Genomic DNA, 50973 nt, shown 5'->3' on the forward strand with positions numbered 1-50973 from the left:
GGAAGAAAGAATACGATGAACAGGTGGGACAAACACTTGGAAGGTTTGGGACTTCGTGGAGAGAGGGTTCCTATCCATGGGATTGTGTCAATCCGGTGAAGCAAGTCTGGCCCTAGCCCTACAGCCATTGTGCAGCAGCTGGACCCTGTATGAGTTAATGATACCTGCGGAACTAGCAGAAGGACTTCTGCCTCCAGCCTGCATTGAGGGGGCGGAGCTGAGCAGCGGCAGGTCTGGAGAGAGGGCGGAGAGCTACAAAGGCGGCGGTGCTGGGGGTGGAGCATTGAAGGCTGCACGGACCCGGAGCCCTTGGGCGGGGTTGCGGACAGAGTGGGGTGGCGTGGCGCAGCGCATTGAGCTGGCTCTGCAGCAGGTGAGCGGTGAGCCAGGCCAATGGCGGTGACTGCGGCCCTCTCTGCTGCTGCTGCGGCGGCGGCCCTGTCTGGCCTGGCAGTGCGACTGTCGCGTTGGGCGGCGACACGCAGCTCCTACGGTGCGTTCTGCAAGGGGCTCACGCGCACGCTACTCACCTTCTTCGACCTAGCCTGGCGCCTGCGCGTGAACTTCCCCTACTTCTACATGGTGGCCTCAGTGATGCTCAACGTCCGCCTGCAGGTGCGGATCGAGTGAGCAAACGCCCTCCGCCACGGAGGAGAGGGCCATCCGCGCCTTCCGCGCCATCCTGGCGGCCGCAGGAAGGACAGCGGGGCGCACAGTGCCTCCAGACTGCGGCGGGGGGCGCAGGCGGCACGGCCCGGGCCCCTCCATTTTAGGTCTCTGCGAAGGGCCTGAGGAACCACATCCCATACCGCAAAAACCTTCACAGCCCAGTCCTTTTCCTCTGCATCCAGAGAATCACCAGAGTCTGGCAAACCTGTTGCCTCCCCATTGGCCAAAAGCGGGAGAGCCCAAAAGAGAGCATGCTACTACCACAGGACTTGATTTACCAGGCTCTGTGCCTAAAGGTAGGCGACCACAGGTTGGAATGGTGGGGGGGGGGGGTATGTGGCCACTGCATGTAAATACCCAGACTGGTTTATGGAAAGAGAGAATGCAGCGGGGCACACCGGCTGCCTGGTAGAGTGATTCATGATGGGGCGAGGGGCATCTTGGAGAGTCAGCTCATCACCAGCACACTGTCAGAGAACCCCCCGCCCCCGCCCCCACTTTCCAGGCATCCAACCCCTTTTTATGCAGAGGACTCCTGAGATGTCACCTGAACCCTAAATGGGAGAGGACTGGGCCAGTGAGGTCTCAGGAAGGCCCTAGACAGTAAAGATTATCCATCCATCTCTACCTAAGTCAGGTGAGCAGATAAAATGAACAGATCTTTTTGAGCCAATCCGAAGGCTGTCTCCTTCTTGGCAGGGAGGCCCAAGGATACTCTCTGCAGCTGTGCACAGCCCTTCCCAAATTGCCTGGAGCACTGTTGGGGATGGGGCAGGGGACTGGACTCAGCCACTTATTCCCCTAACCCGGTCTGAGGACCTTACTGAGGCTCTGCATCTGCAGACAGGGAAGAACAGGAAATACTTGGCTCTAGCCATCTCTTCCCCCACAAGCTGCTTCTCCCACCCTTTCCAGGCTGCCCAGGCTCCCTGAAGGACCTGCAGTGACACACTGGAGACCCAGAAGCCCATCTACCAGCCATGAGTGGCATGTCTGCTGTGTGCCACAGGGTGTGGAGAAGTGGGAAGGACTCTGGAAGCAGGCAGCTGCTCTCCGAATAGGGTAGAGAAGGGGAATGCACAGGAGGCCAACTCTGAAGTCTCTCTTTCTTTTTCAGGCATTGGTCTTCTGGGTGATGGCTCAGCCCTTCACTGAACATTTCAACTCGAATCCTAGAGGTGCCATTGATTCTGTAGCAGCACGGCTAGCAGCTGAGTGAAGAGCCTGCCTAGAAGGAGAAGAAGAAGAAGAAGAAGAAGGAGAAGAAGGGCCTTTCTGGTGAGCCCAGAGGGGTGAGGTGGCTCAGGTCACCTGGTCCCTCCACAGAAAAGGGTGGACACTTGGACACTGATATCTCCTGGCAACACTGTGAGGGAGATGTGTTCTCCCACCTCATGAACTCCATGGGGCTCAAGGAAGTGCCTGGGGTTTGCCCTTGTTACACAGAGAAGAGAGCTCAGCCTGCCCTGGACCGGCATTCCTCCACCCTTTCTGCAGTTTCTTCATGACCTGGCAGGACATTGGGGTTGGGAGGGAGTGGAGAGCTAGCAAGGGACCTAGGGAGAAAGAGGGGGCGTGAGATAGACGAGCTAGGCATCTGCATTTCCTTGGGGTGGTCTGGAAGACAGGTGAACAGTTGATTTCATAAACAGAGGGGAAGACTCAAGAATTTTCTAAAATGTGTAGTCCCCTACCAGAACCAACCCCCCCCCCCAACTTGACTGGTGCTTGACCGAGGGCTCCTGAGCACTTGTGTGCTAGGAGACTGCAGTGAGGATGGCATTGTGGTTTATAGGGTCATGATGTCACTGGAAGGTTGAGGAGATGTGGGCTGAGACCCATGCTAAGGCCCTGTTTCTCTGTTCCCAGGCTTGCAGGCCTGTCCCTGGCATCACATGGGAAACCTCATCCAGATAAGCTGGGGACAGCCTGTCCAGGAGGCCCTCTGTAGGCTAGAAGTTGTGATCTCTAAATGACCAAGGACAGCTCAAGGGATACTTTTACTTCTTATCCCACAGTCCCCCAGCTCCTCTGGCACTGGTATCTCAAGGTCTATGCACTCCATCCCTGATATGGAAACCTTCAGCATGCCAGCCAGCCCCAGGGACAGAGTGGCCCAACTGCCCACTCCGAGTCAGGGACCCAGATGAAGATCTCAGTTTGTCTCCCCCAAAGGGCACAAGCTGAAAGGTGGCTGCCACATGGCCTCTGCTACTCACCATAGGGCAGGACTGATGGCTTCCTTCTCCCAAGTTTCACTAGTAGTCCACGTATGTATAGTGGAATGTGTGTGCGCATGGGCTTGTATGTAAATGTGTGTGATGGGGGTGGATCCATTGGGTAGGGAGAGAAGCTCCTGAGAATCCCCTGTGTTCCAAGTACAGGAAGGATCACATGGCCTACTGGGAGAAATGAGTGTGAGGTCCGAGGCCCCTTCCTCTTAGACCTCACACTACAGGGAAGCCCATCCCTGGCCATGCTCAGGCATGGGCTATGGTGTGAGATCAGAGACACTGATATTAGGTAGACTTTGGGGCCAGTGGTGTCAGCCAGGACAGGGCAGAGCTAGGACTCACCAGTGAGTTCATGTCCCATTCTGGCCCTGATTAGTCTGTGAGATTCTGCTTTCCCATCCCCTCGGCTACTTTTGGTCTTCCGTAGTGCCCTCGCTGTATGATATCATGGTGCACTTTATTTGCAGTCTGTACTGCAGGCAGGCAGAGGAGCTTCAACAAATTCAGACTTAACCTGGATGACCTGACATCCTCATGTTTACATTTCCATGTGCGATGGGACTCTGCATGGCCAGCGCTGTCCGGTCAGAGATGTGGTTTTTGAAGTTGTCACATGTTGTCTCCCAAAGGTAAAAGAAAATCTGTACACCGAACACATCCTGGCTGCCTCCTGTTTCTGTTGGGTGCCATACCTTATCCTGGGTGGGGAAGTGGGTGGAGCATAGGACAGCAAGCTCCAAGCCAAGAGGGAAGTCCAGAGCTGAGCAGGGAAACTCCTTCAGAACCTCCTTCCAGATCACCCTTGACAGGACCACCCTCTGCTCCCTCCACCCCCATGGGCCAAATGGGTAACATTGGAGCTAGGCCCAGAATGTTCTAATTGATCAAGAAGTATAGATCTTCTCTTTGCTTCTAGAGACTAATGTTTAAAAAAATGATTAACTGAAGTTGAACTTTGAGGGCAAAAGGAAATGTAACTGGTCTTCTGCAGAAGCTGCTTTGCAGCCCAGAGACTTCTGAAAAGATATGCCTGCTTTCTCTGAGCCTTAGGATCTGGCATTTGCCCACTCAAAGTATACTGCCTTGGGCTGCCCCAGAGAAACCAGGAACTGCTAAGGTTCAGGTGAGAGGGTAGTTGGCAAGCAATCAAAAAACTCGATGAGATTAAGTTGGGGATGCCAGGAGGTGGTGGCTCATACCTTTAGTCCCAGCACTTGGGAGGCAGAAGCAGGCAGATTTCTTTTCAAGGCCAAGCTAGACTACAGAGCAAGTTCCTGGGTAGCCGAGCCTACACAGAGAAACCCTGTCTCAAAACATTACCCCCAAATAAAAAGAAAGTGGGAGAGGATCGAGGGAGTGGAGCTCAAGGGTAGGTCAGGATAGGGAGGAAGCTATAGGCTGGAAGGGGGAACTCAAGGCTGGTGGAAGAGGCCAGAAGGGAGACCCTTGAGCATATGGAGAAGAGTCCATCATGCACTGCTCCAGCTGAGGGGGTACAGCCTGAGTGGAGGGACTCAGGTTACACTCACTGTGTACCTGCAAGAGCTCCCAAGGGGTCAGAGAACCACAAGGACAGAGAGGACTCCTAATACTGCTGCATGTGAGTCCATGTAGCTTCCGCCAGATGCATAGACCCGATCCCCTGAGCTCTGCTCTCTTCCTCCCCATTACCTCCTTAGGGTGCTGATGGTTCTAGCACTCTCAGATCATGTGGCCCAGCAAACCATGAAGTGGAATACCCAACCCAGAGCCCCCTGACATGATAATGGAAGAAGGCCACCTAGGGCTACAGAGGAGGAAGGCTGCTTGGAGCTGCAGTGGTGGTAGGGATGTCCAGGAAAGCCTGAGCCAAGCTTACCACAGCACAACTTGTATTGATTCATTAATTAACCTTCAAGTACTTTGACATTTGTCATCAGGTCATGGGGCAGCAGGAGTAAAAGGAACCACGTGATGGGAGCTGACACCCAGGGGAATCTTGCCACACTCTTAGCATTCTAAATTTCAGCACAGTTCCTTTCACACCCAAGTGTTGTCCTGCGTTCAAAAAGGTGGCGGGGGTCTAAAATAGGTCATGAAGCAGAAGCACATTTCCTGACCCCTTGTTCCTGTGTAGGAATTGAAAAGTGGGTTGGAAAATGCTGGAATAGCAAAGCTGAAATGACCTACCTCTCTGTGTGGCTGGCGTCCAGGACTCAGAAAAGAAAGCCTGGGCCTTGAGGAACAGGCCTACTCCAAACGAAATTCCCTATGGGGAGCAGCTGGGGCCACGCGGAGATGGGACATCAGAGATGGGACATCATCTCTCCTTATCACCTTCAGAATCTTCTAATCTAAGTGACTGAGTCAGGGGATAATGAGTTGGCTGCAATCAGGCAGTGCTGGGGTAAACAGCAAGTGAGAAGGATGAAGAGCAAAGTTTTTTCTCGCTCTGTCCTACTGTGCACCCCCAGAGTGCATAGTCCAAGCCTCTGAAGCTTGAATGAATGGGGTGTGGCGGGGACAGAATGTGAAACTGAGCTGTGCTTAATCCTGCACCTCATTCCTCCCACTTGTTATCCTTCCGTATTATTTAGTGTCTGCATCCAGAGCTGCTCTGGCCGCTTGTATGAAGGTGTTAGATGCTTCTAGGTGTTTTTCCCTCCGTTGCTATTCACAGCTTTTTGGTTTTGGTTTTCTTTTCTTCTTTTCTTTTTTTCTTCCTTCCTTCCTTTCTTTCTTTCTTTGTTTTGTTTGTTTGTTTTTTGGAGGGGGTATGATTTTTGTTTACTTGTTATTAGACAATTTTATAGATGACGAAAGGACAACTGTCATCGAGGATAAACATGTGGTATATTCATGGCCAGTTTGTAAATAAATCTATGCTTTTCAGTGTGGATGAGAGGCCAGGATAGGCATGGCTTTGGTTTACTCCCACTATTGGGATACTAACTTCCTTTCGTTGACTCAGCTAGGGATGAAAGTCATTTATGAGAAAAGAGTGATAATTCTGGGTCACAATATATTTTAAAGACTCACACCTGTATTCCCCCTAGCACTGGGGAGGCAGAGGCAGAGAGATCTCTTGAATTTGAGGCCAGCTTGATCTACAGAGTGAGTTCCAGGACAGCCAGGGATACACAGAGAAACCCTATCTGAAAATACCAAAAAAAGACAAAAAGAAAAAGTAAAGAATGCGAAAGCCTTTCAGTGCCTTAGGCTAGGTGTAGGTCTCTCTCTTTCTTATACCAACAGAATAGTAAATTGAACTCATGACTTTCCTAAAACTATCTCCTCACTATTCGTGGCCAAAGTTAAATCTGGTCTCCTAGTCTCTGTGGACAGAGAGCCTGATCCTTCCCTTCTTGTAAGACTTGCAAAGGGTTTCTAAATTTTTTAGTTTGATGCATTAAAATGACTTATTTTGAGCATTTACTTTGGATTCTTTTGAATACATATAATGGCAATATGTATTCATATTTCTTTCTCTCTTTTTTCTTTTTTTTTTTTTTGTTGGTTTTTCGAGACAGAGTTTTTCTGTATAGCTCTGGTTGTCCTGGAACTCACGCTGTAGACCAGGTAGGCTGGCCTCAAACTCAGAGATCCACCTGCCTCTGCCTCCCAATGCTGGGATGTGCCACTACTGCCCGACACAAGCAGTAATGTTCTTTTTTTAATATTTTTCAAGCAGTATGTTTTTAAAAAGAGGAAATGGGGTGTTCTTTTCCATCATTAATAAATGGGAACTAATTTCAAACCAGGGTGTCAGCTTGAAGTTGTTCAATAGACAAGTCTAGCTCATTCCATCCTCCACCCTCTGTCTGACACATGGTGAGAATGCATGTCATCACTTAGGAACTCTAGCTGATCCCGTAAGAGAACCAGGAAAACCACTCTGGAATCAGAAACAGCAGACAGAGAGTGATAAATGGCTTCCGGTCCTTGGCAGTTAAGAGTGAAAGAAGGCCTAGGAGGCCAGGAAAGCCAGCCAGAAATGAAGAGGCACCCTGGGGAGGGAGGGTGGTGGCTGGGAGGCTGCAACTGGTCTGAGGCACCAGTGGATTGTCTTTTTTTTTTAAGATTTATTTATTTATTATATATAAGTACACTGTAGCTGTCTTCAGACACACCAGAAGAGGGCGTCAGATCTCGTTACAGATGGTTGTGAGCCACCATGTGGTTGCTGGGATTTGAACTCCGGACCTTTGGAAGAGCAGTCAGTCGGGTGCTCTTACCCACTGAGCCATCTCACCAGCCCTCAGGATATCTTGACTTGCCCACTTGTATGTGACTCACAAAAGTTAATTCTCATGTCCAAACCATGGCTTGAAATGGACTAGCCATCAAGACTCAGTCCCCAAGAGAAACTTTCTGTTAACCTAGGCTGTATGCTTGGCTTTGAGATGGACATCTGACAAATATAAAGGCTTAGGAATTTACTAGTCATTAAATCTTAATGAAAGACTTACTCAAGTCTTTCTCAAGCACTTTAGCAGTAAGAACAAGAGACCCAAGAGGAAGACAAAGAAGAGTTACAAAAACAGCAAGTAAATACTCACACAAAAGGGCTTTAGATGGAGCCAAAAGAGCAGATTAGAAGCAAGCAGAACTTACCAGTTTCTTCTTGGCTCAGAATCAAAAAAGACAAAGAAAAATTCAGTGTGGGACAGCGCTGAACATCAATATTATTTGGATGGATTTGGAGGGACCTGGTGGCGTTTATAAGAAGATAAAGAGAGGAGGGATGTGTTTTCTGCTTGTGTAGTCAGGTATGGGAAAAGGGGTGTCTCCTTGGGTCCATGCTGAGGCATCCCTTCCCCCTAATGGACCAGCCACACGATGGGATGGTGTAGTATAGAATAGAATTTATTCAAGGCATGGGGAGGGGAGTTAAGAGGGTAGCAGAGGCAGAGAAAGGCAGAGGGAGCAAGGGGGAGGTAGATAAGTAGATGAATAGAGGTCTGCGAGGCAGTGGGCATGGGGGAAAGAGGGAGTGGGGGAAAACCCGCATCCCGCCAGAGTTCCGGTGCCCTGGGCGGGCAGACATATAAGGACTGCTGCACACTTTCCACACAGCCCAGGGTAAACCCCAGCTCGTCGGAGGATGGACAAGGGGCAGTCCTAGGTACCAAGTTCTCAGCCCCTGGCATCCCAGACACCACTGGACACCGCGAAAGAGCTGAGAACAGAATGGGGGCCCCAGGGGCGGCTCAGTCAGCTCTGGGCCGAAGGGAGGAGAGGGCAGGGGGGAAAGGGAGGCGCTGTGTGGTTCCCACGTGGGTGAGAGTCCTTGAGAGTCAGTGTCTGGAGCACAGAAAGGCCTTCTGGAGGGAGGTTAGATGTGGCTCGTTAGGGGAAAGCCTATCCATCATCGTTCAAGCACTGCAGGCCTTGATGAGCAGAGACAGTTTATGGTTTTAGGACTTTATTGTGGAAAGGCAGGGGGAAAGAGAGAAGGTAGAAAGAGGGAGAGAGGCTGGCCATGGCCACGTGGAGAGAGGGGGTGGGAAGGGAGAGAGAGAAGGAGAGCTAGAGATGAGAGTAAGAAAGGTGAGAACTTAAAAAGAGCAACGAGGGGCCAAGCAGCCCCTTTTATAGTGGGCTGGGCTATAAGGTAACTGTGGAGAGAAACATGCCTGACTATAGTCAGGTAACTGTGGGGGTGGAGTCTAGCCAGAATGCCAGGAGCCTTCGTGACTGACAGTCACACACCTCTCCTGCGGGGACTGTGGGGGCAGTAACTTCAACAGGAGCCAGGGGTCCAGGAGACAAGATCGAACACTTTCTGTCCCATGTAGGAGGAAATCACCACCCATTGAGTCTCCCGGGGTTCAAGACCTATGCTCGACTGGAGACCAGGCTGTCTGTGCGCATCCCACAGCCCTACAGAGGCTGGCCATGAGCACATGAAGAGAGGGAAGAAGGGAATGGGGAGAGAGAGGTAGCAGGAAGGCAAGAGCAAGAGAGAGAGAAGGGGGCAAGCAGCCCCTTTTGTAATGAGTTAGGTATACCTGGCTGTGGGGCGGAGCTTAAACTTACATTAAAATGCTAACATCCCCCCCCCATTTTTATTTAATTAAAAAAGAAAAAATAGGAAGAAGCAATGGTGGAGCAGGAATAGTGTTGTCATTGTCATCTTTACTTCCTGCTGACTTTGGGGCAACATGTCTCTGGGAAACCTAAGAAAATGGGTATGCAGATGTTGGTCCAGTCTTAGCAGAACTGGCTGTTTCCTTGCTGTCCAGGGTCTATGGAACTGTCTGTGGATAGATCAGAAGGAAGAAGTCTAGTAGAAGTATCTGTGTTGGTGAGAGGAGATTGGAGCATCTGGAGGTTGCTTCTCTGGAGCTACCCTGGATGTAGTAAGTGCCTGGACTTGACAAGATGCTGAAACTCATATATATATATATGTATATATATATATACATATACATATACTAGGCAGAGAATAAGATTAAGTACGTTTGGGAGAAAGAAATCTTTTTTTCTTTAGATGTACATTTGAAATCCAGAGAATTACCACCCTCTGAAATAGGTAGTAAGTGTGAACTATGGGTCATTGATTAGCAGATGTACTTATCTGGATGGAGTCTATCTGGTCCATGAGAGGTAGATCTGAAATGGGTTTCCTGTAGCTTTTAAGTTTACAAAAAAGATAACAGCATGAGTTAACCACATGAACAGCCTTTAAGATGAGCCTTTCCTGGAGCAGAAGGAAGAAGAATCTGTGATTATACAGATGGATCATATAGTAGAATGTGTTATTAGGGTTAGGGAAATGTATAAGAACTCGAATAATGTTAAGACAGTGGCATAGCAAGAAGAGGAAATGTGAAGCATTTAGTTGATGAATACTGAGTTTAGGTAAGGAAGTAACAGATTACATCTGTGAAAGTTTCCATCTGAACTAGTCAGTGGAAACTGAGTTTAGGTAAGTGACATTACATCTCTGAAAACTTAGTCTATGAGTAATCGGTCAGTCTTAGCTAGTTAACAAATTTATTTAATGAATAATTATACCTTATGGTAAGGAGCTAGGTCTGTTTCCTAGCAGTCCATGTAGTCAGAAATCTGGGGAAGAATAAACTATAATCTAGCAGTCATATATCAATTAAAAATGACAGACAGAGTTCATCTATAGTCCACTAGCTAACAGTTCCCTGTGGTCTCTGTGGTCTCCATGGAAACTTGGGCGGAGTCTGTCTAGCTTTCAAGCCCAGAAGATGGAGAGCTTTTTTTTTTTTTAAAGGAAGAGTCCCTTTTTTCTCTGTGGATCAGATAACATGTGAAATGAGAAATGTCTTGACTCAAACAATTTGAGGCATTTGGCTCTCTGTCTGTCCAGTGTTGATCAAGCCTGGGCAGGATGGCCACAGTGGTACTTTTCAGTGCTTTTCATAGCACGACTCAGGCTGTTTCCTGCAGTTGTGTCCATAGCTTCTGAGATCTTGTAGGGTAAACTGTTAGGCTTTGGGAGATTCTGTCTCTCATAAGCTTGGATTAATATTAGCAGACTTCTGACAAGCTTGAGAGCTATATTGATTGGTCATATCTGAATAGAGCACACCATAATTTAATGGCAGTAGCAAAAAGCCTTATTAATCAAGATAGGATAGGAACAAAAATCTTAGGTAACTTTAACAGATTGTGTAAGTAGAGAAAAACACATTTTGCATTAGTAGAGGAACACTTGGCTTTGTATTAGTAGAGAAACACTTGACTCAGAGCTGGTGTGGACCAAAATGGAAAAAACAGAGAGTTGAGCTGTGAGACCCTGAGGACAGAAAGTATGTCCTGGCAGATTCAGGCCTGTGTCACAAACTGAGCACGCAGCCCATGAGAACAGGCCAGGGGCATGGGCACCTACCGCTGATGAAATTGATTGTAAAAAGAACAGGCCGGTCCGCAGAGCAGTCAGGCGCTCACCAGGTTGAGGCACCAGGCATATGCACTCGGCTGGCAACGTGGGACTCAAGCTGTATCCTGAAGAGCACAGACTGCTAGGAGCCACGAGACTGGCTGTCACTGGCTTCATTTCAAGACAGCGGCAGTGGTGACAGCAGCAGCAGCAAAACGCTAACACCTAGAGACTCTGGTGATAGGAACAGAGATCCAGAAACAGCAAGGAACCCGCTTTGCTGTGGAAGCCTGGCAAATGAGAGGGTTAACAAAGGGGAAAGAGAAGGTGACAAAGTAGGCAAAACTAAAACAGAAACAAATGCAAAACAGAAAGGCAGAGTGGGCTTAGCTGGCACAGACCCTTCAGAGAAGGCAGGTACCTGAGAAGTGCACAGAACCATGAAGCCATAAGAGAAGCCGACCTGACAAGGTTGCACTCAAACTCTGCTTTGGAAAGCATGAGTCCCCTGCACCTTTTCTTGCCGTGGGACTCACAACAAGCTTTGCCAAACTGTACTCTACTGCATCTCGCTTGTGGCTCAATATGAACCTAACAGTATTCCACGGAAACAAGTTCACTGAAAATTATGTGCTGTGGGATTTGAGTCAGCAACACAAACAGGAGTAGAGATCACTCTCCTTTATTACAAGCTGCTGTAGCAGAAGGCCTGTGCAGTCCCCCACCCCCACTCCCACACAGTTACCTGGGTGCAGAAGTCCTAGTGGCGGGTGGTGGGAGTGCAGGATCTGCTGTGCCTATACCTAAAATCCGAGCCTCGCCTCACCCCCAGTGTGGGCTTGGGTCTGGATGCCTGGGATCCTGCTGTGCAGGGTGAGCCTTGTGGCTACGAGGAGCTAATCCTGTTGCAATGAACTCCATGAAGGTAGCTGCTTTGTGCGAGCAAGAAAGAAAACTATACAGTCTCTGCTCCGAACTTTGTCTCTGTAACTCCTTCCATGGGTGTTTACAGAGACAAAGTGTGGAGCAGAGACTGAAGGAATGACCATCCAGAGACTGCCCAACTTGGGGGGATCCATCCTATAAACAACCACCAAACCCAGACACTAGGCAGATGCCAACAAGAGCCTGTTGACAGGAGCCTGATATGGCTGTCTCCCGAGGCTTTACCAGTGCCTGACAAATACAGAAGTGGAGGCTTACAGCCATCCATTGGACAGAGCACAAGGTCCCCAATGAAGGAGCTAGAGAAAGTACCCCAGGAGCTGAAGGGGACTGAAGCCCCATAGGAGGAACAACAATATGAACCATCCATTACCCCCAGAGCTCCCTGGGACTAAACCACTAACCAAAGAGTACACATGTCTCTAGCTGTATATGTAGCAGATGATGGCCTAGTCGGTCATCAATGGGAGGAGAGGCCCTAGGTCCTATGAAGGCTCTATGCCCCAGTATAGGGGAATGCCAGGGCCAGGAGTGGGAGTGGGTGGGTTGGGGAGTAGGGGGAGGGGATAGGGAATTTTCGGAGGGGAAACTAGGAAAGGGGATAACATTTGAAATGTAAATAAAGAAAATATCTAATAAAAAATATTTTAAAAAAGCAAGAAAACTGCAACCATTTGAATGAACTTTCATCTCCCAACATGCCTCCTGTCCACTGCTCTCTCTCCATTAGGATTTTCTTTCTCACTAACAAACTTTGCAAGAGTTCTGGGCCATGTTTAAAAAGACCAAACTCATGGCACTGGAGGAGCTTTACACAGTTGATGGCTTCTAGGAGAGGGAGAGGAGATAGTTTAAGGGTGTGGCCCCTGATAGGTCACCAATGTTCCAGTGGATGCTTCTCAAACCTGGGAGTATCTAATAAGCACAGATGAGACTGAGTTTTTTATTTTGTTTTGTTTTTTAAGATGCAAAGTTGAACCAGGTGGTGGTGATGCAGGCCTTTAATCCTTGCACTTGGAGGCAGAGGCAGGCAGGAGTTTGAGGCCATCCTGATCTACAAAGCCAGTTACAGGACAGCCAGGACTATACAGAGGAAACCCCCATCTTGAAAAACCACCACCACCTCCATCATCTGCAAAGTTGGGAGTGGGTAAAGAAGTCTGGGTGGATGTGAGAGGCACTATGAGAAGGAATGAAAGATGAATCTGACTATCATATGAAATTCTCAAAGAATTAATAAATATACTATACTTAAACTATAGGCAAGTGCTTGTAAGAATGTTGTTCAATATTAAATGATCAATATATATTATTTGTTATTCTTAGGGGGAAAAAAGACCAAAATTAAGTGTTCAGGTGGAGGAGATACTGGAAGTATAGATTAAAGTCACAGAGAACCTATCTAGTTAATAACAGAGAACTGTTGGGAAACTCATAGATACAGATATCTGAGTATAGAATGTTTTTAAAACTCAACAAACAAGATGAGCTAGACTTTCTCTGTGTCAATCTATAGTTTATTTTTGTGTGTTTCTCAAACAAGAGCACACTCTGTAGCTAAGGCTCGCCTGGCCACACATATCCTCCTGCCTCAGCTTCCCAAGTGCAAGGGTTATAGATGTGAGGTGATATCTGTGTTCATAGTACAAGAGTAAACAGAATAGCAAAAACTCAGAAATAAGAGTACCAACTTACTATGAAAAGAAAAGCCATTAAAATAACCACATATGTCTCAATAGACAATCCAAACGCCAAGGGGGCAAGTGTAATATAATTCAAACTTTCACACAGAACAACTGCTAAACTAGTTTACTGTATCCAGCAAAGTTAGTGTTCAAAATTAAGAAAAACTAGGGCTTTTTATCCAAGATAAACTTCAATTTAAGGAACTCATGATCACTAAGTCTGCAGAAATCCTGTACACAAGGAAGTAGAAGATAAACACAAGCAGATGAGGGTAGCAAATCTCACAGAAAGAATAGATTGGCAAGTGCGAACTGGGAATAGAAATCAATACAAAAACAATGCACTGAAACAATACCCCAGAAAGCAAATTCTCCAATTAAAAAGCAAAGACTGGCTGACTTGATTAAAAAGTATGTTTAATTGTTTGCTTCCTTACAGAAATACATGAGTGTAGGAAATCATAAAAAGTCAAAATATGGAAACTGATAAACTCCAAGCAAATGGACTCTTGAAGTAAGCAGGAGTGGCTGAAATTAATTTCAGCAAAGCCAACCTCAAGTTGAATGTGTGTGTGTGTGTGTGCGCGTGTGCGCGAGCGCGTGGCCAGTTTTATAAAACAGACTTTAGGAATAAAAGGACTGATAGCCCCCATAATAATTGATGATTTCAATACCACTCTCTCATACAGACAAATTCAGCAAAGACATTATAGAATTAACAAACAAAATAGATTTAATGGACAGCTACAAAACATTCTATCCAACAAATGTAAAATACACAATTTTTTCATGAAATCATAAGACACTTTCCAATATGATCATATTTTAGGCCAAGCTTTACCAAGTGTAAAAACTTGACATTACTTTTACATCTTATCACACTGAAATGAATTAGCAATGAGAAGAAAAGGAAACTGTACTAACATTTGGGCATTGAACACTACATTTTTGAATGACCAGAAAGTCGTTGAGAAAACTATCACAGCAGAAATTGCAAAATTCCTAGAATTAAATGCAATTTGAAAAGCAGAAGGGCTGGGGAGATAACTTGAGTGGTTAAAAGCACTGGCTGCTCTTCCACAGGATCTGAGTTCAATAACCCAGCAACCACATGGCAGCTCAGAGCTGTCTGTAACCCTAGTTTCAGGGGATCCAACACCCTCACACAGACATACATGCAGGCAAAACACCAGCACACATGAAAATAAACAAACATATAAATAAATAAATACAAATTGAAGAACATGGCTAGTGGAATAGCTTTTCCATTGGAAGAGCTTGCCAACCAAACCAAATTATTTGAGTTCAATCCCTGGGAAGCACATGGGATTGCATCAAATTAAATGCTTCTGTACTGCAATGGAAACAACAATCTGAAGGGATATGCAGAATGGAAGAGCCTTCTATTCATCCAACACAGGATTAGTATCCATTATATATAAAGATCTGAAAGATTAACACACGCATTAAAATTGAAGAATCCAATTTATAAATGGGCAAATTAATTGAATGAGAAGTTCTCTAAACAAAGAAAAGAAGCACCCCCTCCAAATAAAAGAAGACATGGATGGTGGCGCACGCCTTTAATCCCAGCACCTGGGAGGCAGAGGCAGGCAGCTTTCTGAGTTCGAGGCCAGCCTGGTCTACTGAGTGAGTTCCAGGACAGCCAGGGCTACACAGAGAAACCCCGTCTCAAAAAACCAAAAGAAAGAAAAAAAAAAAGACATGGAAATTCTGCACATCATAGGTTGTGTGTGGTGGCATGTGGAGGGTTAATCCCTACACTCAGGAGGCAGAGGCAGGCTGATAGCTGTGAGTTCCAGGATAGCTAAGACTATATAACAGAGATAACCTATCTCAAAAACAAACAAACAGCAGGTCTTCAGGCATTAGGGAAATACTAGTCAATACCACATTGAGATTCTGTCCTTTCTGAATCAGAATGGCTATTATCAAGGAAATGAGACAGGGTAAAATGCTGACCAGGATGTGGGAGGAAGAGCCCTCATGCACTGTTGCTGTGAATGTATATTAGAATAGCTACTATGGAAACTAACAGGGATTTTCCTCCAAAGACTGAAAGTAGAACTGGCATATGTTTCAGCTTTCCTGTTCCTGGGTATAGTCTCCAAAAGGTTAAAGCCAACATACAATAGATATACCTGAACACCCATGTACATCACAGCACTGTGGACACCAACCAAGCTACAGAATCATCCTGGGACCACATAAATGGTTGAATGGATAAAGAAAATGTGCAGAACATAAACAACAAAAGTGTTATTTAGACATAAAGAATAAAATCGTGACATCTTCAGGAAAGTAGGTAGAACAGGAGATGATCGCATTACACAAAATAAGCCAGATGGGCATGGTGACACATGTGAGGTCAGAGGCAGAAGGATTTCAGAGTTCAAGGCTTACAAGGGTTACAAGCAAAATGAATTAAAGCAAGCTCAGAAAGACCAGTCTCACGTGTTTTCTCTCACATATGTGGCATGTATGGGATGATTGAAGCTTATAGAGAAAAGAGCTCAGATAAACATGGAGAGGCAGAAGAGAGAGTGACTATAATCAAAGTGTTTTCTATGTATGCATGAAAATGTCTCAATTTATCGGTACAGTTAAAATATACTAATACCAGATTTTTAAAGGGGCTTAAAATATCAGCACATATCATTAGTACACAAAGAAGGAGAAGAATAATGTTTAACATTTTGAGAACATATTTTCTGTTAGGCACAGCTTTAAACACATCCCATAGACTATGTAGTGCAATAATCAGAGGGCCTCCAAGATAGAAACACACAGAGAGGTAAAGCAACTTGCTGAAGTCTGGAGAGATGCTAGAGTGATGTTGTGAGTTCAGGTAGTCTTACATGTGGTTTTGGAGGGCTTAGTGCCAAAGAAAAAAGAAAGAAGAAAGATAATTTGCCTGAGATTAGATTGAAAAGTAGTGAACAAATTTCTTTGGTCTGGTGTTGGGAGTACAACATGAAGGTCCTTCTGCCCACACATCTCCAATGAGAAATCTGTTTAAAACAAAATAAAACAAACCTGTCCTTCCATCCAGAAAGCTGGGTCTTGGAAATGATTAACAGCCTGGTGATCTGTGTTATCTGTTGGGCCAGGCCATATCAAGCTCCCACAACCAGTACCTAAAGACTAAATGACCCTCGAATTATCTATATAGCCAAAGGCTCCCACAAACTCCCACACTCCAGACCAGACATGGCTTCTAGCCTAAATAACTTCTGTGCTGTTTATATGATTGAGAGCAGGCCAGAGCCTTCCTTAGGCCCTTAAGCTGGTATAGGTAGCTTATCTCTAGAGCTCATCATCTTGGAGGAAAAGACCTGAGTGGAGTTTCAAGGTAATTACAGTTCCTTCTGGAATAGCACCTGGGATGGTGCTATACCAGGAAACTTTTTTCCCAAATAATTGGTGGAGAATAAGCCACCTGGTATGTGTTTTCATATCTTTGAATTTTGCTTCCCTTCCTGTATCCTGCAGGCTCCCCTAAGTGTGGAAGATTTAAGACAGCCTAGTATTGATTTTGTAGCATGGTTATTTGCAAGTCTACAAAGAAAAAAGAGCATGTGAGACAAAAAGAAATATAAACTGCTTCGTTTGAAGAGAAAAAAAGAGCACCAGGAAATTGAATGTTGGAGCCAAGGCTTGTACTGAAAGAGATAAGATTGGGGAAAGCCAAATCTGCTTTGGAATAAGAGACTCATACCCTTGGGGAAAGACCTCCAACCAGCTAAGCTCTCAACTTGTAAAAGAAAAAGACCCAAGAATTTTTTTCTTTTCTCTTTAAAAGCAACAACAAGATGTTTCATTACCAAGCTTCATGGCAGTGTGGTAAAATAGTTACTAATGAAGTTGGTTGCCACTCTTATTTGGAAGATTGTTTGGGAGATGTTTCCAAAAGCTAAGTCTCTCCCAAAAGCCAAAGACCTTGGCAATCAGAAAGAGCGGACATGATAACTCCAAGGACAGTACAAGCTACCCAGAAAATGCTGCCTTAGGGTCAGATGTTGCAGTTCTAGCTCAGCGTTTGCTCTTGTTCTGTCCTAAGCTGCTAATAGGATGCCCAGATGCTCCTTCTGTTCATCTAAGGAGGCATACATTTACATCTGTTAGCACATCATGTCTTCTATTGTCTGCCTCCTGCTGGATTTACCCCAAATTCTACTTTCTTTTAAAAATTTAATTCAAATATAATCACATCACTCTCCCTCCTTCTTCCAATCCCCCCTATGCCTTCTCCCAACTCCTTCTCAAATTCATGGCCTCTTTTTCTTTACTATAGTTACATGTATGTATGCATATGAATAAATACATATATGGAAAAAATGAGCCTGGTACTGGTAGTAGATGCTATCAGAATAGATAACATCATGATAGGAGGCTATAAACATGCTGAGAGTAATATGATATAGCTGCGTGCAAGAGATCTTGAAAGGGAAAACAGGCTCAGTTTTATAACAACCTGTTCTCATGGAAACCAATCACTTCCTGAGACCAGCATCAATCCCCTCAGGAGGGTCCTCCTGATGTAGTCACCTCCCACTAGGTGACACCCCAAATATTCTTACCAGCTTTAAATAAATGACCAACTTTCTGAGACAAGATTTTGGAGGGCAACTGTGATAGTTATTCTTGGTTGTCAACTTGACATCTGGAGTAAATTACAACCCAGAAATAGAGGGCACACCTGCAAGAGCTTTATTTTCTTCTTGGTTTGAAGTGAGTGAATCCATTTCTAGTCCAGACTTTTGAAGTAAGAAGATGTATACATTTGATCTGGATCTTGAGGAGGGAAGACAAAGCTTTAATCTGGGTCATCCCTTCTGCTGGAATCCTATACAAGGACATGGAAGAAGGGAGCTTTTGTTCTTTGTCAGCTGTCCTCACCTTGCTAGCACTTCCATTCCTTCGCTGGCATTGGAGCCTACTTCTTCAGGAGTCCAGTGTCTACTGAAGACCTGGCAAGACATCCTGCCTTGTGGCCTAAGGAACTACTGGATTCTTGGACTTTATATTCATAGCCAGTCCTTGTTGGACTAGCTGCACTGAAGCCTGTAAGCCATTCCAATAAATCCCTTGTGTGTGTGTGTGTGTGTGTGTGTGTGTGTGTGTGTGTGTGTGTGTGTTCATTCCTTCACTACAGTGTGGATGAGGAATCACTGTACTGTTGGAGAAGTCCCCAAAACCTGTAGAGCAAGTAAAGATGAAAAGTGTTGACATAGGGAAGAGCTTGTGGTATAACTATAAATCTGGGGACTGGGAAGGAGCACACCAGCCATGTTGTTGAAGGCACTTTGAACAGCACTCACCCTAGGGCATTTACCTGGTGTCATGCTCTAGTAAGGAAGAACTAGATCCCTAAGATGAGTGAGCATTTCCCACGTATAAACGATGCCCCCTTGCTGCAAAGGACTCTGGAGGGGCCTGGAGATCTGCATTTGTAAATGGGCTGCAAATTCAGGAAAAAAAATGTATTGCTGAAGCCAAACAGGGGTGACACATGCCTTTGATCCCAGTATTCCTGAGGCAGAGGCAGGTGGGTCTCTGAATTCAAAGCTAGCCTGATCAACAGAGCAATTTCTGAGACAGCCTATACAGAGAAATTCTGTCTTGAATTAAAAAAAAAATGCTGCTTAAATGATGTATTTATTTATTTATATTTTTTAAAGATTTATTTATTTACTTAATGTATATGAATACACTGTAGCTGTACAGATAGTTGCAAGCCTTCATGTGGTTGTTGGGAATTGAACTTTAGGACTTCTGCATCCTCAGGTCAACCCCATTCACTCTAGCTGGCCCTGCTCGCTCCAGCCCAAAGATTTATTTATTATTATAAATAAGTACACTGTAGCTGTCTTCAGACGCACCAGAAGAGGGCATCAGATCTCATTACAGGTGGTTGTGAGCAACCATGTGGTTGCTGGAATTTGAACTCAGGACCTTTGGAAGAGCAGTCAGTGCTCTTACCCGCTGAGCCATCTCGCCAGCCCTATTTATGTATTTTTAATGACATGGAATGTGGACCTAGTATTGACACAAATTGCTTTAAATTTAACGACGGTTAAAGAAGAACAACCCCCCAAAAATCTAGCTCAATCACCAGGCTTTACCAAGGACCTATTTGAACAAGCCACAGATAAACATGATATTTGGTACTTAAGTCATAAAACAAGAAATGAAAGATGTTATGAACAAATACACCTTAGCTATAACATGAGGAGATTGAAAATTTGAAGGCACCCTGTGATTTCCAGTCATACCTTTTTCCCTACTAAGCCTGGGTTAGTCTTGAGGTAAAACTTTGTCTCTGCAGGTTCCTTAAGAGTCAATCAATCTACTGGCATGACAGAACTTGCTGGTGACCATGAGGAATAAGGAACTTAACCAAATGGCAGTGTTGCTTCTTTGGTACAATCGAAAGTCAGGATGAACATGTTTTGCTTTGTTTTGGTGTTTGTTTGTTTGTTTGTTTGTTTGTTTTTAAGGCACCTTCCTAAAGTGGGCTAATAGCAAGGCATGGAGATGTAGGCTTGTATCAAAGACACTTAGGGAAACATAGGCTGTTCTGTTCTCAAAAGGAAAAGTGGAAAAAAAAAAGCTAAGATTTATTTAAATGATGGAGGGTTTATCTGGTATACACATGACCTGTGTTCAGAAAAAAAATTGACTCATGGTCCAAAAAGAACTAACATTCTTAAATTTTTTGAGGGGAACAAGATCTCCATAGTTCATTCTGGTCTCAAATTTTCAAGCCTTTCAAGGTGGTTAAGCCTTTCAGGACTTGAAAGTGGCTTAGCCTCTCAAGTTAGGGAAATACATGTGTGCTGCCATGCCTGTCCTTATGCAGTCTCTCAGTAGGATTTTCCTGAGACTTAATATCAAAATATCATTTATAGTTTTTTATTAAAACATTTTCCTGCATATACAAAACAATGCAAGCAAGGGGGTAGTCTACTGATAGAGCATTTGCCTAGCATGGCTGAGGCCCTGAGTTCTATTTCTGGCATTTCATAGTCTTAGCACTGGACAGGTGGAGAGGAAGAGGACCAGAAGTTGAATGTCACCCTCATCCACAATAGGGAGCTCAATGGGAATTTATTTTATCCTAAAAAAATAAAATAAAAGTAAGTTTGAAATGAAAGAACAAAAGAGAAAGCCAAAGGGAAATGCAGAACAAGAAATAGGAATCATTTTCTTATGACCTTTTTACTGGCGACATAGAGATTGCTCTCCAAACAGAGACAAGCTGAACACTGTCCACTATGGTCGCATTCACAACATCACACACTTTAGGTACATATCCAAGAGGAAGCTTCAGAGCGTCTAAGGTGAAATAAATGGAGTATTCTATCATTCCATGTCTTCCCTCCAGGGACGTAATGTAGACCTGCAAGCACACATGACAGAAAAGTTTATGGAGCAGTATAATCTGCACATAGAGGCTCTGGCCCTCCTCGCTCTGGATCTAACCAGCAGACCGCTGCTCCATGCCATCATTGGTTTCCATCCTGTCTGGAACAATACCTTGGTGCTGTGTAAGCCATCCCAAGTGCCTGAATCCCACTTTACTCCAATTAGAAGAAAATCTCTTGGAATGTGCTACATGGTTCTAAATACTAACCACAGTGGCCATTAACTTCTTACAATCCAGGTTAAGAGGTCAGGACGAATTGACTGAGGAAGGAGCAAGGTGGGGAAGATGACTATTATGTTCCCTGCTCGCCTGTCACATCCCAAGATAGTGTGTGAGTGTGTGGAGTATGTGTGTGTGTCTTCAGGCGTTTGCCAATTAGACTACACTGGCTAGCCAGCAAACCCGTGGCTCTTCCTATCTGTGCCCACAGCCCTGGGGATAGCATGTCTCATGTCAGTGTTTTTAAGTAGGTGTTGGGGATCAAACTCAGGTCCTCAGGCTTGCAAGGGATGCATTTCATTGACTGAGCCATCCCATCAGCACCCTACGCCTGATCTTCTCTACACCATTGTTGGACTTTGTGGTCTGTCTCCAGTATCTAAACGCTAGCTAACTAGCTAGTACTGGGGAGCTCTGACTTCCAGCCTTCCACAGCCTACTTCCCTCCTTCCTTCACAACCTGTCTTAGTAGGATGATTGTTTTTCTTGTGATCAGCTGAGAGTAGCCCCAATTAATGTCCCAAAACAAATAAACTGTGTAGCTAGGAGATTACTTTTATGTCTGTCTTGTGTATTATTTCCAAACTATTTTCTTTTGGAAAGTCTTGCCACTTCTGTAAGAAAACAGTCTCCTCATGGTAAAGAATACATGTTTTCCTGCAAACCCAAGAGATTTCCTAGCCCAAGACTCATCATATAGACTCACAGAAATGAAACCCATGTCCAGTGCAAAATAGAAAACCCATGTCCAGTGCAAAATAGAAAGTCACCTCATGCCCATGCTTGACTCTTGTGGGCTTTGCTGACCCTATATGGAGCTTTGAAGTCCACTGAAACTTGAAATAATCGACTTCTAGCCAGTCACCTCTATAAGGCACAAAACCTAAAGAAGCAGAGGAAAAATCGAAATGTAACTCTTTCTGCCTCTACAGAAGTTACTGTGGCTAGCAACTCCCTCTGATGGTTTGGATTAGATGTAAATGACCTCTTGCGCATGTCTTAACAGATGATCTTACCAATCTTCTGCCAGAGGGGAATATATAATCCTCTGGAGTCAAAAGCTTAGACTTTAAGTCTCCTCTCCTCTATTGTCAAACGCAAGCGTCAACTGCCCACAGTTTATTACACGTGCTCACATTCAATTCCCCATTCACAAGACAGAGTTGGAGACACAGGTAAAGCACATGTCTCAGCTGTGGTCGAACACATGGAAAGAAATACAGAGATCCAGAGCCAGACATTGTGCAGAGAGTGAGAGACTGTGAAACACTTTTCACTTAATTGGGTTGCCTCCTTCAAATCCCTCCCACTTTAGGACTCAGGGCATCCTGTGGAAGAGGAGGAAGAAAGAGTATAAGAGCCAAAGGAGATGGAGAATACCAAGAAAGCAAGGCTCTTTAAACCAATAACATCAATGTTCACATGATTCAGAGGCTGAGGCAGCATACACAGGGCCTGCACAGGCCTACACCAGTTAGGGTCCCAGCACTGAGAGAAGAAGTGAATACAAGCCTCTATGTCCCCATCCCTAACCCAGAAGCTATCTCCAATTGATAATCACTTGCAAATGAAAATTTAGTTTTCTTTCAGGGAGTCTCAGAAGGGAAACTAACTACTCATAAGGGTTGGCTCGGTGCCTATCAGTAGATTGGCAACAGAAAGCGAACTCAATGGCATCTTAGAGGTTCCTCTGGTCCTTTTAAAATTCTGTATTATTTCTTAACACACACACAGAGAAAGAGAGAGGGGGGAGAGAGAGAATTCTATCTCTTTTACTTCACAGATACTATATATAATGGCTTCCAGTTTCGTATATTTATGGGATTCCTGTGTGTGAGAACTAGTGGATCTCTAAATCTAGTCTATATCTGTTCTTGGGCTCTTTTCCTTCTTTTGTTTGTCCTATTCTGATGTGTTTTGTTTTTGTTTTGTCTTATTTTATTTTATTCTGTTATTCTCCTTTAGAAGCCTGTTTGTTTTCTAATGACAGACCAAAAGGGTATGGATCCAGATGGGAAGAGAGGTAAGGAGTAACTTAGGGGAGTACATGGAGGGGAAACTGTGATCAGAATATGTTATGTGAGAGGGAAAAATCTATGTTCAATAAAAGTTTAAGTGGGGAGGGGAGGCTGGAGAGATGACTTAGCAGTTGAGAGCACTGACTGCTGTTCCAGAGGTACTGAATTCAATTCCCAGCAACCACATGGAGGCTTACAAGCATCTGTAATGGGATCCAATGCCCTCTTCTGGAGGCAGCTACAGTGTACTCCTATACATAAAATAAATAATTAAAAAAAAAGTTAAAAGAATAAGGAGGAGGAGCTGGAGAGATGGTTCAATAGAACCATGCAGAACAATGGCTGCTCTTTCAAAGGATCCAGGTTCAATTCCCAGCACACACATGGCAGCTCACAACAGTCTATAATTCCAGTTCCAGGGGACCCTCACATCACATGAAATAAAAACAAATTTAAAAAGAAAGAAAAAAAAAGCACAAGGGGCTGGTGAGATGGCTCAGTGGGTAAGAGCGCCTGACTGCTCTTCCAAAGGTCCAAAGTTCAAATCCCAGCAACCACATGGTGGCTCACAACCATCCTTAACGAGATCTGACTCCCTCTTCTGGAGTGTCTGAAGACAGCTACAGTGTACTTACATATAATAAAAATAAATCTTTAAAAAAAAAAAAAAAAAAAAAAAAAAAAAAAAAGCACAAGTTTCAGGACAACAAAGGCTCTGTAGTTAAGTGGAACTCCCAAACCCACAGATGAGTGTTGACTGGCCAGCTACTTAAGTTGTACTACTGAATAAGTCAAATACTTGTTTGACTTAACCAGAAACGTGGAGTGACCCAACTTTCTCACTCCTTCATCCTTTCTCAAATCTGAACTCATTTCTTTGTTGTTGGCTTTATGTGGTACCTATGGGACTGCAGCTTCAAAATGTGTATGTCCCGAGGTCTAACCAAACCCACACTGTACTATCCAAGGGCCTATGCAAACTCAACACTCTTAAAGCCCCGTTATTGCTGGGCTTCTTGTGTAGCCAACTTGCCCTGAGTCTTCCTTCCACGCTTCATCCTTACTCTGGCTCAAGTGAAAAACTGAAGTCACTGGCAGGAAGCGGATCAATGTGTAAACAAACAAACAAACAAACAAAGACTCTACAGTAGGAAATCTGAGCTTTCTTTCCTCAAATAGGCAACTAGTGTGTAGCTATCCCGGCTTGTCAAGTGAGAGAGTGCAGGGGCTTACTTTAAAGCTGCAGCTACACAGCAGCAGAAGGAAAAAAGAAAATCAAGAAGCTTGTGCCCGAGGTAGAAACCCTAGTTTCATTTTGCCTAATCCTATCCTCCAGGCAGACACTCCTCAGTGAGGAGGGGACACTTATGGTCCTGGGTTCCTGTCAAGGGGAGAAAAGGATAGAGTGAGTGATGAACACCTCCAGCTACTGGGGACAATGTTTACATGACTGCTTCTGTTTCATCCCAAGTACAATCCTTGGAGAAGACAGGCTGACTGGGCTAGGAGAAGGTGGGGGACAAAGGAGAAGGTGGGATCATCGGTCTAGAATGAGCTACTCGAATTTCCACTGGCAAGTTCTGTACAAAACTCCAGAGCCTCTGCTGATAAGCAGTCCCTAGACAACCGGAGACAATGGCTAAGTCTCGAAACTTCCAGCCAGAAGGTAAGTACTGGAGTGAATTAGAAGCATGGTGACTATTGTTCACCACAATGAATGTTGGAATTGACTGAAAACGTGGGTCTCATGTGTTCCCACCACACACAAAATAACTGTAAGTAACATCAGGCTGAGGCTAGGCAACCAGCTGGGGTCTGCTAATTGTTTCACAATGTGTCTATGTGTGTGTGTGTGTGTGTGTCTGTGTGTGTGTCTGTGTGTCTCTGTGTGTGTGTGTGTATCTCCAAATGCAACAAGAAAATGCTAATTATTTGCAATTGTCCAGCAGGCTTCAGTAAAGCTGTGAGAAGACACATAATTAAGAGTTACCTACGCCTTTACACTACTAAGCTCCAAATCTATCCTCCAATATATTTGTTTTGTTTTGTTGTTTGTTTGTTTGTTTCAAGACAGGGTTTCTCTGTATAGCTCTGGCTGTCCTGGGACTCACTCTGTAGACCAGGCTGACCTCGAACTCAGAAATCCACCTGCCTCTGCCTCCCAAGTGCTGGGATCAAAGGCGTGCGCCACCACGGCCCGGCCCTCCAATATTTTTTATTACTAACTTAAAAATACAGCCAGCATCTAAACAGTCCTAAGAGCCTCCTTCACCTCCGGCCAGGACCGCCACATCACTTGCCTAACCTGTTTCCTGACTCTACCTTTGCTGTGTACAGTGCATCACCCACAGTGGGAAAACAGCAAACTGCCTGGTGGGGCAGGGCTCATTCTGCCCTCTTTTTCTATGTCTCCCTATTCAAATGTTATCGTTTATTATAGGAAATTATATACATGAATAAGAGAATGATTAACTTTGTGAGAAACTGACCAGACATAATTGGCTACATTTGACTGATGAATAACTAATAAACAATAGCATGGATTTTACAAATACTGCCCTTTCATCTCTTCAGTGCCTAAAATCCATATCAAATATTGAAGAGTCACTGAATGGAGCCAAAAGAAGAAACAATTCCAGTGCGAAAAGCAAATTCTGTTCTCAGTGTACAAAGTATCTTTCCTTACATCAGTAACACGACCAACATAAGATCTGGACTCATGGTACAACTGACTGGTGATCACAGATTTATCAGGACAACATTCACCTGTAGCATAAGGAAACAAGCACTTAAAATATGACCAAGATTAAATTCATTTACCTAAACACTAGTTCTCAACCTTCCTAATGTTGTGAGCCTTTAATAAATTCCCCAGGCTGTGGTGACCCCCATCCATGAAATTATTTAGTTGCTACTTCATAACTGTAATTTTGCTACTGTTATGAATCATAATATAAACATCTAATAAGCAGGAGATCTGATTTGTAACCCCCAAAGGGGTCTTGACCCATAGAGAACCGCTGGCTTAAACATTGCTATTCAAGAAGTACTTCAAACCAGATGTTTTTCATTTTGTGCTCAATGAAATCCTAAGATTCCAGTTCCTAGGATACTGAGTCTGGAGCATCAATTACTTGAACTCAAGCAGTCTGAGGCTAGCTTGGGCAACAGACTAACAGTTTGTCTTAAGAAAACATTTAGCCTGGTGATGGAGACTCACACCTTTAATGCCAGCACCCAGGAGGTAGATGCAGGCAGAGCTCTGTAAGTTTAAGGCCAGCCTGATCTACACAGTGGGTTTCAGGACAGACAAGGCTACACAGAGAAACTCTGTCTGAGGAAGGGGTGGGGGTTCTCTTTGCTGTATGTATCTAGGACTTGGCTGGGTTTTTTTTTTTTTGTCTTGTTTTTGTTTTTCTTTTTTAAACAGACAACAATACTTGTGCTTCTCTTGTTGGGTGGAATTAAGGCAGGTGGTGGCACATGCCTCTGATCTCAGCACTCTGGGAGGCAGAGGCAGGTGGAAGAAGCAAGGGGGGGGTTGGGGGTATAGGGGGCAGGGGGAATCTCTGTGAATTTCAGGATAGCCTGGTCCTGGTCCTAGTGAGTTCCAGGGCAGACAGGACAACACAGAGAGATTCTGTCTTGAAAAAAGAACCAAAGAGGGAAAAGAAAAAGAGAAAAATCTCAAGTTTTAAATCCCTCAGTCAGGTATGTTTCACATATAAACAACTGGGCACAAACTCGACTTCATATGACTTAAAGCAGAGACACCGATCACTCCAGCAGTGGACTGAACCTCCAATGGCTGATTTGCACCTATCTTGCCTAAATATCCACTTTCTGCCAAAGCAAGAATGCTAACATGTGTTTCTTGTTGTCCCAGGCACAGCAGAAGACCGACTAGCTGCCCTTCTTGTGTTCAAACGGAAAGCCCATGGAAAGCAGGGCCAAATGCTCACACATACTGGGATGCTTCCTTCTCTGTCTTTATATGGATAGACTTGGCATTGTAGGGGCCAGTTGGTATTCAGTTCAACAGGACTTACTAGATACAATTGGCTCAAACTTGGGGGCATTTGACCCAAGTAGTTTTAGGCCTATATTAAACACAGCACTATTTGATGAAAATTATCGCGCAGATAAAAACCCAATCCCATGTGCACAATAACGTTTAAGACATGACTACATTGGAACTCTTTGGACAGTACATGTTACATCTTTCATAAAGGTGGGTTTTATAGATTGAGAACATATGACACCTTCCATACAAAGATGGCTTCTATAGATTGATAAGAGTTTAGAAGGAGGATATAGTGTGCTCTCATGGATAACAGATTATGCATCCTCTTTTAAGGGACAACTCTGTGTGCTTAACATTCCTGGCTCTCCTAGCACTTATCTGGGAACACAAGGATCTCCATGCACGCCTATAAGGTACAATGCCCCTAGAACGTCCATTCAAAGATGGTAACAATGGCTCCTCCCTCCCAGTCATCAGATCTCCCTGAGTGCCAATGCATTTCAAGTGGTAGACAAGAAGATAAGATGAAATACCTTGAAAGCGAGTCTATTCCTTTTCCTGACAGTCTCTCCTACTTGTCCACCTCCTGAAGAAGGCTAACATCTGACTGAGAAGCCTGAACATACTGTCAGCACTAAGGGTCAGCTTAGGTCTTGCAGGTCGTCAAGAAGTAGGTGAGTTCTTGGGACTGAATGCTAAGTTTCCGTTTTGAGCTTATGAAGCCATGCTCCTCCGAATGGGTAATAAAATATACTAAATAAGGACCCATGACTCCTCCCACCCGTTGTGTACTACCCAGTAGGAAAGACTCAGATAAAACACTTGGGAACTGATGCCCTGGGGGTACTCACCATGCTGGAGGTGGGGGAGTGGGAGACAAAATGATGTGCGGGGTGGAGGGGGAATATAGAGACAGAAATTTTAAGCAGTCAGGTTGATGTGGGACCTCAAAGGGCACTGTAAGCTTGTGGCTTTTACTGTACATGTTGGATGAAGTCCCTGAAGAGTTTGGAGACCTAGAAGGATAGTTTTTAGATTACTATATTATTTAAAGATCTTTATGAAAATCTCCCTCTTATGATGAAATTATAAGATATAATTATAATTATATCTGCAGACACTTTTATATAATTCCTAGGCTCTGCTCCATATGAATTATACATACATTTTGTTACTGCTGAGGGGATTGTTGGTGCACCTTTGCTAACAGAGGGAAATTGCAACCATGGCCTTGGTAGTGCCCCCATCCTAGCAGGAATATGGATGCTTTGAAGAGACTCTTCGGATATCACACTATTGAAATAGCGGGGGCCCTGAGAAACTCAAATGTCTTCAGTAGTCTCATGCTGAGAGAACGATAGGGGCCTGGCCCATGGTGTCAGACATAGAGGGCCCTTGTCTCCTGGAAAGGGTTTTCACATCTTTCTGTCAGAGCACTTTGCAGGAAACAGAGATGTGGGACAAAACTTTGATCAGGGCTGTTTGTTTATTTATGCCTCAGGCCCTCTACTTAAACCTGAACCTCTCAGCAAACCCCCGAAAGTGGCCTTGGTGTTGGGGGCGAAGATGGCCACTGGCTGCCTTTTGTCTTCCCAGTTGTGGCAGCAAGCAATAAAGTCCTTTCATCCAGCTTTTTCAGTATAGTTTGTTTATTTCTATAATTGGCCTGTAGAGAATGGATGGCCAAAGCTAAGCTCTTTGATCTGAAAGTGCCCCAGCCTCTAATCTTAATCAATCCACTCACCGTAAGAAAGGAGTTATCTTTAAGAGAAGCCTTCTGTCCCTCCCTTCAGGCTCTTTGTCCCTCCCTACAGTTATCAGGCCATTGAAACAATGCACTTCAAAGAATGGAAATGAGCAGGTGGCTATTTCAGGGCCTTTCTTCCATCTGTCCTGCAAATTCTAACAGCACTACAGGAGAAGGAGCAGCTTACAAGTCTTTCTTCTCACCTCACCCCACCCCCAGGTGTGCCAAACTATAAATCATCTTCCTTTATCAATTTGTCTGATCCTTTTTAAATTCATGAAAGATGAGGTAGCCAGAACAGGAGGAGCACCTGTGTCCTCACCTCCCTCCCAAATGCCCATGTGCATGTGTAATATACACACAAACACAAATACACACACACACACACACATATACACACATACACATGAAAGAGAGAGACAACGAGACAGAGAGAGACAGGGAGAGACAGGGAGGGAGATAGAGACACAGACACAGAGACAGACACACAGACACACAGACAGAGGTAGGGGAACTGTTGTTTCAGATTCCTTACTCAGGCCCAGCAACTAACAAAAAGCAAGATGAAAGCTAGGCGTGGCTGTGGCCTCGTTTGGCATTTCTCCTCCTTACCTTTGCTTCAACCTGTTTGTTTCCCTTTTCCGGTAGAAAGTGTTAAACACTTAAGGAGTGTCAGTGCAGGATCGCTGGGATGCCCAACGTTATCTCTTTAAGCGGTGAAGGCACAGAGGCAAGTCAGTGTCCTAAGCTGTCAGTCAAGTCCAGAAGGAAAACCTCTGCGCAGTAAGTACTGAGAACAACTCCCTGTGATGGAGAGGCTTCAGCCAGGAGCCAAGCATCTGCCAGCTCACAGATTGATGCCCCCTCTAGTTAAATAATGCATTAACAGTTTCAGGAGGCACACAATTTCTTGAGACTTTACATTATATAGTGTGTGTGTGTGTGTGTGTGTGTGATCCCAGAAAGGACATAAAATGGCAGGCACGGTGGTATGTATTTGTGATTCCTTCACTGTGGAAACAGGAATAAAGATTCCTAGAGCTTGCTGGCCAGCCTCCCTAACCTAATTAGTGAGCGCCAGGTCAATGAGAGATCCTGACTCACAAAGCCAGACAGATGGCTCACGGACACTCCAGGTTATCCTCTGGTCTCCACAGGTGCACACACATATATACCTTCATACACAATAGCATACATACAAATAAATCAAAGACATCTCAAAATAATGTAGATACTAACAGCTATACATGTCTATGTCGTTTTTCCATTTCCCTTTGATTCTAAGAAATTTGTAATAATCCTGTGATTCCCTCAGTGACCCTAGGATTACAAGTGAGTGCTGCCATACCTAGCCCCCCCTTTTTTTGGTGGAGAGGGTTGGGGGTAGTGTGACAAGAATTTCTCTGTGTAGCCCTGGCTGTCTTAGAACTCTCTCTGTAGACCAGGCTGGCCTTGAACTCAGATCCACCTGCCTCTGCCTCTGCCCCTCTGCCCCCCTGCCCCCTGCCCCTGCCTCTGCCTCCCAAGTGCTGGGACTAAAGGCACTTCTCACTACTCTCAGCATCACCAGCTTTTTTAAATGGGTCCTGTGGGTCTGAATACAGGTCCTCATGCTTTTATAACAAGTTTACAAACTCTTCTACTTCCCTGAATATGCTCTTCTTTTTGGGTTTCCCATTTCAGTGAGCTGAAGCAAACCATCCCTTTCATATGTGCTCCTAACAAGTTCACCTCGCTTTCACTTCCCCCTTTCAGCCAGGCCAAACTACTTAATCTCTGTTCAGGCCTCAGTCAATTCAGCCGTTTGGGACAGAAAATTCCCCTCCCCCTTCTAGTTATCTGGCTAACTCTTTTCTCATTCTGCATGCCTTAGAGTTATAACATAATCTAATCTGTCTTTTTAAATTAATTATCTTCTATTTTCTTTTATTTAAAATAGATTTTTTTCATGCAATATATTTTGATTATGATTTTCCCTTTTCCACCTCCTCCCAGATCCTCCCCGCCCCTCTCCCATGTAAATCTCCCCCCTCTCTTTTCTCTCTCTCTCTCTCTCTCTCTCTCTCTCTCTCTCTCTCTCTCTCTCTCCTCTCATTAGAAGGTAAAGAGGCATCTGAAAATAATAAGAAATAAGATAAAACAAAACAAACAAAGCCAGAATAGAATGAAACAGACAAATATCTTAGAGTTATGACACCATTTCTTTTTTTCCTATTTCTTCTTCTTCTTTTTCTTCATCATCATCTGACAATCTGAATGAAAGATCTTGCTGGATTCTTGGAATTGGATTAAAGCAGGTGTGACCAGAGTAGAGGTAGAAACATATTAGGAGGTATAAGAAGTGGGGGTGGCTGGCATTTGGGAAGTGGCCTGATATTAAGGCTCTTGTGGAGATGTTTTTAGACTTCATTATCTTAGGACTGAGGAGGTAGGAGAGGAAGTTTAAGGATCATTATTCTGGTATCAGAATGTGGGGTGGGTTTAAAGGGAGAATTGTCCAGGCTAGTTAAACACCATTCAAGCAAGAAAAAATGAGGGCCTAGGCTTGATCAGAGGAAACAGACCTGAGGAAGAGCAGATGATGATAGGAAATTTTGAATGTTCGTCAATAGGAAGCTGGGAACTTCCCCTCAGAACACTTTATCTGATTTATGCAGTTCAGTTTTCAAATACAAATGAAATTGGGTTTATAGTCACCACAAGTGGACCATGTTTTCTCCTAAGGTCCTGTCTTATCTACCCAGACTAGCTTCAATCTTCTTAAAGCTAAGGATGACTTTGAACTTCTGATGTTTTGGCCTCTACCTCCCAAGTGTTGAAACTACAAATATGCATGTGTATGCAACACACACACACACACACACACACACACACACACACACACACACACGCACACTCGCGCACGTGGTGTGATAGGGATCAAATGGGTACTTTGTGCTTGCTAGGCAACCATCTACTAATTGAGTTCTTTCCTAAGGGCTTTTGTTTCCCTCTTTCTACTTCAAGAAACAAAGTCCTGGAGCCTCTTTTACCAGGAGTCACTTCATTATGCTGATAGGATTCTAGCAAATTATTATCCAGAGGCTAGAACCCGGAATGTTACAGGGTTGATGTTTTTATACATTTTTGGCTCCCTTATTTCCTACATATGGCTACATGCATTTTTGATGGTGTGTTTTCAGTGACTAGAATGAAAAGAGGAGGAAGGAAGGGGGTGCCAGAGAGACGTTTGCACAGACACTTGAAGTTACTAACCAGCCCGCAATCACATAAGACCAACCCACGCGTCTGTTTCCTGTTTTCCAATTAGCATCCCCCAACCACACCTTCATTAAGAGACTCTTAAAGAGTCAAAGAGCCCCCAGGCCTCACTTCATAAAAGTTCCACAGACTCTCAGAAGAGCACCATCAGCTGAGAATTGAATTCAAACCATGAAAACATGATCTTGTAGGAGACAATTTATATCATATATATATATGCGTGTGTGTATATATCAAATATGACATATCATATATATATATCAAATAATAATAACTGTGATTACCTAGGTCTGGGGATTTTTGTAATGATTGGTTGGTAATCACTGACCTTTTATAATCACCTAGTAAATATTTTTTGGACTGGAAAGGTGGCTCAGTGGTGAAGAGCAATGGCTGCTCTTCTGGAGGATGCAAGTTCGAGTCCCAGGACCCACACAGTGGCTCACAACTGTCTGTATCTCCAGTTCTGGGCATCTAACACCCTCTTCTTGACTCCAAAGGCACAGCATGTACTTGGTGCACAGAAGTACATGCAAGCAAAACACCCACATATAAATTTTTTTAAAAATTAAAACTAAAAAAAGAAAAGTATGTGGGTGCACACAAACACACACAAAGGAAATAATACACAAAAAGTTAGTCATATATATAAAACCATGATGGACTGATATGAAGTTATTATCAACTGTGTTTATTTTTCAAATGGTATTCTCCTGCTCATAACTAATAATTAAGATCATCTAAGAAGTTGCTGTTTCAGCTGTCATTTTTTAAAAAAATATTTATTTTATGTATATGAATACTGTCTTAGTTAGGGTTTTACTGCTGTGAACAGACACCATGACCAAGGCAAGTCTTATTAAAAAAAAAAAAACATTTAATTGGGGCTGGCTTACAGGTTTAGAGGTTCAGTCCATTATCATCAAGGTGGGAACATGGCAGTATCCAGGCAGGCATGGCACAGGAGGAGCTGAGAGTTCTATGTCTTCATCCAAAGGCTGCTGGTGGAAGACTGACTTCCAGGCAACTAGGGTGAGGATCTTATACCCACACCCACAGTGACACACCCATTCCAACCAGGTCACACCTATTCCATCAAGGACACACCTTCAGATGGTGCCACTCCCTGGTCCAAGGATATACAAACCATCACAAGTACACTATAGCTGTCTTCAGACATACCAGAAGAGGGCATCGGATCCCAGTACAGATGGTTGTGAGGCACCATGTGGTTGCTGGAATTTGAACTCAGGACCTTCAGAAGAACAGCCAGTGCTCTTAACCACTGAGCCATCTCTCCAGCCCCCTCAGCTGTAATTTTTATCTTCCCATATTCTTAAAAGTGGCCTCTGGAATTAGACTACTTAGACCCAAATATTGGCTGCACATTGGTTTACTCATCTGTGAAATGGTCATAAAATTATTTTCCTCGTAAAACCATTGGCAGGATTATATGAGATGTTCTCTACATTATCTTGCAGTATTATGTTTTCCTGTGCATATATTACCTTCCCAGTAGAATACAAAACACATCATTGGGGGAGAAACTGTGTCCTATTTATCAGTGTCCAGTTAGTATACATTTTTGGTTAAGAGGAAATTTGACGTCACATTTTCTCTTCATCCATCAATTTTGACTAACACGAGTTGATCTTCCCTATTTCGGCTAGAAGTAGGTCCTCTGCCACTATAGCTTTATGTAATAAAAGTAGACACTTCTCACAGTAACCTAATGTGTGACATGAAATGGTGGCCTTTACTTTGAAGAGATCTTAAAAGGTGCAAGTGTTTTTACCAAAGGAAATTTCTGCAGTTGGCACAGAAGTCTTAAAGATTAAAGATAGGACATGCCGGGCGTGGTGGCGCACGCCTTTAATCCCAGCACTTGGGAGGCAGAGGCAGGCAGATTTCTGAGTTTGAGGCCAGCCTGGTCTACAAAGTGAGTTCCAGGACAGCCAGGGCTATACAGAGAAACCCTGTCTCAAAAAAACAATAAATAAATAAATAAATAAATAAATAAATAAATAAATAATAAAATAAAATAAAGACAGGACATAGTCAAGAGAGCATGTAATTGGTTTCAGGTGGTTCTATCCTGATTTGTTGCCTAGTGATAGCCAAGGGAAGTTACCCTGGGGTGAACCACATGTCTACTTACCATTATGGTTTCCTACAGAACAGGCTGTGTTCTAAAAAGAAAGCAGCACATGTCATTGCTGTTCTGTTCAGGAATTTTTCCCCTGAACCCAGATACCCCTCAACAGAGGAATGGATACAGAAAATGTGGTACATCTACACAATGGAGTACTACTCAGCTATTAAAAAGAATGAATTTATGAAATTTCTAGCCAAATGGATGGACCTGGAGGGCATCATCCTGAGTGAGGTAACACATTCACAAAGGAACTCACACAATATGTACTCACTGATAAGTGGATATTAGCCCCAAACCTAGGATTCCCAAGATATAAGGTACAATTTGCTAAATACATGAAACTCAAGAAGAATGAAGACTGAAGTGTGGACACTATGCCCCTCTTTAGAATTGGGAACAAAACACCCTTGGAAGGAGTTACAGAGACAAAGTTTGGAGCTGAGATGAAAGGATGGACCATGTAGAGACTGCCATATCCAGGGATCCACCCCATAATCGGCATCCAAACGCTGACACCATTGCATACCCTAGCAAGATTTTATTGAAAGGACCCAGATGTAGCTGTCTCTTGTGAGACTATGCCAGGGCCTAGCAAACACAGAAGTGGATGCTCACAGTCAGCTAATGGATGGATCACAGGGCTCCCAATGGAGGAGCTAGAGAAAGAACCCAAGGAGCTAAAGGGATCTGCAACCCTATAGTTGGAACAATATTATGAACTAACCAGTACCCCGGAGCTCTTGACTCTAGCTGCATATGTATCAAAAGATGGCCTAGTCGGCCATCACTGGAAAGAGAGGCCCATTGGACACGCAAACTTTGTATGCCCCAGTACAGGGGAACGCCAGGGCCAAAAAGGGGGAGTGGGTGGGTAGGGGAGTGGGGGTGGGCGGGTATGGGGAACTTTTGGTATAGCATTGGAAATGTAAATGAGCTAAATACCTAATAAAAAATGGAAAAAAAAAAAAAAAAGAAAGAAAGCAGTCCCAGAATGGGTTAATTTTAGCTAGGTAACGGGAGCATAAAAGCCTCAGAAACACTAGGTGAGACATTGTTGTTTTAATGTTTTCTTTTAGTAAGTACAATGTCTACACTCACTTCAGGATAGTTCTTATCTATTCCCGTTACTGTGCCCGGGTCATACTTTATGGATTCTCTGCATGGATTTCATTTGTTGGGCGAAACTGAACATTCTAATATGATGCCTTTGGCAACAAGATGCTTCTGCTTCCCGGGACTGGTGCTGTGCATTGCACACTGTGGGATGAGTTAGTGTGGGTTTGGATTCAAGTTTCTAGTTTTGCTTTTTGGAGCCAGGAACTCACAGCTTGGGCTAGCTTCAAGCTCACTATGTGAATTTCTTCATAGTGATTAATAACTACCATGGGAAATAGCTGGGCTTGCTGAAAGTGATCATGCATAAAGGCGACCGATCTATTTAAGATACAAGGCCCAAAGGTTAAAAGTAGCAAAGTGCCGGGCGTGGTGTTACACGCCTTTAATCCCAGCACTTGGGAGGCAGAGGCAGGTGGATTTCTGAGTTCGAGGCCAGCCTGGTCTACAGAGTGAGTTCCAGGACAGCCAGGGCTACACAGAGAAACCCTGTCTCAAAAAAAAAAGTGGGGGGCTGGAGAGATGGTTAAGTGGTTAAGAGCACTGACTACTCTTTCAAAGGTCCTGTGTTCAAATCCCAGCAACCACATGGTGGCTCACAACCATCCATAACGAGATCTGACTCTTTTCTCAAGTGTCTGAAGACAGCTACACTGTACTTACATATAACGAATAACCCAAAGTCATCAAAAAAGACAAGGAGGGACACTTCATTCTCATCAAAGGTAAAATCCTCCAAGAGGAACTCTCAATTCTGAATATCTATGCTCCAAATACAAGAGCAGCCACATTCACTAAAGAAACTTTAGTAAAGCTCAAAGCACACATTGCACCTCACACAATAATAGTGGGAGACTTCAACACACCACTTTCACCAATGGACAGATCATGGAAACAGAAACTAAACAGGGACACACTGAAACTAACAGAAGTGATGAAACAAATGGATCTGACAGATATCTACAGAACATTTTTCCCTAAAACAAAAGGATATACCTTCTTCTCAGCACCTCATGGTACCTTCTCCAAAATTGACCACATAATAGGTCACAAATCAGGCCTCAACAGATTCAAAAATATTGAAATTGTCCCATGTATCCTATCAGATCACCATGCACTAAGGCTGATCTTCAATAACAAAATAAATAACAGAAAGCCAACATTCACATGGAAACTGAACAACACTCTTCTCAATGATACCTTGGTCAAGGAAGGAATAAAGAAAGAAATTAAAGACTTTTTAGAGTTTAATGAAAATGAAGCCACAACGTACCCAAACCTTTGGGACACAATGAAAGCATTTCTAAGAGGGAAACTCATAGCTATGAGTGCCTTCAAGAAAAAACGGGAGAGAGCACATACTAGCAGCTTGACAACACATCTAAAAGCTCTAGAAAAAAAGGAAGCAAATTCACCCAAGAGGAGTAGACGGCAGGAAATAATCAAACTCAGGGGTGAAATCAACCAAGTGGAAACAAGAAGAACTATTCAAAGAATTAACCAAACGAGGAGTTGGTTCTTTGAGAAAATCAACAAGATAGATAAACCCTTAGCTAGACTCACTAAAGGGCACAGGGACAAAATCCTAATTAACAAAATCAGAAATGAAAAGGGAGACATAACAACAGATCCTGAAGAAATCCAAAACACCATCAGATCCTTCTACAAAAGGCTATACTCAACAAAACTGGAAAACCTGGACGAAATGGACAAATTTCTGGACAGATACCAGGTACCAAAGTTGAATCAGGATCAAGTTGACCTTCTAAACAGTCCCATATCCCCTAAAGAAATAGAAGCAGTTATTAATAGTCTCCCAGCCAAAAAAAGCCCAGGACCAGACGGGTTTAGTGCAGAGTTCTATCAGACCTTCAAAGAAGATCTAACTCCAGTTCTGCACAAACTTTTTCACAAGATAGAAGTAGAAGGTATTCTACCCAACTCATTTTATGAAGCCACTATTACTCTGATACCTAAACCACAGAAAGATCCAACAAAGATAGAGAACTTCAGACCAATTTCTCTTATGAACATCGATGCAAAAATCCTTAATAAAATTCTCGCTAACCGAATCCAAGAACACATTAAAGCAATCATCCATCCTGACCAAGTAGGTTTTATTCCAGGGATGCAGGGATGGTTTAATATACGAAAATCCATCAATGTAATCCATTATATAAACAAACTCAAAGACAAAAACCACATGATCATCTCGTTAGATGCAGAAAAAGCATTTGACAAGATCCAACACCCATTCATGATAAAAGTTCTGGAAAGATCAGGAATTCAAGGCCAATACCTAAACATGATAAAAGCAATCTACAGCAAACCAGTAGCCAACATCAAAGTAAATGGAGAGAAGCTGGAAGCAATCCCACTAAAATCAGGGACTAGACAAGGCTGCCCACTTTCTCCCTACCTTTTCAACATAGTACTTGAAGTATTAGCCAGAGCAATTCGACAACAAAAGGAGATCAAGGGGATACAAATTGGAAAAGAGGAAGTCAAAATATCACTTTTTGCAGATGATATGATAGTATATATAAGTGACCCTAAAAATTCCACCAGAGAACTCCTAAACCTGATAAACAGCTTCGGTGAAGTAGCTGGATATAAAATTAACTCAAACAAGTCAATGGCCTTTCTCTACACAAAGAATAAACAGGCTGAGAAAGAAATTAGGGAAACAACACCCTTCTCAATAGCCACAAATAATATAAAATATCTCGGCGTGACTCTAACGAAGGAAGTGAAAGATCTGTATGATAAAAACTTCAAGTCCCTGAAGAAAGAAATTAAAGAAGATCTCAGAAGATGGAAAGATCTCCCATGCTCATGGATTGGCAGGACCAACATTGTAAAAATGGCTATCTTGCCAAAAGCAATCTACAGATTCAATGCAATCCCCATTAAAATTCCAACTCAATTCTTCAACGAATTAGAAGGAGCAATTTGCAAATTCCTCTGGAATAACAAAAAACCGAGGATAGCAAAAACTCTTCTCAAGGATAAAAGAACCTCTGGTGGAATCACCATGCCTGACCTAAAGCTTTACTACAGAGCAATTGTGATAAAAACTGCATGGTACTGGTATAGAGACAGACAAGTGGACCAATGGAATAGAATTGAAGACCCAGAAATGAACCCACACACCTATGGTCACTTGATCTTCGACAAGGGAGCCAAAACCATCCAGTGGAAGAAAGACAGCATTTTCAACAATTGGTGCTGGCACAACTGGTTGTTATCATGTAGAAGAATGCGAATCAATCCATACTTATCTCCTTGTACTAAGGTCAAATCTAAGTGGATCAAGGAACTTCACATAAAACCAGAGACACTGAAACTTATAGAGGAGAAAGTGGGGAAAAGCCTTGAAGATATGGGCACAGGGGAAAAATTCCTGAACAGAACAGCAATGGCTTGTGCTGTAAGATCGAGAATTGACAAATGGGACCTAATGAAACTCCAAAGTTTCTGCAAGGCAAAAGACACTGTCTATAAGACAAAAAGACCACCAACAGACTGGGAAAGGATCTTTACCTATCCTAAATCAGATAGGGGACTAATATCCAACATATATAAAGAACTCAAGAAGGTGGACCTCAGAAAATCAAATAACCCCCTTAAAAAATGGGGCTCAGAACTGAACAAAGAATTCTCACCTGAGGAATACCGAATGGCAGAGAAGCACCTGAAAAAATGTTCAACATCCTTAATCATCAGGGAAATGCAAATCAAAACAACCCTGAGATTCCACCTCACACCAGTGAGAATGGCTAAGATCAAAAATTCAGGTGACAGCAGATGCTGGCGAGGATGTGGAGAAAGAGGAACACTCCTCCATTGTTGGTGGAATTGCAGGCTTGTACAACCACTCTGGAAATCAGTCTGGCGGTTCCTCAGAAAATTGGACATAGTACTACCGGAGGATCCAGCAATACCTCTCCTGGGCATATATCCAGAAGAAGCCCCAACTGGTAAGAAGGACACATGCTCCACTATGTTCATAGCAGCCTTATTTATAATAGCCAGAAACTGGAAAGAACCCAGATGCCCCTCAACAGAGGAATGGATACAGAAAATGTGGTACATCTACACAATGGAGTACTACTCAGCTATTAAAAAGAATGAATTTATGAAATTCCTAGCCAAATGGATGGACCTGGAGAGCATCATCCTGAGTGAGGTAACACAATCACAAAGGAACTCACACAATATGTACTCACTGATAAGTGGATACTAGCCCAAAACCTAGGATACCCACGATATAAGATACAATTTCCTAAACACATGAAACTCAAGAAAAATGAAGACTGAAGTGTGGACACTATGCCCCTCCTTAGAAGTGGGAACAAAACACCCATGGAAGGAGTTACAGAAACAAAGTTTGGAGCTGAGATGAAAGGATGGACCATGTAGAGACTGCCATATCCAGGGATCCACCCCATAATCAGCATCCAAACGCTGACACCATTGCATATACTAGCAAGATTTTATCGAAAGGACCCAGATGTAGCTGTCTCTTGTGAGACTATGCCGGGGCCTAGCAAACACAGAAGTGGATGCTCACAGTCAGCTAATGGATGGATCACAGGGCTCCCAATGGAGGAGCTAGAGAAAGTACCCAAGGAGCTAAAGGGATCTTCAACCCTATAGGTGGAACAACATTATGAACTAACCAGTACCCCTGAGCTCTTGACTCTAGCTGCATATGTATCAAAAGATGGCCTAGTCGGCCATCACTGGAAAGAGAGGCCCATTGGACACGCAGACTTTGTGTGCCCCGGTACAGGGGAACACCAGGGCCAAAGGGGGGGAGTGGGTGGGTAGGGGAGTGGGGGTGGGTGGGTAAGGGGGACTTTTGGTATAGCATTGGAAATGTAAATGAGCTAAATACCCAATAAAAAATGGAAAAAAAAAAAAAAAAAAAGAGGCAGAGGGAGGTAATCTCTCACAATCAGCCAGGTCTACATAGAGAGTTCCACATCAGCCAAGGCTATGTAAAGAGACCCTGTCCCCCAAACAAAAACAAATAACAGACAACAGCAGAAACCGTAGCAGGCCTCCAACTGGGTGCATTTATTTGCCTGACTGATTTGACATTGCTGAGCAATACAAATTGCCCTTAGTAGTTTTCTTTCTTCTTTTTTTTCTGGGGGTGGGGGGAGGTCACAAGAGTGGAGGTCAGACCTGGGAGGACTGGGAAGTGAATGTGGTTGGGATGCCAAATAAACAACAAGAACAAAAACACTACCGGCGAAAGTAAACTTTTTGCTTTTTGGAACTACTTTGTGTTGTGTTTTATGAAAGAAAGAAAGAAAGAAAGAAAGAAAGAAAGAAAGAAAGAAAGAAAGAAAGAAAGAAAGAAAGAAAGGAAGGAAGGAAGGAAGGAAGGAAGGAAGGAAGGAAGAAAGAAAGAAAGAAAGAAAGAAAGAAAGAAAGAAAGAAAGAAAGAAAGAAAGAAAGGCCGGGCAGTGGTGGCGCACACCTTTAATGCCAGCACTTGGGAGGCAGAGGCAGGTGGATTTCTGAGTTTGAGGCCAGCCTGGTCTACAGAGTGAGTTCCAGGACAGCCAGGGCTATACAGAGAAACCCTGTAAGGAACCAGGGATATGTTTGGTGGAGGCACGGTATGGTGAGGTGGAAGGGGGTGTCTCTGTAAGTCCATACTGAGGCATCCCTTCCCCTTGAGGTACCAGCCGTATGATGGATATAGTATGGAATAGAGTTTATTTAGGGCATGGGGAGGGGAGTTGAGGGGGTAGTAGAGAGAGGGAAACGCAGAGGTGGGGGGAAGGCCAGCCTGAGCACTTGGAGAGAGTGGGGAGGGGAATGGACAGAGAAGGGACAGAGAGGGTGAGAGTGTAAGAGGGTAAGAGGATAAGAGAGAGAAGGGGCGAGCAGACCCTGTTAGAGTGAGTCAGGCATACTTGGCTGTTGCCAGGTAACTGTGGGGGGAGCCTAGAAGAAATGCTAACACTTTGGCTTGTGTGGTCATGTTCATGGGAGCTGAGATCCATTTTTTAAAGATTTGTATTTATTATTATTTTTAATTCTCTCTGTGTTTCTCTGTCTCTGTCTCTCTGTGTTTATAAAAAGATAAAGAGAGGAGGGATGTGTTTTATGGATGTGTATTCAGGTGTGGGGGAAAGAGGTGTCTCATTGGGTCCATGCTGAGGCATCCCTTCCCCCTGAGGAACCAGCCACATGAGGGAGGGAGGGAGGGAGGGAGAGAGAGAGAGAGAGAGAGAGAGAGAGAGAGAGAGAGAGAGAGCAGGAGCAGGAAGGCAAGAGCAAGAGGGGGGGGCAAGCAGACCCTTTTATAGTGAGTCAGGCACACCTAGCTGTTGCCTGGTAACTGTGGGGCAGAGCTTAGAATGCTAACATCTGTCTCTGTCTCTCTGTCTCTCTCTGTCTCTGTCTGTCTGTCTGTCTGTCTCTCCCCCTCCCCCTCTCTCACTCTGTGTGTGTGTGTGTGTGTGTGTGTGTGTGTGTGTGTGTGTGTGTGTAGGTATTTGCATATGACTGCAGGTGTCTGCAGAGTCCTGAGGAATCAGATCCTTGTGAATCTATACAGGCTGATGGACTAAGCAGCCTGGTAGGGTTGCTGGAAATTGAACGCAGGTCCTTTGGAAGAGCAAGCCATGCTTTTAACCAACAAGGTTCTAATCAACAGTTTAATAGACAAATATTCTCATTTAGAAGTTGAGCTCCACATGAAGTTCGAAGTGAGTTGAGCCAATCTGAGGTCATTGACTTTTGTGAAGACTCTGCACTGGAACCCAAAATAGATTTGGGAAATGAACCTAGGCTGCATGGGCGTTTTCTTTAAGTACTTGCAGGCACCCACTGAACACAGTCTATACCATGCAGATTCTGCTGATCTCAGTGCACAGGAAGAGCAGTTGGGCTGCTTTCAACTTCCACAGTTTAAACAGGGCAAGGCACTGGAATCGTGAGGTTTGCAGCAGTCAGCTCCTGTAGGCCAGCAGATCTGATGACCAATGCTATTCAGCAGGGAAAGCTGTGGTCCTGTTACTTTGGAAAGATTAGAAACCTTTCCTTGTACTGTGTCTGGCTGTGGTTCTGACTTCCAGTCTTCCTATACCATTTGCCCAGCTTAGGTGTGAGGGTCTTGTTCTTTGAAACCTCATCCCTATCTCTATTTTTGAGTGTTAGCACTTCACATCCCTTTTCTGGTACTTTCTGTGTTGAGTATTCTACATACTTGGCAGTGGAGTACAGGGATGGGGACTGTGTGTGGTTCTATATTTCTGGTGGTCCTTCTGGAGTTTTCTTTGTTTAGTCTGGCTACAGGAGGCCATAACCAAACTTTGTAGGTCCAAAGTTTTCATGACCCACCCCCAGGAACGCACTCATTCAGTTACATGACCCCCAGATCGTTTTGTTATCTGTGGTTTGAGAAGCTAGGGACAAAGGATCATATTGCAATCCCTTACAGCATCTCACATAGAATGGGTGGAGCACCATGATGTCAGTTCAGTGCCTTTTACTTTGGGTAGTATGATATGCAAGGGGAGCTGGTTGGGACTTCGTTCTTTGTTCTCCCAGCTAAAACTCCAGTTATATAGAAAAGGATGCGCATGTATCATCCTCCAAGCTAGCCTCTGACACGGCATGAACTCCACGAATGAGAGGGCAAGATAGAGGTTCTGACTTGATAGTTTCTGCACCCATAAGGGAAAAGGAGATGGTGGGGGGTAAAGGGCAGGGGTGGTCCAGTGGTCAGCAACCCCACCATGAGACAGTGATCAAGGAATAAGAGAATCACAGACAGCATCGCCTTAGATCAGATGAAGTCGAAGCCTGTCCTGATGTCCAGCATGCTGTTGTAGATAGTGGAAATGCTCATATTTTGGGAACTCTGGTCACTAGGGAATATTATGTCTCCAAAGAGGATATATTCTTCCCTGAGTAGGAAGGGCAGTAAAAATGGGGAGCATGGTGCAAAGGCCACGTGTCTCATATGTCATCCCATCTTTCAACACTTGTCTAATTTCAGCCCATAACACTGGGTTTTTCCTTGCTATTTTTAAATTTCGTATTAAAGTATGCAAACACATGTGTCTGTGTAGGTGCACATGAATGCAGTACCTGTAAGAACCAGAGGAGGGCGCCATATCCCTTGAAGCTGGAGTTACATCTTGGCTGGTGGGAACTGACCTCCAGTCTTCTAGAAGAGCCCTAGGTGCTCTTAACTTCTGAGCTATCTCTATAGCCCAAATTTATTTTTTATTTATGCATACATGTGTGTGCCCGAATGCATTTATGTGTACAACACACAGGTACCTGTGGAGCTCAGGAAAGGGGTGTTGGATTCCCTGGAAGTGGAGCTGTAAGCATTTGTGAGCAACCATGTAGTGCTGGGAGCAGGACTTCGGTCCTCTGCAAGAGCAACATCATTGGCGGCTGAACACTCTGCAGCCTCTGGATTCTTTGTTACTCTTTCCGTCACATTTCCAGGGCAAGATTGCAGCTTGCTCCACCCCACAGGCCTCCAGTTTTTTTTTTTTTTTTAAAGATTTATTTGTTTATTTAATGTAAGTACACTGTAGCTGTCTTCAGACACTCCAGAAGAGGGAGCCAGATCTCATTACAGGTGGTTGTGAGCCACCATGTGGTTGCTGGGATTTGAACTCCAGACCTTCGGAAGAGCAGTCAGGTGCTCTTACCCACTGAGCCATCTCACCAGCCCGAGGCCTCCAGTTCTTTGAGTGAATAAATAAATGCTTTTGGGACTCTAAACTTTAGATTCAGGATTAGTATATAAAGATTTGTGATTCTTCTGATTGATGTTTTCCCCTTTCTTTCTTCACTATTTGTTTGTAACTCAAATAAGTCGATGGGCGGGTGGGGGACCACCCTCATAGAAGCAAGGGAAGAGGGGATGGGTTAGGGGGATTCTGAAGGGGAGACCTGGAAAGGGGAACATTTGAAATGTAAGTTAAAAAAAAATCCAATTAAAAAAAGAAAAGAAAAAGAAAAGACCAAAAGTGGGGGAAAGAAGAAAAGGAAAAAAATAGTTTCAGTGTTGAGGGTGGCTTGGAAGTTTGGTTCTATTGGCTAGCTCCCACAGAACTTGGCATCCTTAGTTCTTTTTTTTTTAAAGATTTATTTATTTATTTATTTTATATGAGTACACTGTGGTTGTACAGATGGTTGTGAGTCTTCATGTGGTTGCTGGGAATTTAATTTTAGGACCTCTGCTGTCTCCGGTCAGCCGTGCTCGCTCCGGCCCAAAGATTTACTTATTATTATAAATAAGTACACTGTAGCTGTCTTCAGACACACCAGAAGAGGGTGCCAGATCTCATTATAGATGGTTGCGAGCCACCATGTGGTTGCTGGGATTTGAACTCAGGACCTCTGGAAGAACAGTCAGTGCTCTTAACTGCTGAGCCATCTCTCCAGCCCCAGCATCCTTAGTTCTTACACTCACAGGAACACAAAGTAATGTGTAGAAGAGCTTTTGGCTTTGTTTTTGTTTGTTTGCTTGTTTTTCAAGATGGGGTTTCTCTGTGTAGCCCTGGCTGTCTTGGAACTCACTCTGTAGACCAGGCTGGCCTCGAACTCAGAAATCTGCCTGCCTCTGCCTGCCTGGGCCTGCCTCCCAAGTGCTAGGATTAAAGGCGTACGCCATCACTGCCCAGCTCAAATAGACTTTTTAAAGTCGGAATGACAGTAAAGTCTGTCCTAAGGCCTGAAAGAAATTTCTCCTAAAAGTATGGTTTAGCCATGTCTGAACAGGTCATATTTTCTTCAGAAATGGAGTTTGTAGTCAATTCTATTTTAAGAAATTGAAAGTGTCCTTTGTTCTGTTGTTCCATCTGGGTTTTAGCATATTTTATGATGTGAGGAACAGAGAAGAGGTTAAGTACACAGTGCAGAAGAGATTTGTCAGGACTTGGGTCACAGTTGTGTGCAGCGAGATACCACTGATAGAAAACCTTCTAGGACCCTTCTTGGCAGCTTGCCAAGGTGGTAGAAGATCCGGAAGGTGCAGGTTACCCCTTCAGACTCCTCCTACACTGGGAGCTGAGGACCTTACGGGTTCCTAGTCCCTCCTCCATTGGGTTGGAGTAGATTGCAGGTGAGAACCATGCAGGGCTACAATAGGCTCTACATTTCAATGTAGATAAATCTGAATTTGATAGATCTAATCACAGATCACATGGTCTTCAGTGGACCCCCAAGTGCAACACTAAATCATGACAACCCCCTCCCCCATACAATGAGCCATGAAGAGCCATAGGTGAAGATCAAGAGGGAATGAGGCAAGAAAAGGAGAGGGGTTGACTAGTGGACAGCCGTGTCCCTCCATAGTGAACCATTTAGATATAATCCCCACAAGAATATATACTGGGTGTTGACAGGCTTCTGGGACATACAGCACAAATGTGTTGTCTCTGTCTCTCAAATGGGGACACATGACCTATTAGCAGATACAGGGATTGTTATGGGAAAGACACTTGTGGCAATATTTACCATTCAAGTGGATCCACACATGCACTTTTAGAAGGCCTTTCTGGTCTGCCTCTGTCTATGATACTGGCCTGCTTGCCCTGCAAAACTGTCAGCTTTAGAAATTCATTGTCCTGGGTGCTGGCACGATAAGTGTTATCTCCATTCCCTGCTCATACCTCAGGTGCAGATACTGGATGCTTTGATTCAGATAAAGGCCCTCTACTTGATAACTGGGGTCACGTACTCTTGAATACTCTATCTGCCATCAGAGGACTAAGTATTTCTGTGAACTGCCCTATCCCTATAGAATAGCACCTTAATGTTCTATTCTTGGCAGGCAAAGATAATCATTGTGGAAAAGGGAGACAGAAAGAATGTAAGAGCCAATGGAGGGAGTGAGATCTAATGAGACCTGTCCTATTTAGCTGAAGTGACTATCTGGCATTGAGCCAACCATTCCGCTGTACTGCATCAGACTGAAACAAAAGAAGCCATCTTTTCCATGATCAGATAAGGTTTGCCCAAGTCAGCTAATCACCACAGTCAAAGGGTAACGGCATAGTACACAAAACCAGAACTTTGCCAGAGTCAGCTTTATGCCTTGTGCTTCGGGAGCCTATAGCTACCTTTGCTGCTCCAACACTGGGTGGTGCTCTAGGTTTTGAACCCAATAAGATAGGCTCCTGAGAGGTATGCATTTTACCAAGATTACATCAAAGGCAGCTCACTGGCTGGAGCTATCTACTGTGTCAGTATCTCAAAACATTTTTCGTATTGTATTAACATGAATATACATAAGGCATTTGGGGGGCTGTGTTGTAGCGCATCAGTCTGGGGACAAATAGAAGTTAATTATAAATCTCTTAGCTTATTTTTTTTGAGACAGGGTATCATGTCGCTAAGGCAAATCTAGAAGTACTTATAGAGCTGAGGAACAACTGTCTGCTATAAATGATGGCACAAAAGAAAAGGAAGGGATAGTATATCTTTTCGTTTTCATCCCTATGCACTTATCAGAAAGCTGAGCACAGAATACTGACTGCTAGAATGTCAACTGAGGAGAACTAAGCCAGCCACCCTACTGCTACGGTATGAGCAACACAGAGCAGGACTGGTTTTGAGGGTCTATATGATCTGCATTTTAAACAAGCCTTGTCCAACATAAAGAAGAATGGTGGAAAATCATGCTAATAAAACCTTAAGTATTTTACTCACTGTGATAGGAAACAGTAAGCAATACCATAGCAAGATAAAAAAAAAATATAAGAGGTGGGGGAGGGAAATGCTTTAGAGCTGCATACCTTTGAACAACTCCTCTCTCCTGCTTTTTGATCAAGGCTCCTTCCAACTCCATTTTTTCACTGAAGGTGATGTAGCTCGTCCTATTGAACATTTGTGTGATAGCCCTGATACTTTTCTACTGTGTTCACTACATGCTGTGCACGAGCACACTGCTTTCCTTAACCCTGACAGGTTAGGACAGGAGTCAGGTAAAGCACTGAGTCACCCATTGGAGTACACACTCAGCAGCCTCTTAGAGATTTTTCTCCTCAAACAGACTAGAGGCTTTGACAGGCCAGCCGGTATGCTTTTCCTTGAAAAGGCTAATCAGTGGGAACAGCAAAGTCCTTCCTAGGGCTGCCTGCCTAATGGCTGCCGCCACAGCTTCTAGAACCCCTGGGCCTTAGCTAAACGGCTCTTTGATCTGGCTCAGTGCAATCCATCAAAGTGATACTTCAGTTCAATTTACCCCAAGGCTATCCCATGAACTTGGTGAAGAAGTCATCTAAAATGAAGCGTAAGTCAGTTATCCCAGTAGGATCACCAGGCAAGTTTCCACAGTGGATGTATTAGTTACTTGGCTCTTTACTGTGGCAAAATACTAGGGAAAAGGAAGGCGAGGAAAAGATGGCTTCTTTGGGCTCGCAGTATATATAGTCCATCATGGTGGTGAAGCTAAAGCAGCCGGAGTCTCAGGATGCTGTGTCCCTTTCAACCACACTCAGGAGCACAGGGAGAAGAAAACTGTTACTCAGCTTTCTTTCTCAATTTTATTCAGACCAGGACCCAACCCACAGGAAGCTGCTACTAACATTCAGAGAGAATCTTCCCTCTTCCCAGCCTTCCTAGTGCTGCCACTCCTTACTATAGTTCCTTGTGCTGTGGTGACCTCCAACCTTAAAATTATTTTATTGCCACTTCATAACTGTAATTTTGCTACTGTTATAAGTTGTAATGTAAATATGTGTTTTCCCGATGGATTGAGTTGCCAGGCAGTGTTGGCACATGCCTTTAATCCCAGCACTCGGGAGGCAGAGGCAGGCAGATTTCTGAGTTCGAGGCCAGCCTGGTCTACAGAGTGAGTTCCAGGAGAGCCAGGGCTACACAGAGAAACCCTGTCTCAAAAAACCAAAACCAAAACCAAAAACACCCAATAGACATATCCAAAGGTGTTTTCATGTTGACTCTAAATTCAGTCAAGTTGATGAAATTAACCATCACAATGGGTGACACATATTAATACCCCCCACACTGAGGAAGCTCCATCTTGAATGAAATCAATACTGTGGTAGTTTAGACCAGAAGCTTGGGACTCAGTTCAATGAGCTACTAACTCTAGGCCTGCTCTTCTGTTGGAGTGCAACTTAACCTTCTTGAATATTCTTTTCCTTGGAGTGTTAAAAGAACAAGCCTTTCTAAATGGTAGGTGTTGTTATTATTTCCATTGAGAGCTTTTTAATATCCAGATACCTTTCTCATACAACTTTCTCACTTTAGTATTCCGTCCAGCTTGAAGGATTTTTCTTATGTGCCTTGTTCAGTAATTTTTAAATGGGACCACTTGTTCACTTGGCCACATTTCACCAACGTGTGAAGACATTTTTCATACTACATCCTGGGCATGAAGAGGAGACTAGCATACAGTACACAGAGATCAGAGATACTGCTAAGTACCCTACAATACTCAGTACTCACACACATTAAAAAAATTATATAGTCCAAAATGCCTGTATTGCCAAGGTTGCAAGTTAGACTATCACCTATTGGAAAGTACCCTACTGCTTTAATATTTTCAACACTGGAATGGATTAACCCCATGACACCTAACTTCCAGAGTTTTCAGAGCTATTAGATCAGGTCAAATTTTGGTCCCTTTATGTCATAGAAAACAATGAGACCATAAATGAATGAGATCAGACCTTAACCTAACATCAAATACATTCTTTTACAGGGGGTATGCTGTGTTTCTTTCTATCGCTCTGGCTGTCCTGGAACTCACTATGCAGAACAGGTTGGCCTAGAACTCGCAAAGATCTGCCTGTATCTGTCTCCTGTGTGCTGGGATTAAAGGTGTGCAGCACCATTCCCAACCGCATTCAAAGTACTTATGCCTATTTTCTGAGACAGGGCTTCACTTTGCAGCCTTGGCTGACCTGGAGCTCAATATATAGACCACAGTGACCTTGAGCTTATAGATTCTCCTGCCTCTGCCTACAAAGTACTTGGACTAAAGGAATGCCTCACCATTCCTAACAGGATTCCCATGCATTGTATTTAAGATCTCATTCACTTCCTATAGCATCTTCTAGATAATGAAATTGAGGGTCAAAGGCAGACTTGCAATCTATGACATACAACCATAGAGGCCAGTTTCTTGCAATTTGAGAGATAAACTTTGCTAGCCAAACATAAACAGTGTGTTGTGGCATAATTCAACTTGACTGGCTGAGTATAATTTTAAAGTCCTATATTTCCCTGGTTGTGAGTTACTTGCTTTAAGATCTTATTTTGGCATCACTTCAAAATAGATTTTAAAAAAATGTCAAACCTAGCTGGGCAGTGGTGGCACAGGCCTTTAATCCCAGCACTTGGGAGGCAGAGGCAGGTGGATTTCTGAGTTCGAGGCCAGCCTGGTCTACAGAGTGAGTTCCAGGACAGCCAGGGCTATACAGAGTCTCGAAAAACCAAAAACCAAAAACAACAACAAAACAAAACAAAACAAAACAAAACAAAACAAAACAAAGGTCAAACATGAAAACTATAAAATGTCTAGAGGTGAGCATAAAGACAACACTTGAAGGCACAGACATAGGCAAGCAGATACTGAATAGGGCTGGAGTAGCACAGGAAACGATAGCAAGACTTGGCTAACATCAAATTTCATACAGAGCAAAGAAAAATTAGCAGACTGATCCTGGAAGACTATAGAACACAAAGGATTTGTATCGTGTGTGTGTGTGTGTGTGTGTGTGTGTGTGTGTGTGTGTGCACACGCAAAAATTCAATACCAAAAGAACATATATTCCAATCAATAAATGAGAGAAAATTTGAACAAAGATCTTAAAATAAGTAAAAATGACGAACACATACATAGGGGAAATATTCAGTATTTTTATTTATCTGGGAAATGTGCAGTAAAACTATATTGAGATTCCATCTCAACATAGTCAGAATAGTTGCCACCAAGAAAAGAAACAATAGCCTTTAATCCCAGAACTCAGAAAGCAGAAACAGGGGGATCTCTGTGAGTTCAAGGCTACAGAGTCAATTCCAGGACAGTCAGAGAGAGAGCGAGAGGGAGCCAGGGAGAGGGAGCTGGGGAGAGGGAGAAGGAGCCTGGGAGAGGGAGCCGGGGAGAGGGAGCTGGGGAGAGGGAGAGGGAGAGGGAGAGGGAGAGGGAGAGGGAGAGGGAGAGGGAGAGGGAGAGGGAGAGGGAGAGGGAGAGGGAGAGGGAGCGGGAGAGGGAGAGAGAGAGGGAGCAGGGGAGAGGGAGGGGGAGAAGAGAAGAGAAGAGATGAGAAGAGAGAGGGAGAAACTAAACATAAATACTGACCAGGTTCTAGGGCAGGCGGCAGGGAGTGATATACAAATTCATTGTTAGCCAGCTGCAGCACTCTTAAGTCTAGACCTGGAAAACGTCAGCACACCAATATAGGTATAACTGTGCACCCATGTTTGCCATAACACTATTCGCAGTAGCTGTGATGTAGAATAGCCTAGTGCTTATGAACAAATGAAAGAATCAAGAAAATGTGCTGTATGTATATAAGGAAGTCTTCTGTAAGGGAGTCTTATGTGCTGTATGTATATAAGGAAGTCTTATGTGCTATATGTATATAAGAAGTCT

The 50973-nt window shown here is 43.9% G+C and overlaps 1 protein-coding gene and 1 long non-coding RNA gene across 2 annotated transcripts; both read left to right on the plus strand.

The window, feature by feature from the left end:
- Positions 1 to 273: 273 nt before the first annotated feature.
- Smim10l2a (small integral membrane protein 10 like 2A) lies at positions 274 to 4227 on the plus strand. Its single transcript, NM_183030.2, has 2 exons — positions 274 to 965; positions 1787 to 4227. The coding sequence occupies exon 1, from the start codon at positions 394 to 396 to the stop codon at positions 628 to 630; it is 237 nt and encodes a 78-aa protein (NP_898851.1). The 5' UTR covers positions 274 to 393; the 3' UTR covers positions 631 to 965; positions 1787 to 4227.
- An 8757-nt stretch (positions 4228 to 12984) lies between these two features.
- Gm39514 lies at positions 12985 to 21592 on the plus strand. Its single transcript, XR_878112.3, has 2 exons — positions 12985 to 18457; positions 20779 to 21592. It is a non-coding gene; the product is annotated as a predicted gene, 39514 (long non-coding RNA).
- Positions 21593 to 50973: the final 29381 nt, after the last annotated feature.

This window comes from Mus musculus, chromosome X (genome assembly GCF_000001635.26).
Source record: "Mus musculus strain C57BL/6J chromosome X, GRCm38.p6 C57BL/6J".
Lineage (NCBI taxonomy): Eukaryota > Metazoa > Chordata > Mammalia > Rodentia > Muridae > Mus > Mus musculus.

Bases quoted from the DNA above. Each gene is read 5' to 3' on its own strand.
- Smim10l2a (NM_183030.2), top strand. From the start codon at position 394: ATGGCGGTGACTGCGGCCCTCTCTGCTGCTGCTGCGGCGGCGGCCCTG.